At 36.9% G+C, this 60,948-nt stretch overlaps 5 protein-coding genes and 1 pseudogene across 5 annotated transcripts; 3 read left to right on the forward strand and 3 right to left on the reverse strand.

Moving 5' to 3' along the window:
• LOC116143349 overlaps positions 1-4,206 on the forward strand; it is a 17,185-nt pseudogene extending 12,979 nt beyond the window's left edge.
• A 20,550-nt stretch (positions 4,207-24,756) lies between these two features.
• On the forward strand, positions 24,757-29,848 carry LOC116143562 (alpha-dioxygenase 1-like). The gene is given in 9 exon segments (XM_031429019.1): positions 24,757-24,870; positions 24,975-25,235; positions 25,394-25,550; positions 27,963-28,327; positions 28,407-28,552; positions 28,628-28,858; positions 28,935-29,137; positions 29,221-29,464; positions 29,539-29,848. Coding segments are annotated over 9 exon segments (1,941 nt in total). The 5' UTR covers positions 24,757-24,762; the 3' UTR covers positions 29,765-29,848.
• Positions 29,849-30,742: 894 nt separating this feature from the next.
• Positions 30,743-31,612, forward strand: LOC116143285. The gene has a single exon (XM_031428750.1). The coding sequence runs from the start codon at positions 30,892-30,894 to the stop codon at positions 31,441-31,443; it is 552 nt and encodes a 183-aa protein (XP_031284610.1). The 5' UTR covers positions 30,743-30,891; the 3' UTR covers positions 31,444-31,612.
• A 1,660-nt stretch (positions 31,613-33,272) lies between these two features.
• On the reverse strand, positions 33,273-34,764 carry LOC116143359 (protein ALTERED XYLOGLUCAN 4-like). Its single transcript, XM_031428809.1, has 3 exons — positions 34,573-34,764; positions 34,173-34,505; positions 33,273-34,099 (listed from the first exon to the last, which is right to left on the reverse strand). The coding sequence occupies exons 1-3, from the start codon at positions 34,762-34,764 to the stop codon at positions 33,326-33,328; spliced, it is 1,299 nt and encodes a 432-aa protein (XP_031284669.1). The 3' UTR covers positions 33,273-33,325.
• Positions 34,765-36,019: 1,255 nt separating this feature from the next.
• On the reverse strand, positions 36,020-38,523 carry LOC116143277 (protein ALTERED XYLOGLUCAN 4-like). Its single transcript, XM_031428740.1, has 3 exons — positions 38,278-38,523; positions 37,884-38,170; positions 36,020-36,802 (listed from the first exon to the last, which is right to left on the reverse strand). Exons 1-3 carry the CDS (start codon positions 38,489-38,491, stop codon positions 36,020-36,022), a joined length of 1,284 nt encoding a protein of 427 aa, XP_031284600.1. The 5' UTR covers positions 38,492-38,523.
• Positions 38,524-58,537: 20,014 nt separating this feature from the next.
• Positions 58,538-59,500, reverse strand: LOC116143371. The gene is made up of 2 exons (XM_031428818.1): positions 59,144-59,500; positions 58,538-58,876 (listed from the first exon to the last, which is right to left on the reverse strand). The coding sequence occupies exons 1-2, from the start codon at positions 59,498-59,500 to the stop codon at positions 58,538-58,540; spliced, it is 696 nt and encodes a 231-aa protein (XP_031284678.1).
• Between the last annotated feature and the right edge of the window lie 1,448 nt (positions 59,501-60,948).

A 60,948-nucleotide genomic window follows, 5' to 3' on the forward strand; every position in this document is an offset into this window, starting at 1 on the left:
ATCAAGAATCCTCAAAAGCAAGTTATTGCTCATTTTCGTAACTAAATATCACAAAATACCGAGAGAGACTACAAGGAAAAATATAAGTTTTATTAGTGTCTTGTAAATTCAAACCCTTTAATGCTAATCTTATTACCTCCCACTATTTTATTCAAATCCCATACCTCCCTAAATGATGATTTGGAAATTTTGTTGGAATAAATTTCTAGTGGGGAATCAAATTCTTATTAAATTTAATTAAACCTCACATAATAGAAATTTTGGTCCAATTAAATTTAACAAGTAGGAAACTATTTCCTTTTATATCACTATATAAGGTATGATTCAATCCTTGCCTCTGGTTTTGGATACCTCACATAATAGAAATCTTAGTACCCTAGACTAGTTAAATCCATGCTATTATGCTTTCTTAAAATAGAATTCCCATTATACCCTCACATAATAGAAATCTTGGGTATTATGAAAATTTCTATCCAAGAACTATGACAATTAATTCAATGCCATAAAATTAGCATCCCTCACATAATAGAAATCTTGGGATCTCTAATTTTATGCCAAATAATTAATTGGCCCATAATTGAAGGCTTGGATCTAATATTGTTTGTTAGGGAGATTATTAAGTTTAACCTTTTATAAAAAAAATGTTTTACATTTATCACATACATTAATTCAAATGCATCCATATAAATATAAAACATGGTGGGATGATCATGGGGTTTTGGAAAATACATCCTAATTAGGTAAACTATTCACCTAATTCTATTACTCCTTGCGGATCTTCATCCGGTGATTGATTGGATCTCCATCCTCCGTCTGGTCGTACGATTACATAAACCAATTTAAGACACGCAGGCTTGGATAACAAACTAATAATAAAATTAATTATTATTACAAGCTATTGAAAGAATATTACATTGCCAAATATCAAATATTTTTGGGAAAAATAAATATACATCCATGATCATCCCCTAATTAATATTCATCCATCACATTAATAAATATTAATTCAATCAAGGGCATATAAATAAATATTTATGCAAGTTGCAATATTTATAAATAAAGGACTTCATGTAATAAATACATAAAAACATGTCATGATTGAACAAATGGTCATGCATAATTTGACTACCCTTAAACTTATAATATCATTATATTATCCATCACATGAATATATATATATATATCCTAATTATTTCAATCAGTAAATGTATAAAATATACCATGATTAAACCAAAGGTACATGCATAATTTCATCACCATAATATTTATAAAAAATATTATATTACCCATCATATTAAAAAATCTCTCACATCACATTCAATCACATAAAATTAAAAAATGCAAATCTATGCATCATGCACCGGTTTTTACTCAAAGATGAATCAACCAACTTGCATTCACAATACAATCTAAGTCATATGAATTTATAGACTATTGTATCACATATAAAACTTTCAAATATGCATTTAAAATATATTATTCATTTGAATCAGTTTTGACCGAATTCATCCCTTCTCAAAATCATCAAATTTGCATCAAATATGCTTATATTACACATGCATGTATCATATGAATGAGACATATTCATATTTAACAAAAATGTATCAAGATGCAATAAATCAAACATGCATGTTACATATGACTTCAAGAACAAGAAATTTTCTATTCTAAATATCAAAATTTCATAGAAGCATGGTAATAAGCATGAATATCACATATCCATCGTCATTTGTATTCAAAATACACAATAACTTCAACATGCATCTAAAGTAAAAACATATTCATGTCCAAACCAAGCCATTTTTCACCAAAAATGCTACATGCATGCATGAATTTAAACATGCTCTGATACCATTGTTGGGATTCATGCATTTTGGACATGGAAATGGAGAGAAAATGATGATCAAGATGATGGACATAAGGTAGAAAACAAACCATTGTAACATTAACATATTAATGTAAGAAAATTACAAACTCCTTTTGCTATTAAAAGCTTGATGTTGAAACTTGGAGTCTAGATTCATCAAAAAGAGAATGAAGAAACTCAAAATGAAGTCCACCCAAGCCAAAGATGAGAGAGCCGAAAGAGTGAGAGAGAAAGTGAGAGAGAAAGTGAGAGATTGCTTTTTGTTTTCAATTGATTCAATTGAATTAAAATGGTATAAAACTTAATTTATATACCATGGGCACAAAATATGATTTTAAATTGTTTTGGGAAGGCCTCAAACAATTTAAAATTAACTTGAGAATAAACATTTATGTTAAGTCATTGGTTTTATGGTTAATTTATAATTAGACCAAATTTTAATTCCATTAAATATTCTAACCCTTTAGAATAAAACCAATGCACTTTTGCCCTCATCATTGAATCCAATTCAATAATAATATTTAATAAATCCTTATTACCCTTGGTTAGTGCTAGCTATCCATGGATAATCATTTCTTATCAATACGTTAATTCGGATGCAACCGTTTACGTCCGAACATCATTAATCTGATTAATGATATGTATTACTCTCTCTCCTTGAGCTTGGTTTTATGTGTGACCATTTTGGTTCATTGTGATCTAGCCGTGGACCCAATATCTGATTTTGATATGTTTCGTTATAATTCTTTATAATCGAAACTTCCACTGATTATGGTAGACGTCTAGCAATGTTTCATAACCCCTAAACCAAAATAAAGTGTAAACTCCAATGAACCTATTCTGATCGTACGTATAGTCAAATCCCTCCGTTATCTAATCCCGATTAAGAATGGTTCATGGTATGTCAAAACATTTAACTTAATCTTTAATCAAATTGTTAATTGATACAATGGAACTCGTCAACATGAAACTACTTTTCATCTAATATTCATTATACTCTGGCTAGAGATTTTCCTTTTCCAATGTTTATTGAAATTCATCTGGGAACTCGAGATTGGACTATTTTGAGTTAACGGATCCCATCTTGACCATCACTTGTCCTCGCACATGAATAACATATGACCAAACCGGCTTATTACACAAAACATGACTAGTCTCGTGCTTGTACACCATATGAACCATATGCATCCTATGTTGAATACAACCGTGATGCTTCAGGTCTAAGGATCAGTGGTACACTAGCACGATCCTACGTGCATCATTGACCATATCCATGTGATTCATCATAATCGGTCGTATTCGATAAACAATTCACTAACTGTTTATCCATGCTGATGCCTTAGTGACGTACCTCTTATAATCACCCACACTAATATCATCACATGATATTCAATGGAGACATTCAGCATGCCTACTATGCAATGTTATTGCCCAATTAACATTGCTTGTGTAGGGATTTCTTTGATGATATGATCTTCTGAAGATCTGTGTCATCCGGACATTTCACATGCAATATTAAATATAATATAATGTAAATAAAGCAGAAAATCAACATGTGAAATAAGAACACTTTCTTCTATTCATAATACATTTACAAGATGTAATGTCCTAACACCGACAACACGATTGATTCTTAAGGCATATGCTAACATCTTCATCATCTATCGAGTTTTACTTTTATATTTGAATTATTTCGGAAAAAGTTTTAACATTACTTCCTCTTATTCTTGGAAATTGCAGATATTTGCAATGTCTGTGTTCGATATGCTTAAAGCTTTTCTAGTGAAGAAGTTGCATTTCACACCTTCCTTCTTTCTTCGCCTTGTTACCCGAAGTACATATGTTGGTAAGTACATGGCCAACTATTCTTTTTTCTCTCCAGGGAATACAAACTAATAAAGTAATTCCTTTAAATCTTTGTTAATTCAGCATTTACAATGGCAGTGGGTATATGTGTTCCTTTCTTTGGTTACTTGCTTGGATTTTTTGAGGGCTTGCTTTCGCCCCAATAATATATTTTGTAAGCATTGTCTTAGACATTTCCAAACTACAAAAGCTTGTAAATTTTTATACTATTAATTAAAATTTTGTTATGCTTTTATGCTCTCAGCTCCCCTGTGTGATGTAGCTTGCCATCCACAAACCAAAGAGATTTAGCTTATCTTGGATAATAAATATGCATATATATACATTGTCTTTCAGAGTTGCATATTTCTGGGTATTCTGTGATGATTCTAGCACCCATTGGTGGGCTAAGATCGATAATCGTTTCTGCCAAAAATTATGATTTTTTTTCTCATAAATTGCTTGGTGAGACACAAAAAATGAAGCTGCTATGAGTGAATGAAGATTATGATGATGATGATAAGATAAGGTTGTTCTATCACCCATTGGTGGGCTAAGATCAATAATCGTTTCTACCAAAAATTAGGAATTTTTCTCATAAATTGCTTGGTGAGAGAAAAATGAAGCTGCTATTAGTGGATGACGAATATGATGATGATGATGATAAGATGAGGATTTTGTTGGCTTGAGGCACATCTAAGCAGTAGTTTGTGTAATTTGGTTGTACATAAGAGTGCTCATGTCAATGTGCATGTGTCGACACCTTGCTTAGTTATATGTAATAATATTAAGCTGTCATTCAGCATTTCAAACCCTCATTTCATCACCTTGTACTCTTATTTATCTATATTAGACATTATTAATATCAACAATAGTTTTCTGTTCCATCTCTACTCCTAATATATTTGAGAAAAATAACATATTGACTTGCTTTAATTTTTATTTTGTCAATAATATTATTGAATCGATAAACAGCGAAATATGTAACAAAGACTTTTTCCTATTTAATGGGAAATATGGAACAAACAGTGAGGCTTATGCATTGTTGTTAGCCATTTGCTAGTTAAACCCACAATTTAAGCACTTTCTGACTGGTTGAACAAACAAACACACTGAAAAGTCATACTATAATATGGATCAAAATTATCAAATAGCTCTCCAATTCATATGTGAAAGGTTGACATGAGAAATACATGATAAATTCAACAACTCCTGAAATTGGATAATGAAATGGCAATGCCAATAAAACATGCCCTAAAACCTTTAGGCTCGAATTACCCTGCCCAAGGAAGAGGTAGTCTGCTATCCAGCTCTGCAGTCATTGAGCAAACATCCGAGCAACTTTAGAATTTGCAGGCGAATTGAGATTGGGATCACAGAGCAATGACTGCAATAAGAAATAGACAGACAACTGCCAAGGTCGCAATCACATGCTGTAGCTTTGTGCCCACAAGGAGAACAAGTTGCACACATGCATACCAAATCAGAATAACAAACCATGAGCGATCATACATGATAAATTCAATAACTCCTGAATTGGATACTACATGGCATGCCATACCTCCATCAAACAACATACTACACGACCTACTAGAGTTCAACCAAGGACTGCAGCAATTAAAGTTTAGAATCTGCAACTTTGGACACAAAACTATGCACAACACTTTACAAACAACACAGAAGATAGCCTGCACAGACTACATATCCAATCCGATAAACTCAGCATAACCCATCTGCTTGAAAATGTATAAAATGCAATCAACAGGCTGCTACCCCGACGACACCTTTTCTTGCTCACCACACATTCCCAGAACCTAAAAGAATTGCAGCATATACATTTTCTTCCTTAATTGAATATCTTCACCATGGGCACACCCTCCCATAAACACATAAACTGGAGTCATTTGAATTCAGGAACTGCATAAAATGTTGCAGTCACGCTACTACTCCTTACGAACCACTTCCCACAGGGTACTATTTCTACACTTTTGCTAAATCTGCATAGCCAGCAGACAATGACCCTGTACTACCTTCTGCACAGGTAGCATAATTGCACCACCCAAAAATAAACAGAACCAAGCATAAACCTGTAGCTGCACCTCCAATTCTCACACACAAAAGCTTCCAACAAAGATGAATAAAGATAACTCAACTTGGACAGTCAGGCCTAAAGGTTATCCCCATTTTCAGGACAAAGGAGCAGGTCAAACATGTGAGTAATTTCTTTAATATACTACTTCAAATCTACATCAAAGGTTTGTTCACGCAAGTTTAAGGAGAGCTACCTGATTTTTTTTTTTTGAAGTCAAATATCAGTTAAAGAAGAAACATATTCAGGCCATACATATATTTCATCATTATTATATTAAGTATTTCGACATTATAAAACTAACCCAGAATCTCAACTTGTGTTATATATCTTTTCTTATAATCAAAGATTGACAAATGCAACGCTCAGAGTAACCACACACAAATTAATCAATTACTCAAATAGTCTGCAACAATCAAACAAATAAAGTAAAACTTCCATTATAAGTTTAGCATCTTTGAAAAAAAAAACATATAAGCTAATCCCAGTGGTCTATTTTATATATTCAAAATAAGAGAGTAACAGAGGACTTACAAAGATGAAATAATTTTGGTTCCACCATGCTATCAGAATCTCTTTTCTGGGTTTAAACCAAATTCAGAGAAACAACAATGAATGGAATGCAATCATAAAAAAAGATTATCAAAAGGTTTATTAATGGAAAGAATGAGAAAGAGGCTGAAAGTGGAAAGTGTGGAACGCGGACTTTTGTTTGAATATGATGAAAATCCTAGCAATACTCATTTAAAATGATTAAAGAACTGGTGATATTAACTAGCGGTTGATCGGTATTCAAAATTTTGAAATTTTGAATAAACCAGCTTAACAGACATAAGTTATGATTCTCTTATAAGAAGCAATTCCATATTCCTAATTTCTATTACATTTGAAAATTGATCCTTAAATTACCTGTGCGTTTATGGCAAACATTTGATGTTTGAAAATTCAAAGTTGGTATCTTTACTCATATACAGAAACAATGTTGAACTTCATCATCTGAGACAACTTCATCAGCGAAGATGATGCATCGCCTTCAGTATAGGTTCTCTGTTCTTCAATTTTGCGCGAACACACAAAAAATGAGAGAGGATTTTTTTTTTCTTCAACACAAAATTGGGCACTGAGTGATGGTGGGAGACGATAGCCGGTGGTGGTAATGGTATTTTCTTATTGGAGGCGGTGGAGGGTTTGCGCTTGGAACTTTTCTTAGTGGGAATTACAGGCTGATTTGGGAATTGATTAGTGGGAATTATTGTTCTTTTAAATTTATTTAAATTATACTCCGTCCATTTCCAAATAAATTAGGCTTTAGCTAATTGCACACTTTTTTATGCACTGATTTTTTTAATGTAAACAAAAAGAGAGAGGAGGCGTGGGCATACAAAAAAGTGGAGAGAGAATATTGAGGCAGACACACGGAACAGAGAAAGGGAGAGAAGAGATGTGGGCCATCGCAAAAATGGGAGAATAGAGATATCAGACAACAGAGACAAGACAAGCGACACTTATTTAGAAAAAAATTATACCTTCGAAACGACACTTAAAAAAAAAAAAAAAAAGAGAATATATATTTTTTATTTTTGGGAGAATAGATTTAAGGGAAGGGGGGATTTTGAATAAATTTTTTTTTTTTTTTTAGATTTTTGGAACTGGTTGACGTGTCAATTAACTGATGGCATATGAGATGACATTTGCCATGTCAATTAGTATAGGAGATTAGTATGGGAGATTAGTAAGGCTAGCATTACTCATAAAAGACTATATGCACGCAAACTAACCAAAGGGATTGATCGAGGTGTACGCAAGCTATCTGAACATCCTATTTACAAAAAATAAAAAATAAACTACAGTTAGGTTATCAAATAGCAATAAAAAAAAAAAAAAAATTCTGTAAATCACATATAATGTTTAATATAATTTTTTTCACAACAAATAATAAGTAATATTAATCAAAGATAAAACATTGCTTTACTATTATGTTGCCATTAGAATCAAAATCCATTTTGACGTAATCTTTCTCTTTAACCCCTCCACTTAATATCTCTTCCACGAATGTGTCTTCCACTAGCCTCCTAATTACCCTCTGCAATAGCCTTGCTCCATAGGCAGATGCAAAAATCTACCGTTACGGAAAAAGGGACTGATCCCGTAAGGTTGAGGCCACTAGCGATCTGCTGTACCTACACACATAAGAAAATAAGTGTGAAGCAGACAGAAAACACCGAGGTGGTGTTTGCCATAGGCACTCCGACGCTCAAGTCAGCAAGGCTGAGTGAGGCTAGTTTAGTGAGGGTTAGAGAGAGGAAAGGTTATCGAAAGTCTAGTTAGGGACTGTGACTACGGCTGTAATGCAAAGTTCTCAATTAGGAACTCCAAGGTCTGAAGGTGTAATGTCTTTGTCCTTTGTGAGAAGGCTGGCCTCTGTTTAAATAGTAACTGTATGGTCTTCGAATCTGGATGAGACTGGGAGTCCTTGTAGCAGTGGTCCTCCTAAAGGGTAGAGCCTTTGGCTCCCTTATCTCAGTAAGAAAAGGAGTTTGAGCGTGCCTAGGATATAGACCTTGGAGGAATTGGGATAGTAATTGACTTCTTTAGTAGAGTTCAAGTAGTACTATAGTTCGTAGGCGACTGTGGGCTCCGAGTTGATCGTAAGCCCAAAGGGTGTTCCAAGATCAGGAGGCCTAGGTCCAGATGGTGAGGAACAGGGAAGGCATACCGAATGAGCCTCATCTATAGAACTTTGATTTGGGCCCCATCAGAATTGGATCTGAGCTTTCATCTTTGTTGGAGGTATCTCCATCTTTGGGCCTATTTGGGCCGAGGACAATTTTTGCCCCTAACAGTTTGCCCCCCACTCTCTGAGTTAAGGAATGCTTAGCTTAGAGAGTAGGCATTGCTTAGAGATGTATGTGGTCATCCTTCGTGGTCGACCGGTTGAACATATAAATGTGTCTTTATTGTTAGTGAGACCTTCGGTGCACCAGACTGGGCAGATGGAGGTGAAACATGGTCATGAGCGCACTCGGTGCCCTTGACCGAGTGGGAATGTGAAGTCGGCCCACGAAGCTGTCGTCAGTCGGTGCATGTAGCTGAATGAATGGGTGTATGAGTGAGCTATCTCGTGAAGACGTCTTCGCTCGGCGTGTCAGACTGAGTGGTGGGTAAGCGAGCTATCTTATGAAGGTGACTCGCTCGGCGTGTCAAACCGAGTGGTGGGTGAGCGAGCTATCTTATGAAGGTACCTCGCTCGACTTGTCAGACCAAGTGGTGGGTGAGCGAGCTATCTCTTGAAGTTATATTCGCTCGGTGTGTCGGACCGAGTGGTAGATGAGCGAGCTAACTCATGAAGGTGTTTTCACTTAGTGCTTTCAACCGAGCGAATTGCATTAGGCCTAACTTGGTTATGGCACCTCGGGCAGATTGGTCGAATCCGAGCGAAAGGATGTATGGGTGCTTATTTTCCAATCGCGATCGGCTCATCCGTCCGTGATGACTGAGTAGCTTGGTACTTTTCATCTCTGTCGATGCTAGTCTCGAGGCTAAAAGTAGGGTTAATAGTTCCAGTTTGGTCGCCCGGTTGGGGGAGACTTCCTGAATGGGTGAAGTATCAAAATGCGTTGGCTTTGCCGCGATAACTGGTATGCTTAAACATGCCAGCTCGGTCGGGTAGGCCGTGCGATTCAGCATGGTACTTGCACGGGATCGCGATTTCCTAGCGTGCACGGATTAATTCCACGTGTGTGGTGGATATTCTTCCTTTGTTTGGGCGGGAATTTGAAAAGGCGATTCGCCAAGGGCAAAGCATGTCTTGCCACATGGACCGTTGATGTGATGGTTGTTAAATGCAGTGTTTGAACATTTTTGGGTGCGATTCATCTTTCCAAAGCAGAAAACTGGAGAGTTCTTCTTCTTTTGCAAGGGAGTATTTTTGTAGGGGAATATTCTCGCGACTTTGGGATTTTTCCGGCATCTTTTCATGGTAATCACTTCTTTTGGGTTCTCGTTTTCTGATTTATTACCTTTGGTTTGTTTCTAGGGTAGTCTTGTGTTGTTTTTAAGGTGATTTCGGGTATGTAGAGGAGGAAATCTGAAGAGAAGTTTTTCGGGTTTTTCTCGTTTGCGAAGAAACTGGTTTTGTGTTTGCATTTGGGTAAGCTATTGTAAGGATTTGAAAAAATTTGCGGAGAAGGTTCGAATTTTAGGTTGAACAGAGAAGGTAAACGATTTTTGTCGATGACCGAGGATTCTGGGTTTACGGTGGCTTTTCTAAGTTTTTTCTGGGTTTTTTGAAGACGGGGTCAATTTATATTGTTTCCTGTTCGGCTCGTCTCAGTCTGCTTGATCGAGTCGAGTGTGGCGTTTAGTGGTAGCGTGTCGAATGCTCCAAATTAATAACCTTACTAACCTAACTACTAAATTGCATATAGGGTGAGCAAGGGTCGATCCCACAGGGAATGATTCGATTAAATCCTATATTCTAACCAATAACCACAACGAAAACAACAGAAAAATAAAATAAAATAAAATCCTAAACAGTAAACATGACAACAATATAATGAAAGGGGTTGTAGACAATGCAATCTAAAGTGAAACGAATAAATCTCCAATGGTAAAAAATATCATATTAAAAACAACCAGTTCTCGGTTCAAGATCCACCTAAACATGCATTGGACATGAACTAACCGTAACATTATTCTATCTCGTTATTATGGAATTATTGACCCTAGGAAACAACAAGCTCTGTTACCCAAATTTTCCCTTAATTTTCACTACTGAAATAAGCTCTTCAATTAGATCCTAACCATTGAACAACCTAGAATAAGCTATCTAAGTTTAATTCAATGGTAGCCTTAAGAATTAGGAAAATAGATCAATCCAAGCAACAATCACGTAAGATCATATTATTTATCTTAGGTTATGTTATTCAAGGTGATAGATTGAGAACTTGTCTGTAATCATCTATCATCATGTGTTACTCATTGAATAGAAAGAGGACAATTACGTATCACAATTCCTAATTCTAACATATAAAATTTCGATTAAACAATTTAACAGGCCATTACTAAATCACCCAAACAAAAATCATAAACAATTAAAACAGAATAACATAAACAATTCCAATAAGAACGAGATTAAGAACAATGTTACTGAAGTTAAGTTACACCAATGACATGAATTCAGACTTCAAAATCCCCTTGAACTGAAGAAGAAAGATCAGCCCCACATATTGACATAGAAAGTAAAAAACTAAAAAAAAAAAACATCCACTACCGTTCTCCCCTCCTCCGTTTAACCTAACAACTCATAAATAAATAACGTGTTTTTCCTCAATTCTGCCCCAGGAAAAATGGAAATTACTTTCCTAGACATTTCCTAAACGATAGACTTCCAAAACTGTCAATTCCTTATCAGATATGGAAAACATAATTCACAATCCTGCTTGCACCAGGATTCTCACAATGTAAAAGAACTTTCCTGGGCTTGGTCACTTCATAAAAGTTGTAGTCCTGGATGTGTAGATGAATTTGGGCTTTTGAGTCACCTACTTTCGATATCTGAAGCTCCAGTTAGGCCCATTCGAAGACTCAATACTCAGCCAGGAAATCCTTCCGCGAATAGGATTTCAGGTCCGGTTTTGTAACAACTAATGAGGGCCCAAACGAACTCAGATTCTCGTCCATAATACCTTCCTGGAAGGCTTGATTCGTCTACTTTACTTTTTCTGAAGAACATTTTTGCAATCAAGAAATCTGACTCTATGAAAAACCTGAAAAACGCAGCACTGGTCAGAATAACAAAAAATCTAGAATTTCCTAATCTTTTCTCAATTATTTCATAAAGTCTATCCAAATATGCCAAACTTATAAAATAAACTCTAATCAATTCAACTAGGCATAAAACATAACAAAAAACATAATATGGAAGGAATAAAAAAATATATAAAGTACACTCTTATCATTTAGCTAGGATTTTGAAGTTTGCCAATCTTTCTGGGTCGACCGGTCTTTCAGACCGAGTGGTTGGTGGTTTTCATCCGGGTCGAGTCAAAGGTCGAATAGGAGTTAGGAGAGTTTGGTGGTTGATCAGTCGGTCGGTGGCTTGGGGCGAGTGGGGCATTGAAACAGGGTTAGAGTTTTAGAGATAGTAGGTTCTGAATTGGGGGAGATCTGTCACTTGGGGTGAGTGAGTAGACTGTTCAATGTTTGGGTTAGGATCTAGCTGTTCGAGTAGGACCGAGGCAGAAGTCGGGGATGAGTACAAGAATGCCCCGACCATGGTGATAATGCTCGAAGGTGTGGGCATTCCGGTTGGTATACCGATCGGGGTAAATGTGGTTGCCCCTGGACCGAGTAGCGCTACCGCGAGTGATGATGAGTCGAATAGGCAGGAGCGGAGTAGGGGGAAGACTCCGATAGAGTTAGTGATTCTAGGAGTTCACCTTCCACCAGTAATGGTCTTGAGGACGTACCGAGTCAGCCCAGCAGTGGGATCTTAAGCCAGGATTACCCGCCCTTACTAAAGGATAATGATGTGTGGTGGATCCGGACGATGTATCACATTCTGGATTCAATCAAGATCAAAGTGTCGCTGTCGTACGGTAGGGTCGACTGGGAAGCGAAGGGCTGGGTGAGCGCCTACGAGAAATGGTTCCATGATGGGTTGAGGCTTCCCATCCCCCACCTCGTATGGGAGGTCCTGAATCATTTCATGATCGCTCCGTCCCAACTTATACCGAATGGATGGAGGTTACTGATGGCTCTGGAGGACCTTTGTGTGCGGCATCAAGTGATGTTTGGGCTGCACGAGTTGTTGTATTTGTATTTCCTAAAGGAGAATGACAAGGACAAAGGTCGATACCTGATGAACCTCAGGCACGACCGGGCTCACCTCGTGACCGACCTCTGGTCGAGTGACAAGAATTGGAAGGATCGGTATTTTTTTGTGAGGGGTGATGCAGTCTTCGGGGAGAAAGGCCAGGGCGAGATTCCGTGCACTTGGCGAGCTACTGGTGCGAAACTTTGTCTTTACCTTGGATTTTGATTAGTTAAATCTTATTGTGTTTCTTCTTTGTAGAGCTTGAATTCAACCGAGTTGGGCAGAGTGGGGACGGCTTGGACGTGCAGACCTAGAAGGTTTTAGCCATTCCAAAAATGCATACAGATTGACGGGTGGTGTTGGAGGCAGCTAACCTCAGGACGAGTCATCTCTGGCCCGGAGTAGGAGCGATCCAGCAAGGTATCCACTTCCCTTCGCTGAAGCAAACTTGGAGTATGCTGTTAACTCGCTACTACAATCATACCTTGTCTGGTAAGTCGAGGCTGAACCCACTAACTGTTGGAGAGTTTGTGATTGTAGAAAAGCTAATGAAGAAGCTAACTGTCCCAAGTGCGAGCAAGTCTATTGCGAGGCATCACGAGAAACAGAAAAGTGACTCCTCTGCCAGAGAGGAGAGCAAAGCATAGTAGAAGATATGGTGGCGACTCCACCAAGTTGTCAGCCTGCGGCCGGAGCTAGGTCATCCAAGATCGTAGTCTTGGATGAGGAGACTGAGATGATCACCTTTAGCATCCCGACTTCTACATCGACCTACTCAGACGTGGCTTCCATGAACCAGTTGGTCGACTCATTTCTGTTCTCAGCGGACAAGACTTGTTTGAAGCAGATGGGTGTAGTCGCGGCCGCTGACTCGGGGGTTTCCCGTGCTTTCTAGGTATGAGTTGGAGTTTTTCTTTATTGTGTTTATTGTGGTCGTATACTAATCAAGTTGTTTTGTTATGCAGGCATTCACCAGCAGCCTGCACCTGAGGAAATCCATCATGTCGCAAGAGAAGAGGATACATGATGTATCAAAATCCAATGCCAATATGTGACAGAGAGAAGCAGCAGCTCAGAAAGCGAAGCGAGAGAGTCAACAACATCTGAGGGAGGCCGAGAATGAGTTGGAGCGACTGAGGGGAGAGCTGGCCGAGAAGAATGTAGAGGTCGAGTCTTTGAGGGAGCAGTGCTTGAGCATTGCTGATGACGCCATCATTAGGGCTAGGGGAGAGCTCATGCTTAAGTACAAGGCCGAGAACACCTCCCATTGGAACCTGGATGAGGACATCCAGCTTCTACAAAAGATGGAGGAGGAAGAGGCTACTGCTCGCGTGGAAGAGCGGGTTGATGACCAGCTTTTCGACCTAGCTAGCCAGCTGGGGTAATCGATCACAGAGGAGGTAGGCAGCCATACTGTGGGGACGAGCGCTAGGGTCGATGAACAGGTAACCAAGTCAGAAATGGGTGAGACGACTCGCACTGATGATGTGAGCCATGATGCCACTTAGGTTTATTGTTACTCATGTATTTTTAGGGCCTGCGTTGCCCTTCCCTAGCGTGTGTGCCTTACTTTTGTACTTGGTACTTAGCCGCTTGAGGCTTTTTTTATATTGTACTTGTGATTCTGTTTTGCTGCTTTCCTTGTAGATGAATGAGTTGATTGCTTGTTTGTTTGTAGATGTACTAGGGGTTGAACCGACTGCTTTTTTATATTGTACTTATGATTCTGTTTTGCTGCTTTCTTTGTGGATGAATGAGTTAGTTGCTTGTTTGTTTGTAGATGCACCAGGGGTTAAACCGACTACTTGTGCTCCCCATCGGATTTTGACAAGGCCAAGTGGCTGAGTCATGTGGACTGTCTAGTGGGTTGGGTCGATCACTCGTTGGTTGGAAGTACGAGTCTTCTGTTTGGTTTGGGTTGATCGAAGATGTAAATCTATAAATCGGTTTAGGCCGATCGAAAGTGTGAATCGACAAATTGGTCTGAGCTGATCGAAGGCGTAAATTTATGAATCGGTCTAGGCCGACCGAAGGTGTAAACTTATGAATCCGTCTGAGCCGATCAAATACGTATACTTATGAATCGGTCTGGGCCGATCGAAGGTGTAAACTTATGAACCATTCTGGGCCGATCGAAGGTGTAAACTTATGAATCGGTCTGAGCCGATCAAAGGCATAAACTTATGAATTGGTCTGGGCCGATCGAAGGTGTAAACTTATGAATCGGTTTGAGCCGATCGAAGGTGTAAACTTATGAATCGGTCTGAGCCGATCGAAGGTGTAAACTTATGAACCGGTTTGAGCCGATCGAAGGCGTAAACTTATGAATCGGTCTGGGCCGATCGAAGGTGTAAACTTATGAATCGGTCTGAGCCGATCAAAGGCATAAACTTATGAATTGGTCTGGGCCGATCGAAGGTGTAAATAGTTCTATTACTGAATAATATTTTATTGTACTCAGGCCATAAGGCCGACTGACGGTGAAGGAGGTGGATAGGCCCACTCATCCTTTTAAAAACAGAAAACAGAAAACAGAAAACAGAAAACAGAAATGTCGATGGAGTTAAACTAAAAGTAGTAACGTTTGAGGTGGACTGCATTCCAACTGTTGATGATGTCTTTGCCTTTGGGGGTTTGGAGTCGGTAGGCGCCCTTCCCTACTTCCTTGGTGATCTTGTAGGGACCCTCCTAGGTGGCGCCGAGCTTGCCAGAGTTGATCTCCCTAGTGTTTTGAAAGACCTTGCGAAAGACCCAATCGCCTGTTTTGAAAGATCTGATTCGAACATTGCGGTCATAGTGTCAGGTGGCCTGCTGTTGATAGACTGTGGTCTGCGTTGCAGATGTTCACCTGCTTACGTAGTTCGTCAACGGAGTTCGTGGCCTATTGTCTCATTGACTATCATGTCGATATACAGGAGCAAGAAGGAGTCTTTAGGGCATGCTTTGTTTAAATCCGTGAAGTCTATGCAGATCCTCTACTTTCCGTTCTTCTTCTTCATGACCACCACGTTTGCCAACCAGTCGGGATAGTGAACTTCTCTGATCAGGCTATTATTCAGTAATTTGTCAACCTCCTCATTGACGATCTGGTTGCATTCTGATGCGAATTTCCTACGCCTCTACTTCATTGGGCGGTGATCCGGATCTACTTTAAGGTGGCAGACGATTGCCTCTAAGTTGACTCCTATCATATCTGCGTGGGACCAGGTGAAGCAGTCCTAATTTTGTTTGAGGAATTCTACAAGTCTCTCTCTTATTTCTGGCCCGAGGCGTGAGCCTATCTAGGTCTTTCTTTCGGGGTCATCCAAGTGTATCTACACTTCATCCAACTTTTCCATAAATGGTTGATATGGCTTGGTTGGAGGAGTTGGGTGACACTGTAGTTGCTATGAAGCACGGTCTTTGTTTTTGAAGGCGTTTTTGTAGCAATCCTTGGAAGCCTTAGGATCGCCCTTGATCTCTCTTACTCCCCATCTCGTTGGAAACCTTATGGTTTAGTGGAAGGTAGATGGAACAGCTCGCATATTGTGGATCCAAGGTCGACCCAAGTTGACGTTGTAAGGTGAAGGACAATCGAGCACTAGAAAGATGGTTTGCTTGTTGACTCCGCTGGTGTAGATAGGTAGAGCGATTTCTCGTATGGTGTACTTCTGCTCAGAACTGAAACCTACCAGTATGGTTAGTCGTCTGCTGAAATTTGTTTCATCTAGTCTCATGGCCTTCACTGCTTCAAAGAAGAGGATGTTTACCAAGGATCTCCCGTCTATGAATACTCTCTTGACCAGGATGTTTGCGATCTGGAGGGAGATGACTAGAGCTTCGTGATAAGGGGCAGCTAATATGACTGGCTCATCATCTTCGAACTAGATTGCCTAGTTGGTGTGCAATTGGGAGGGCGGATGGATGGATTGGATTTCAAGGTGATGGTTGGCTCGGGCATAACGCTTGGCCGAGGAGTAGCTTACCCTACATATCTCTGACCCACCAAAGATAAAGCAGCAGAAACCCTTTGGTGTAGGTTCTTACGGGGGGGAAGATGCTTCCTTTGAGCTTTTCTGGCTGATTGTATTCTTCCCTTTATCTGTCAACAGATCTCGGAGATGTCCCCTCTTCAGTAGTGCAACAACTTCCAACCGTAGGGCGATGCAGTCCGCGGTGTTATGACCATGGTCGTCGTGAAATTCTCACCACTTGGTCGTGTCCCTCCTTGCTTTGGGATTAAGCTTGTTCGGCTACTTAACGATAGGTCACATTCCTTTCATGATTGCCACGACCTGGGCTGGTTTGACATTGAGGTTGTACTCTGAAACATTGTATTGGCTCGACCCGGATGGTCTGTTGTCGGTTCTAATTTGCGGGTGGTCATATGGTCTTTTAACCTTGTTTAAATTGCATCGAGGGGGTTGGTAACGGGGCTCAATCGATCTGGACTCTGACTTTCTATCTTTTCACCTTTGGTGACGGTCGTCGTATTTGGCATGCCTCATCCGGTTCATTTCATCTTCCTCCAACCTTATTTGAATTACAGCTCTGGCTAAGGCGTCTTCTATCGTGGTGTAGCTGAGCTTCGTCAGGTCTTTGCATAGTTCTCCATTCGGGAGGAGACCCTTTTTGAAGGCGTCTACTGCCGTCTCTAGGTTACAAGAGGGGATGGAGATTTTTTCTTTGTTGAACGTGTTAGGATTCATGCATTTTGGACATGGAAATGGAGAGAAAATGATGATCATGACGATGGACATAAGGTAGAAAACAAACTATTATAACATTAACATATTAATGTAAGAAAATGATAGAAAATTACCAACTCCTTTTGCTATTAAAAGCTTGATGTTGAAACTTGGAGTCTAGATTCTTCAAAAGAGAATGAAGAAACCCAAATGAAGTCCACCCAAGCCAAAGATGAGAGAGCCCAGAGAGTGAGAGAGAAAGTGAGAGATTGCTTTTTGTTTCAATTGATTCAATTGAATTAAAATGGTATAAAACTTAATTTATATACCATGGGCACAAAGTGTAATTTTAAATTGTTTTGGGAAGGCCTCAAATAATTTAACCAAACAATTTAAAATAAACTTGAGAATAAACATTTATGTCAAGTCCTTGGTTTTATGGGTAATTCATAATTAGACCAAATTTTAATTCCATTAAATATTTTAACCTTTTAGAATAAAACCAATGCACTTTTGCCCCCATCATTGAATCCAATTCAATAATAATATTTAATAAATCCTTATTACCCTTGGTTAGTGCTAGCTATCCATGGATAATCATTTCTCACCAATACATTAATTCGGATGCAACCGTTTACATCCGAACATCATTAATCTGAATATCTGATTAATGATATGTATTACTCTCTCTCCTTGAGCTTGGTTTTACGTGTGACCATTTTGGTTCCCTGTGATCTAGCCGTGGGCCCAATATCTGATTTTAATATGTTTTGTTATAATTCTTTATAATCGAAACTCCCACTGATTATGGTAGACGTCTAGCAATGTTCCATAACCCCTAAACCACAATGAAGTTTAAACTCCAGTGAACCTATTCTGATCATACGTACCGTGTAGTCAAATCCCTCAGTTATCTAATCCCGATTAATAATGGTTCATGGTATGTCAAAACATTTAACTTAATCTTTAATCGAATTGTCAATCGATGCAATAGAACTCGTCAACATGAAACTACTTTTCATTTGACATTCATTATACTTTGGCCAGAGATTTCCCTTTTCCAATGTTTATTGACATTCGTCTGGGAACTCGAGATTGGACTATTTTGAGTTAACGGATCCCATCTTGACCATCATTTGTCCTCTTACATGAATAACATATGACCAAACTTGCTTATTACACAAGACATGACTAGTCTCATGCTTATACACCATATGAACCATATGCATCCTATGTTGAATCCAACCATGATGTCTTAGGTCTAAGGATCAGTGGTATACTAGCACGATCCTACAATACATCATTGACCATATCTATGTGGTTCATCGTTATCGGTCGTATTCGATAAACAGTTCACTAACCGTTTATCCATGCTAATGTCTTAGTGACATACCTCTTATAATCACCCACACTAATACCATCACATGATATTCAATGGAGACATTCAGCATGCCTACTATGCAATGTTATTGCCTAATTAACATTACTTGTGTAGGGAATTCTTTGATGATTTGATCTTCTGAAGATTCGTGTCATCTGGACATTTCACATGCAATATTAAATATAATATAATATAAATGAAGCAGAAAATCAACTGAAATAAGAACACTTTCTTTTATTCATAATACATTTACAAGATATAATGTTCTGAAACCGACAACACGATTGGTTCCTAGGGCATACACTAACAGAACCTGCTGACGTATTCTCTCAACGGCTCCCCCCTTTTCTGATAGACTTTATACAGATCGGTCGATAGTTTCTCGAGTTTCTTGCTGCTAGCGAATTGTTCAACGAAGGTGTCGGTGAGCTGGGCAAATGAGTTGATTGAACAGTTTGGGAGGTTAGTGTACCACTGAAGAGCTTGGCCGGAGAGGCTTGAACCGAAGCTTTTACACATGCAAGCTTCCCTCAATGTTCGGGGTATCGATACCGCAAACATCCCCTACTTGTAGGAGGCTATATGGTCATCTGAGTCGGTTGTGCTATCGTAGGGCTTCATGCTGGGGATGGTGAACTTGTGTGGTATCTCGGCTAGTGCAATTGCATCTACGAATAGTGAATCAGCATAATAGTGGGTTGGCTCTTTTTTGTTAGGATTGGCATTCCAGCTATGCGTCTCATCATTGCCTCTATGTCGACCAGTCTCTTGGCTAATATCTGCTCCATGGGAGATGAAGATACCACTAGGTCCTGGTTAACTTGGTTAGCCACTTGATTCTCACCTGGTGCATTTTGGTGGGTCAATCCGCGTGGTGTAGCCTAACGGATCACTCCGTTGTGCGCCGCTTGGTAGCTTTGATCCCCATTCAGTCTCTCTGATTGGGTGACTCCCCTTGTGACCGATCGGGTGTTTTGCCTCACATGGATTGTAAGGAGGGTTATTTGGGATTCGCTCGGCCCGTTGGGATAAATGGACTCAAGTGGGATGGTTTGAAGGAGTGGGGGGCCGCTAGACCTGCGAGGATGAGCTGAGCCAGGTGGAGTTTGGATAGGGATGAGTGACTGAGGTGAGATAGGACGATGAGGATGGATGGTTCTTATTGTAGTGGGCTTTCTGTCACTTGGACGCCTTGATCTCGCGCTTGAAGCAGATCGACAGAGTGTGGTTCTATCGGCAGCCCCCGTTCACTATTAGTCAAGGCTAAATCGTCAACTAATGATGAACATAGTTGGCGCAACCTTGTATCCAAGATCCTGGGTCTGTGTTCTGGAGTTTGGAGAGGCTGCATAGATGGACCTGAGGCGCGAAACCGATTAGGTTGTACCTGACAAGGTAGAAGCTCAAGTTCATAAAATTGACTTACCTTCTCTTTTAAGGATTGGTTCTCGGCCTTGATGGAGGCGTTTTCAGTCCGGATGGCGGTGTTCTCAGCTTCCAGTGCGGCCACCTTGTCTGAGTGTTGTTGCATAAGGGCGGTTGGAGCCTCCAATTCGACCTCGAGGCCAGGATTAGTTTTATCAGAATTGTCAGCCATAGAGAGTTTCTTTACGTAGTAGGGTTTGTGAGATGAATGATTTCTAGAGGCCCCACGGTGGGCGCCAAACTGTAGATGCAAAAATCTACCGTTACGGAAAGAGGGATTGATCCCGTGAGGTTGAGGCCACTAGCGATCTGCTACACCTGTACACATAAGAAAACAAGTGTGAAGCAGATGGAAAACACTAGGGTGGTGTTTGCCTTAGGCACTCCGACGCTCAAATCAGCAAGGCTGAGTGAGGCTAGTTTAGTGAGGGTTAGGGAGAGGAAAGATTACCGGAAGTCTAGTCGGGGACTGTGACTACGGCTGTAATGCAAAGTTCTCAAGTGAGAACTCTAGGGTCTGAAGGTGTAATGTATGTGTCCTTTGTGAGAGGGCTGGCCTCTATTTAAATAGTAACTGTATGGTATTCGAATCCGAACGGGACTGGGAGTCCTTGTAGCGGTGGTCCTCTTAAAGGGTAGAGTCTATGGCTCCCTTATCTCAGTAAGAAAAGGAGTTCGAGCGTGCCTAGGATACAGACCTTGGAGGAATTGGGATAGTAATTGACTTCCTTAGTAGAGTTCAAGTAATACTGTAGTTCGTAGGCGACCGTGGGCTCCGAGTTGATCGTAAGCCTAGAGGGTGTTCCAAGATCAGGAGGCCTAGGTCCAGATGGTGAGGAACAAGGAAGGCATACCAAATGAGCCTCATCTACAGAACTTTGATTTGGGCCCCATTGGAATTGAGCCTGAGCTTTCATCTTTGTTAGAGGTATCTCCGTTTTTAGGCCTATTTGGGCCGAGGACAATTTTTGACCCTAACAATTCCCCAGTCTCACCAATTCTTCCTTGAATTTTTCTGTCACTTCAAGATTTATTTTGATTGATTTTGCCCTTTGATAAACTCCTTTCAGCATTATATCAACAATTGATTTTAGCTCACAGCAAGTCAATTGCCTAAAAACAATCAGTTCATCATACCTATTCAACAACTCAGGCTTGAAATTCTTTTTCAACTCTCCTTGAACTTTCATCTTCACCTCATCATACCCCAAATGGCTTCCCTCAGCAATTATATCAGCACCAACATTTGAAGTCATTATTATGAAAGTTCTATTGAAGTTCACAGTCTTCCCTTTGCTATCCGTTAAACGACCATCATCCAGAACCTGAAGCATAATATTCAACACATCACGATCAGCCTTCTCCGCCTCATCAAAGAGAACCACACTGTGAGGCTGCTTCCGTACAGCTTCAGTCAGTTGACCACCGTCTTGACAGCCATAGTAACCGGAGGCGACCCAAGAAACTTTGAAATAGTATGTTTCTCCATATATTCACTCATGTCTATCCTGATTAGGGATTTTTTCTGACCCAAAATATTCAGTTGCTAAAGCGTGCGCAAGCTTAGTTTTTCCCACGCCTGTAGAACCCGCAAATAGAAAGCTTGCTAAAGGGCGGCTCAGGTCTCTAATTCCCATTTTAGCTCTACGCGCAGCGCGGCTGACGGCCTCAACAGCTTCTGGCTGCCCAATTATACGCCTCTCCAGAGCCTTTTCCATTTGCAAAAGTCGCTGGGATTCTTCAACCAAAAGTTTCTCCATGTTAATTCCGAATAAAGATTTGTGGTGGGTGAATTTGGCCTTATTTACGGTAGTTACGTTGTTTTCGATTGATCTAATCCACAATACATACTAAATAAAGATCTTTTTTCAATTGATTATGGAACTGAATTAAATTAGTACACCAATATTTTGCCATTTGAATCAACATTTGTTGTCACTAAATCTCCCTGTTTAACGCTTCCATTCAGTATCCTCTCTACCAAATTGTCCTCCAGGAGCCTCCCAATAGCCCTTCTCAAAGGCCTCGCTCCATAGCTGGGAAGATCTAACAACGGATAAGGAAAAAATTCAAGTGCTCCATGAAGTTTATGGTGACGATGTTGAAGAGCTTGATCTGCTAGTTGGTCTCATGGCTGAGAAAAGGATCAATGGTTTCAGCATTAGTGAGACTGCTTTTGTAATTTTCCTTCTGATGGCTTCCAGGTAAATGAAACAAAAACTAAATCTCCTTCTGTAATATGAATTATTCCTTGCGAGATTAAATTTGGAACGTATGATTTGACAAAAACCGTGAAATTTCTAGAAAGAATTTAGTGTTTGTGTATTTCTTTACTTGATTGAATGAATTACAAGTCGACACTGCACTCTTTTATACAAACAGTACATTTACAGTTGAGAGTGAGTGAAGAGAGTAAGTGGAGAGTGACGAAGTTGTATTGTTTACAAGAAGATGTGAAACGACACCGTTTCCTATAAATTACAAACTAGTCCTTAAGTTTTACAGATTTGACACTTGAGTACTTCAACTTTGCAAAACCAGCACTGGACAACAATCTGGTGTTACTGGAGATTTACGAGTAATATTTTACGTACAAACTTTTGGTATAAACTCTTGTATACAAACTACCGTATTTTTAGTATGATTAGATGACTTTAAATTAAAGATAAATAATATAAATTGAATATATTACATATCAAACATGGCAGAGCCACATTTAGGCCTATGGTGGCCATGGCCACCCCTCGCCCCAGAAAATTTTTAAGTTTCATATAAAATAATAAAATATCATCTTACTCCCTATAAATTTAGTTTTTCATTTTTGGCCACCCCAATTTTTTGATGTAATCTCTGTATGTTTAACTGCCTAATTTCTTTATGGCCGTGTCAATCATTAAATATTAATTCCAGGCCCCCAAGAAAAAACTTTATGGCTACACCCTTGCAAATATGCAGGATTGTCATATCAGTTTATAGGTTATAGTTTATATCAATAATTTGTATGTATAGCATTATTCTTAATTAATATATGATGGCCACCTAAAAAATACGGTAATTGAAGTATTTCATCCTACTTTGTAGGACATTGAAGTGAATCCGAAAGCAATTTATAGGAGATTGAATTCACTTATATTGCATTAATAATTTTAATAGGTAAGAAGAATTCGACGCATTTGGTGTAATATTATATGCTCAATCTCATTGCATCTAAATGAGCCATTAATTAATCACTTGAAATTAATGGTACCATACATAGACTTCCTCATGGATGGGTACCATTTTTCCAACTAAATTGAACCTCTCAACCATGTACAATCATGCAAGTGGACTGTATAATAAAGAAGGTTCACCTTCTTACATTAATTTCCAGAATTAATTAGCCACCTTTTTCCATTTTAGCTCTTAATGTAATCATAATGTCATTGTTTCAATACTCAATAGTCAATAGTATTTAATTGTCATTTGTTTCAATACGCTAGAACTTGTAATTGGAAACTCTATAATAGACTAATAGTCTTTCATTTTCCCAACAACCAAACTCATAAACTTCTCGTGCTTGGTTAATTGCAGTGATAAATTGATAATTCAGTGTGTGGCCATTAGCATCTCCACCAACATCTTTAATTTAATTTACTTGGAAAAATCATTCAAATGCATTTTCCTCATAGAAAATTAAACAACAATTATATCATTTAAAGTCATTGTTCCTCCAAAATCAACGTTTTATAGTTACTCCCTCTGTTTTTTTTTTTTTTTTAAATCGTTTTAAGGGTGTACACGACTTTTAATAAAAAAAAATTTTTCTCTCTACCACCTAACTTTTTCCTCTGATTTTGCAGGTGAGAAAAGATTTTGCAGGTGGGAAAAACTTTTTAGCTGCACACATTAAATTATTTAAATAATTTACATTTGTTTTATTCTGCTCGTCTTCGTCTCTTTCCTTTTACTCTGTTCCATTTCTTTTATTTTGTCGTCCCTCACTCATTTTCATTTCTTTTATTCTGTCGTCCCTCACTCATTTCCATTTCTTTTATTCTGTCGTCCCTCACTCATTTCCATTTCTGTTCCATTTCCATCTCTTTGATTCTGTTCGGTCAGTCATCATAGCCGAACAATGTAATAGTAGAGGTGTGCTGCCGAACAATGTAATAGTAGAGGTGTGCTTGGGGAAATTGATTTAAATATTCTTCCAACATTAGAAGCTACGAATGAAGTTAATGACATAACCGAGAAAGTTAATACACATGTGAGTCGAAAAAACCTTACAAATGAACAAAGGCAAGCAATTTTTGACGAAAAGTGGAGAAGGGAGACAGACAAGACAAGCAACGACATTTAATTTGAAAAAAAACTACACCCTTAAAACGACTTTAAGAAGAAAAAAAAAACAGAGGGAATAATATATATGTACTTCCTCCTATGTAAATAAAAAAATAAAAGAAAAAAGAAAAATCTACGAGTTAAGGACCACTCCAATGGGGTGGATTTCGTTTTGTCTAAGTTATTTATGCAAAATATAATCTAAATTATAAAAACAGTATAACATTAATTCGTAGACCGTTAATCGGCCTCAACAATTTGAATAATATCCTCTTACATTAGCCTATATATATGAAAGCAAGAAGCTGATCTTTTAATAAGCATCAAAATAACTTTACGGTGTCTCAAGTAATGGAATTCATCAAGGCTCTCTTCAGCACAGCACTGCATCATTTCATCCACAGAGACTTCCATGAGATCGTTGCCCGGATGACTCTCATTGATAAATTTCTCTTCCTGGTAAGGCGTTAGCTGTAACTCCAGTCTGATATTTCACATTAAACAAGCTTTAACTTTTTCTGTCAGTTTTCTTAACTGTTATTAAATTTTTGTTCAATATGCAGTTTGTACACTCCATTGATAAGTTGGGGATATGGCCGCATTTACCAGTGTTTTTAGGTCTATTTTATCTGGGAACACGGCGACATCTTCACCAGGAGTACAACTTATTTAATGTTGGTAGAACTCCGGTTGGCGTTCGGTTTAATCCTGCTGATTTTCCTTACAGAACTGCAGATGGAAAATATAATGATCCCTTCAATGAAGCTAGCGAAGCTACTTTTTTCGGCAGGAATATTCTCCCTGTTGATCAAGAAAACAAGATGGCAACAAAGTGATCTAAAAACTACTTGAACAAAAAATTATAAAATTAAAACCCATGGCAATTGCTAAAGATCGATGAAATTAGTTCCATTTTTAAAACTAATAATATTTAATCTCTATTAATAAATTTTAACTTCAGTTTTGTGATGATATTGTTTAGTTACTGAAACCAGATCCGATGGTGGTAGCTACAAAACTTTTAGTACGAAGAAGTTTTGTAGACACTGGAAAGCAATTTAACATGATAGCAGCCTCTTGGTTTCAGTTTATGATACATGACTGGGTTGACCACTTGGAGGCCACCAATCAGGTAAATAGTATTTAATTTCACGGTAATTTTAATTTTTAATTTTTGTAGCTTACATAAGAGACAGAAGGTAAATAGTACTTAATTTGCTAATTCATCATCAAATATCTTATGATTGAATGTTTGTTGCCTGAATAAATAAAACTGAGTTAATAAGAATTAGGTGGGAGGCGATGGCAAAGCCGCAGAGGCAGAGACAAAAGGTGGAGGCGACGTTTAGGGAATATGAAAAGTTGAAGTTAAGTTAGAATTCTTGAAAACACTGAATGGAATTGTTTAATTCTTTTTGACACATGTCTATTTATTATTAGTTTGTGGTACCAACTCACTGTTCTGAAAACCGGACCGGACCGACTAGTCCAACTAGTGACCGACGTCCTCTCCGGTCCAGTTTTACCCTGAAACTAGTAACAGCAATCAAACCGAATTGACTCATGGTTGAATGGTCGGAACAATGGTGAATTGCGGTCTAACCGCAAGTCAATCTAGGCTGATTTTGGCACCGTCTGACCTCCCTGACACCACAATAAGAGTCAACGACATCTCCACGACAAAACCCTGCCATTTTCAGTTACCGCCAACCTGCCATTCGCCGCTCGTCGTCCACCTCTTGTTCGTGAGACCTACGACCTGCCTCCTTGATTTCGACAAATTATGGCACCATTTGACCTCCCTAACACCACCATATGAGTCGTCAACATCCCTACATTAAAAGCCTCATCATCCCAAACTCCAGTTGGCCACCAATCATCGTCGCCATCACCAGTCTCTTCACTCGACTGCCTAGATCATATGGGTGCTTTTCTAGATTTCAAACTTGCAGGGATGCATGAAAATTTTGTAGGGACGTTTTTGCTGGATTTCAAACTTGTAGGGACTCATAGTAATTGTGTAGGAGTGTGTTTGCTGGATTTTAAATTTGTTGGAATTGCCTATGTCACCGGTCCGATTGAATCGGTCAACCTAAAAACCAGGCCCTTAACCGGGTTAAGGCCTAGTCCATTTACAGAACATCACTTGGTACCACTAGGATAGTGCAAATTTCCTCGTAGCATAAACTTTGCTTTGCATTAGTTAATGGTACATACGAGTATTCAATGCATATCTATTACACTAATTAATACAAAGTAAAGGGTGTAAGCTTACTTTTCATATTCTGTAATATTTTAATAAATGATTTAAGATTTAAAAAATAATAAAAGAATTTTATTCTTGTGAATTTTTTTCAATATTCTAAGTTTTTAATTAAATTTTAATTTCTTTTCAATATTTTTTCAGTAATGGATAGAAATTGAAGTTGAAGGCACTATTCTAATACTTGGCCCGGCCCGGCCGGTTTAACTAGGACCTGGGGCCTTCTCGGGGTTGGATTACTGCTTTCCACTGTTTCAAAATCCCTAACCTAACTACCAGCCACTTTTCGACGCAACCTACCCTCTCCCACTCACCCTCCACCCTCACTTGACCGCCACCCACCCCGTGGTGTCAATAACGGCCAGAATCTAGGTGGGAAACTCAACCTAATCGCGATGGTATACGCGAGTCACGGCCAACGAACGCAGGGCTACCAAGTGTTGGGATTAGAGAGGTTTTGTAGAATAGAGGCCGATGGTTCAAGTGGTGGTGTCGAATTGAATTTTGGATGCCAAAATTAGACGAAATTTGATTGGAAAAATCAACTCAATTTTGGCGGTATACGCGAGTCACAGCCAGAGAACAGAGGACTACCTAGTATCGGGATTAAAGGGGTTTTGTAGAGTGGAGGTCAGTGGTTTAGGTGGTGGTGTCGGATTGAATTTTGGCCGTCGGAATCAGTCGAAATTTGACCTAGAAAAGCGAAACCCTAACTGTGCGATTAGATCATAGGGGTGTGTTTACTGGATTTTAAACCTGTATGGACTAATGTTATTTGTCAGGGGTGTGTTTGCTAGATTTTAAACTTTCTAAATCACCAGTGAGACCGACAGTTTAACCAGTCAACACGGGACTCGACTCCTTGGCCGAGTGACATCCCAAAGTTGGGTTTCAGAATATCGGTTGAAGGTAAAAGGAGTGAGTTTTTAAATAAATCATTCAATTTAAAAAAAAAAAAATTGAGAGAAAAAAAAAAAGATATTAATCAATACAATACAATACAATACAATACAATACAATGATATCTTTTTATTAGAAAAAAGGGTAACACCAGGAATACTGGGAGGTGTTCAGCCTTAATTGCTGAAGCCTGGGCAATTTTGTAGGGGTTGGAATTAGCTTGGAAACTGGGCTTCAGAAGGATTGAGCTTGAATGTGACTCCTTAACTCTGGTTAATTCTTTCATTCCATGAATCGCAAGACCCGTTGGAGAATCAGGTTATAAAATGCATTGAAAGATGGTTGCATGAAGATTGGGAGATACACATCCATCATGTGTACCGCGAAGGCAATAGATGTGCTAATTTTTTAGCTAACCTCAGTTTCAGTTTTTATCCTAAACTTTAAGTCCTCAAGTATGCTACTTTTGGTATTGATAGACTCCTTAGGAATGATGCTTCAGGGATGTTTTCATCNACCCAGCATCAACATCCATGAAGGTATGGAAGTGCTTTATATGGAAGCACCGCCGAGATCTTGCAGAAAGTGAGGACATTTAAAGACGGGAAGCTTAAAATATCAAAAGATGGCCTGCTCCTTCATGACGAAAATGGAAATGCTTTGACAGGAGATGCTCGTAATTCTTGGGCAGGTGTCTCAACATTACAGGCCCTTTTCGTTCAAGAACACAATGCAGTTTGTGACGCCCTCAAGGTATTAAAATTTTTTAGATGACTTTAACTACTTTAATTAATTAAATAATATTTTTCATCCTTAATTTTTTATGCTTCAGAAAGAATATCAGGATTTGGGGGACGAAGAACTATATCGTCACGCAAGGCTAGTGACTTCAGCTGTGATTGCAAAGATTCATACCATTGATTGGACGGTCGAGCTCCTCAAAACTGCTACTCTACTTGCAGGGATGCGTGCCAACTGGTAAATTTTTTCAAACAAAAATTAACCTCTTAAAATTAATCATAAATATTAAATATATTTTTCTATGTATTTCAGGTATGGATTGTTAGGTAAGAAATTCAAGGACACATTTGGGCATGTTGGAGGAGGAGTCCTATTAAGTGGTTTGGTTGGTTTAAAGAAGCCAGAAAATCATGGCGTCCCATATTCTTTAACGGAGGAGTTCGTCGGCGTTTATCGGATGCACTCACTGATGCCCGATCACCTTCATCTCAGAGATATCACAGCTGCACCAGGACCCAACAAGTCTCCACCTTTGACCCAAAAGTATGGCCTTCCCCTCTTGTTTTTTTAGTCCTGAATTATTTTCTGCTAATTTATTCCATTGCTCGTTTGTCCAAAGGGTGCCAATGCAAAGTTTAATCGGGCACAACGGAGAAAATTCGTTGTCAGAAATTGGATTTGAAAGGCAAATGGTTTCAATGGGTCACCAAGCTTGCGGTGCCTTACAGCTTTGGAACTATCCTGTATGGATGAGGGACCTTGTAGCACAAAATGTGGATGGCACAGATAGGCCAAATCATGTGGACATGCCAGCTCTGGAAGGTATGTAACTTTATTAATTATCAGCTGATGATGATAGTTTTAATTTTGGTTGCATCTTATCATCAATATGGTTGATGATGCAGTTTATAGAGACAGGGAGAGAAAAATTGCACGTTATAATCAGTTCCGCAGGGCGCTACTTCTGATTCCTATATCTAAATGGGAAGATCTAACAGATGATAAAGAAGCGATTAAAGTGCTCAAAGAAGTTTATGGTGATGCTGTTGAACAGCTTGATCTTCTAGTCGGACTCATGGCAGAGAAAAAGATCAAGGGTTTCGCTATTAGTGAAACAGCTTTTATAATTTTCCTGGTGATGGCAACCAGGTAAAACCAAAGATAGATTCTATATTTGCATAATTGTTCTTATGAGAGATTATTTTAAAATGTCATGCATACAGGAGACTTGAAGCTGACAGGTTTTTTACAAGCAATTTCAATGAGGAGACATACACAAAGAAAGGATTCCACTGGGTGAATACTACAGAGAGCCTTAAAGATGTATTAGACCGCCATTACCCGAAAATGACAGAGAAATGGATGAACTCAACGAGTGCATTTTCTGTTTGGGACTCACCTCCAAATGCCCGTAACCCCATCCCTCTCTACCTTCGAGTTCCAATGTGAAACTCTAGCATCTCACGTGCGTAATACGTACTAAATAAATTTATTGGGCCAATGGGCCCAAGTGAACTTACGACATGACTCTTCCAATACTGAGTTATAATGCAGCAGTGGGCTCCGAGTCCGACCCAATAATGCCATATATAATATTTCAATTACGTAGTAATTAGTTAATATGTAATTTTAGTATATGAAATCAAAATAGTATTAAATTGTAACAAAAATATTGACTCATTAACTCTATTAAATTTACAGTACTACAATATGATCTTGCTAAAGTTGTGCACTAATGGGCAATGGCAATGTATTTCAGTGGGAACAAATTCAAGCCTATTGAGAACTGAAAATTTTAGTTTCTATTTTTTTTTTTAAATAACTTTTTATTGTTTATAATTCTATATTACTGGCATTTCTTTTTCCTTTTAAAAAAATATTAACCAGAAAAGTATTTGTTTTTCTAGTAAATTTAAAGTACCAATAGACTAAATAAGTTGAATCCTAATTCGCAACAAACAACTCTCAATAAATTTTCTAGAAGTAACTAAAGACTTAATTACTTAAAGAAACAATTTAGTAATTTCCAAAATTAGCTCTAACCAAAAATCATCTTATCTTAATTATCATAATATATGGATCGTTATGTGATTCAATTTATATAATAATAATAATAATAATAATAATATAGGCTTAACCTTACCAAAAATCCAACTAAAATATAGTTATTAAAAATAAAAAAATTAATAGCTGGCTCTCATCTCTCTCCCCACGGTAATTGCCGAACAAAAACTCTCCCCTTTGTGACCCCCTACTCAAAACCACTTTTGGATATTTTCCTCTTTATTCTCTCCGTCTCTTTGTTGATTACAACTATAAACCTCTCACCCTTTCACATGCTCTTCCTTCTTTTCCTCTAATCTTACCTCTCCTTGTCTCTTTCACTTCCACTTATTACATTTCTTCTTCTCCTCCTTTCTTTCTTTTTTTTTTTTCTTTAATTTTCTTTTTTGTACGCTCAGATCTCAATTTTAGCATCTGGGTTCTCTTCCTTGTCCCCAAATTCTTGTGGGTATCTTCAATTCATTTCAAGAGTTCTGGTTCTTTGCTAATCGGGTATTCCAGATCTTATCCCAATGTCACAAGGTTATGCGATTGAGCTTTATTTCGATCCCGCTTTGGAAAACCAAGTGTTGAAAGCATGGAACGTGTTGGCTCGCCGCCAAATCAGTACCCAACTCATTGAAATCGAGTCACGTCCGCATATAACTCTGTTTTCCAGCCCCGGTGTAGAGCCCACAAGACTTGAATCCATTATAAAGAGCTTTGCATCAAAGCAAGAACCTTTGCTTTTGTCTCTATCAACAATTGGGAGTTTTTGCAATGACAACAATGTCTTGTTTCTTGCACCAACGCCTTCAGTTTCGCTACTTCAGTTTCAGTCTCAGTTATGTGAAGCAATCAAGAAAGAAGGGATTGATTTAGGAGACGAGTATCGTGCTGAGAATTGGATTCCTTATTGTTCTGTTGCTCAAGAAGTTCCAAAGACGAGAATGGCGGAGGCCTTTTGTGTTTTGAGAGAGTTGAAGTTGCCTGTTTCTGGATATGCAATGGATATTGGGTTGGTGGAGTATTCCCCTGTTCGTGAATTGTTCTCTTTCGGACTTGGTAACACTGTAGAAGCATAACTTGTTCTTTTAATTGGGCTTATAGAATATGTTGAATTTGATGTTTCTAGTTTTATAAGTTGATGTACTTCATCTTTGGTTTTAGTTTATATGAATGATGGAAACTAGAGCCATAGTAGGAGAGTTTCATTTTATGTTTTCTAAAAGTGGTAGCAAATTGACTTTTTTATCTTTTGTTGTGTTTAAGATGTATTTTCTTATTTTGGTTATGTTGAGAATATGTTTAGAAATCATACCATGACGTTCTTATTTCATTCAATTTTTTGTGGGCTGGTTATTTTAATGTCACTCTGGGATGGACTTGTATGTTCAGTGAACAACGTATATGTTCTTATTTGGATGATGGGTTTTGTAGAGCATGATGCCAACTTTTCGATTACAATTAAATTTTCATTTGTTTATATAGAGTATGCATTTGCAATTAATTCATTTTCAATGGAAATAAAGGCTATGGGTTTGCTATGTGTATTAATCAATCATAGAAGTGTCTTAATCTACTTTGCATGAAATTCATGCTTGGTAATGCGAATCTAAATTCTTACAAAAATCTTAAATACGGCATCCTGCGAAAATGAGAATATGAGTCTTGTGTCATCCTGAGAGAAGGATAATTTGAGTCTTGTCTGACAATCATTAATGAAAAGAAGATATTATGTTCATTTGTTTTCTATATGTGTGAGTAAAGGTTTGTGTTTCTTGGTTTGTGAACATTTCATGTAAGAATTGCCAGAGGGTTCCTAATTGCATGTAAGAATTGCCAGAGGGTTCCTAATTGCCTTGACAACCTTTAATATGGCTTCATTAATGAATAAAAGTTGGGTTGAAATTGAAGTCTAGAATTGGTAGCCTTGCAGGGAACATATCTTTTATTGTTATCTTACTAGCGGATACTGTTCAAATCATTATTAAAATATTTAGGAGCGTTTCCTTCTATGCTCAGATCATTTAATTGCTCTTTGCACTGCTTACACATTTGTGCTGCTCTAGAATCATCAGTTTATACTTGTACTGTAGCTTGAGGGTTATCTGTACTCATCTTAAGTTTAGTCTAGTAACAGAATTTCAAATACGCTTCCCTTTGGAAATGAGAGCATAAAGCGGCAAGCTCAATTGATGATCTTCATTGCGTAGTCCTGTACATTGTTGGCATTGCTTGTCATTGTTTGTCTTGAGTATGTTATTTTTCTAATACAAACGATTTTGCCTGTTATAATGTTTATCCACAAGCCTTGATAACTTGTATTTTACCTAGCTGTTGCCTACATTGTTAATTTGCATCCAGGCATGGGCCTGGTATTGCGGCAATATTAGCTATTAGATTAGAGTTACATTCCTGTAGAGAAAAATTGTTGGCTTTATCCAGAGTGAAGGTCTTTATGCTGCTGCGCTTTGTTTTTTGGTTGTCTGTACTTTTGTTTGTTTCTCACGCAGCACATTGTCATCCCCATGAAGAAAAATTAGGAAACATTAACCAGAATGAACTTCTTCCAGCTGCTGCTTGTTCTTACTTTATCTTATTTTCTTTTTTATTATTAATTTTCTGCTGGGTAGTTGTTGCCAGTATGTTAAAAGATATAAATCATATCAATTATCATAACAAGGTGGATGACCCTTCATCTTAAGTTTGCTCAGACGATGTTATGAAGTTAAATTGCATTCATTTGTTGAAAATATATTGATGCTCCTTTTCTCTTTGCGATAGATTAATTAGATGATTGATCTCAAATTGAATATGCAAAAGAATCCTCATTTACTGATGTTCATAGATCTACTAGTTTTCTTCATCTTTCAGGTGGGCAATAAAAAATCTATTATCTACATGGAAAACTGACGGACACTGTATAAATATGTAGTATACAGTATTTTCTAGTTAGCTGGCTCCTTAAGAAGAAATTAACCCCGTTTCTTTTTCTAGAATTGCCATCAAAAATTCATTCCAGACTTCGATTGGACCTGGTAAGCACCAATGTACGCAGTCATTGTAACCCTTCATCCATTTATTTCCCCAGAATTCTTCTGGATGCCCATCAGGTCTCATCAGCGTTGCTTTAGTGACATCCATAATCACAAAGCTCTTCCCTTTCTTGTCTCCCTCCGTTCTTGCTCTTTCAGTTTCTTCTACCTGAATTTTTCTCAGTTCCCATCCTTCACCTCCCAAATCAATCTCTTTTTCACCTATGGGACTTGTCCTGTTGCAGCTTCCTCCAGTGTTCCAGCTTCCATTCTCAAAATGAGATGGTGAAAATGTCCTTACAACTGTCACTATGCCTCGACACCTGCTGCAGTCATTGACGTATTTAAATGCTGCTCGAAAGGTCATCTGGATCGCTCCGATGACGCCAACATTGGTTATACTTGAGTTATAGCAATATACACATCCTACTATGTTTGGTCCTTCATACAAGTAAATAGGCCTGAAGAACCAATGCTCAACTGCGATAATTGCATAGTCAATTGTAGGGAGGTTTGTTGTCCAACTTTCATCAATCTTGTCAAGATGCAAATTGTAATACTCACTTGAACCATTGATCACTTTACGGTCTCCAACAACTAGGAATCTAGACCAGAGGGTCATGAGAGTGAAGTCATGTCCACGAAAGTTCCATATCCGGAGCCTGTCTTCAGGATCCTTATAAATATCTTTCGGAACTTCCTCCTGCAAAAGTCATATTGTCAGAATCATAGGACTGTCCAAGACAAATGGTGCCTCAAACATTGTTGGCACTGACCTGAGCCAACAGACAGAGAAGTGATTCCAATTGGTTCCTGGCAACAGAGTCACCAATGAATGCCATTTTGTTTCCACGAACCATATCCAAGAAAACCTTGGCATCAAACCTTGGAAGATCACAATCGTCAGGTTTCCATCTCCATTTTAGAAAATCATCGTCCTTCCTCCCTTGCATGAAACAATTGTTCGATTCCGGAATTGTTAGACAGCTTGAATCTGTATAGCGTGACCCTTTATCGTCTGGTACCCAATGACCCTTAAACAAGTCACAATTCGCAATCCCATAATCTGAAAAACGAAAGCATTCATTACCATTGTCATTAAGTCTAATCTTAATCTTAAACAGGACAAAAGAAGAAATGGGCTATCTTGAAATACGAAACTTGGTGTCCTACAACGGGTGCATACATTTGCTGAAACCCACATCTGGTCAAAGGATTCAAGGGGTACGGGAAATAGAGGAAGAAGCTGAGAATGATGGTTGCAACTAGTGAACACAAGAACAAAGGAACCAGTTTCCCAATGCTGACACATCTCTCCTTTCTGGTATATTGACCATGTTTTTCTTGGAATAGAGAATAAAACTTCATTTTCCAAGCAAAAGTAGAAAATGGGAAATTGTTTCCTTTGAAAAGTAAAACAATAATGAGGTTTAATCTCTAGAGAATGTATAATTTCTTCCATTAGAAGATAGTCAGGCACATTATGCCGGTTGTTTTTTTATTATCTCAGAAGTAAAAAGGAAAAAAAAGGTCACTATCATTTGTGTGAGGCAATTAATGGCTACCGTGTGATTTGCATTCATGCAATTCAGAAAATGCACGAGATTCTGTGGAGGAATTTACTTACCCTGATTAATCGGCGGGATAGAATTTAAAAATTACAAAAACATCCTCTAAGTTTGTTAATTTATTAAACACCCCTGTCATAAAAAAAAATTAAAAATTATAAAAACACCCCCACTTACCCATTAAATACCGGCAGCTAGCCACCACCACCGGAGGGTGGTTGGAGTCGTTGTATTGGTGCACGACCTGCTGGATATGGCCGACAGTACGCCAAGATGGCCATTGACGGCCAGATCTGGTCGCGTTTGGTCGTCAACGACGACCATATCATGGTCGTCGTTGACGACTAGCTATGGCCAAAGATCTGGCTGTCAACGACCAGATCCTTGGTCGTAGATCTGACATTTTTCGACTAGATCCACGATAGATCTGGTCGAAAAAGGCTATATCGGTGTACTACCGGCCAGATCCAGTCGGTAGTGTTCCATTATATTAGATTCCAACAGTTTTCTGTCAGTGGTGGTCGGAATCTAGCAAATGTGGGCGGTGGAGGTGTTTTTGTTCATTTCTAAACTTTTTTTTAGAGGTATTTAATTAAATTAACAAACTTAGAGGATTTAAAAATAATTGAATAAAATATAATAGTATTTTTAAAATAGGAAACAAATGTGTATTTTGAAAATAACATAAATAGGATAGGGGAAAATATTGAAACAAACGACCCGACGTAGGGAAATATTCACTTTTTATATGGCTTGTAGATCTTCAACTTCAACTGTTACACAGACCAGGACAAACAAGTCTACGGCCATGGACTTTCAAAACAGTAAATAATGTAATGGAAGTTTTTACACTATATTTGGTCAATAAAAAAATCTAGCTTAATATAATCTCAACATTTTCACCATGGATTCATGGATAATAATTCTGCTATGCAAAAATAATTTATTATGAAGCGGTATATGTCCTATATAAGAATATTTTCTCTGGACAAAAGAATGGTATATGATATATATGCCTACAGAAAATTTGAGATATATTATATACTAGCTTGCCTCTAAGATAAAAAATTTAAGCCAACCTCCTTTGCAAGAATCGCCATTAAGAAATCACTCCATACATCAATTGGACCCGGCAAGCACCAATGAACACAGTCATTATAACCCTTCATCCATTTGTTTCCCCAGAATGCTCCAGGATGCCCATCAGGTCTCATAAGCATAGCCCTTGTCACATCCAAAATCTCAAACTTTTTGCCATGTTTTTTACCTTCTTTTCTAGCTCTTTCAATTTCTTCAACCTGAATGTTTCTTAATTTCCATTCATTAGCTTCGGATTCGATATCTCTTTCGTCATAGGGGCTTGTCCTGTTGCAGTTTCCTCCAGTGTTCCAAGTTCCATTCTCAAAATGGGAAGGCGAAAATGTCCTCAGCAATGTAACTAACTTCCTGCTGCATCTCTCGCAGTTGTTGATGTATTTGAATGTAGCTTTGAAGGCCATTCCGAGGGCGTCCACAACATCATATTTGGTTACATTTGGTTCGCTGCAATATACGCATCCGATTACATTGGCGGCTTCGTGCAAGTAAATTGGCCGAAAGAACCAGTGAGCTGTTGATATGATAGCGTAGTCTAAAATGGGGAGCTCTCTGGTCCATTTCTCTTCAACATTGTCAAGGTGCAAATCAAACACGCCGGAAGATGAGCCATTTACAATTCTCTCTTTGCCAACTACCAGAAATATTGACCACACCATTTTCAGAGTGAAGTCATGCTCAGGAAAATACCATATCCGATTCCTGTCTTCAGAATCTTTGTAAGCATCAATTGGAGTTTCCTCCTGCAATAGTTGTCAAGAAATTAAAACCAAGTTCATGTGCTTCTTTTGAAATTTTTTAACAATTTTTGACATTAGAAAAAACACTTAAGAATATTCTAACTTGGACCCAATTTAGTTTGACGACCTTATTTGTTCAAATATTTCGATCATTACTGCATTCATTCAAATATTCAATGGTTACAGCTAGCCAAAGGCCATTTTCTCGCTAGCTAGTGGATTATTGTCAACTTTGATCATGATACTCGGATTTTACATGAACATATAATTTTATTTAATGGATTTTCTGCTTAATTAGTCCAATCGAGTTGGGTAGGACACATTTGACTTTGGCTTTTGATTTTTGGTTGCTTTAATTGATCTAATTAGTATAATGATAATGTAGTTTCAAACGTTTATTTATTTTTCAAGTATTATTGTTGAATTATAATGGTGATGTGTAACCACACTTGCTTTTTTTTTTTTTTTAAAAATTTTGGTTTTGAGCTGACACTATGATTGCCACCACAGAGTTTAGAGAAAACAAGAGACTCGATTAAATCTAAAATATTTAGAATTTTGGACACAAATAAATCATCTAAACATTAACATAAAAGCTAAATTTGAAAAAGAAAAAATTGCTCTCATATACAATTACTGAGAGCTAATCTGTCACTAACTCGATCAATCCAAAGAAAATATAATCAAAATCTAATTGGGTAGTTGATTATGCACAATTACACGACAATTACGCTCAACTAATAAACAGAATATATCTATATTCCAAATTAAAAGAGATATTGAATTTATTACTATTCTAAAATAGGGAAATTCCCATAATATATCCCAACTATAATGCGTTTAGATCTTTCCCAATATTAGCTTGATTCTATTCACTGCACCATTAATTAATAATTTCCCATGAAAACAACTATATTCCCTATATTTCTCTTAAAAAAAAAAAAAAAAATACAATTCTCTAAAAGCTTATATATTCCGTATCGATCAAATCAATTTGTATGTATTAATTTACGTATTTTCATAAGTTTTGATATGAAATAATTAAACAAAAAAGAAAATGAAAGCTAAAGTTTTATGGACTGACCTGTGACAAGAGACAGAGAAGGGACTCCATATGGTTCCTGGCAACTGAGTCACCAATGAATGCAAGTTTTTTCCCTCGAAGAATTCCAAGAAATATCTTGGCATTAAACTTTGGAAGATCACACTTCTCAGGTTTCCATCTCCAATTCAGAAAATCTCTGTCTCTCCTTCCATGCCTGAAACAGTTCTTCGATATCGGAATCGTTGCACAGGTTGAATTTGTGTACTGTGGCCCTCCTTCAAGCTCCGGAACCCATCGGCCTTTGAACAAGTCACACTTGTCTTCCTCTACAAAACCAAACAAATAAAAGAAACAAAAACACATATGATGCCAGGCTTCATACACAACCAACCCCAGAAGGAAAAAGAAAAAGAGTTGAGTTTAAAGTAACCACTTTGTGATTTGATGAAGCGCAGGCTTTGATCAGGGTCTTGTTTGTGCAATATCTTTAAAGGGTTTGGAGAGTTGAGGAGGAAGAAGCTGAAAATGGTAGTTAAAGCGAGAGAAGAAAACAGGAAAGGAGCTAGTCTTCCTTTGCTGATGCATCGTTCGTTTTTGCTGTAGTGATGGAGTTTATCTTGTTGGTAAAGAGAAGAAGAAGACTTCATTTTTCATCAATTCACACAGAAAAAAATACAAAGACAAAAAAGGTTCATGAATCTTCAAAATTTAAATAACAATCAAGGATATGACTAGTTAAGCTAAATATAGCATAAAGGTTGAAAGGGAAAAAAAAAAAAAAAAATCTTCGGTTAAACTGTTATATCACGACAGTTACAAACTTACAAATTAATTTAATATAAGGTTTTTATCTCTCTTTTATTGCATAAAGTCATCAATATAGGAATAATTGAAAAAATCAGTTTTACCGAAATTTTAATTGGTTATATTATTTATGGTGCATATGTCTTGTGAAAGGACGGTGAAGAAAGGACAAAAAAGGTCTTGACCTTTTGTGAGGCAATGCTGGCCGTCTGATTTAGACACTTGGCAGATAGTGATACGGAGTAACACCATGTGATTGATGGTGGGACATAAGCATTTAAAACCTGATTTCACGGCGGAAATTTGTGAATGACTCAATGCATGGAAACACGCACTTTTGTAGTTGAGAATTCTACCTCTCACAATCTTCCATCTTTGAAGCCACCAACTATGGCACTATCTACAGTTGATTGGCAAGTCCAGAATGAGTTTTCGGTCAAATATTAATTCCCTCTTTCCTGTGTTAAATGCAAATAGAGATTGGCCCCTGGGGGTTAAGTCTGACCAATGACTTAAACACAGAGAGAGGAGTGGCGGATATCATAGTAGCAGTTAAAACAAAAGAGAAAATTTGAAAGTAGAATTTTGAGGATCGAGAAAGAAGAGTAGTACAAAAAAATAAACCACAACTGTCAAAATTTCAAATCATTGTGACGTTATTGCCGACATTCTTTCATTGTAGCAAAAGTCTGCCTCTGCCCTTTAAAAAAAAGATTTGAAGTATTACGTGTTAAGATTAGTACTTTACTTTTGTGGAAAAACGTGCGGGGATCATCACAACTTTCAATATTCTGATATCTTCGAATAGCTTCCTTCCTTCGTTGATGGACCTGGTTTTTAGGCAGCCAGCAATTTAAGTATATTCTTGAGTGTTATTGTGACATAACAAGTCGGGTGGAATGGTAAAGTCTTTTCTATATGAAAAGATGGCAATTAACTGTATTTCATTTATTGGTATTCTTGATAAGTGTTGTTAATCGGACGTGACAAGTGTCTGCATACTTCAAGAAGACTTTGATCTACTCTGTGTGTTTGGTTACAGAGAAAGTGGACACTTTAGTCAGATTGCGATAAGATTGGTTATAGTTATAGGAAGGATCTTGTCTTGTAGAATAATTTACAAAATAAATAATTTTCTAATTTAATATCAAATTTGGTGATTATGCTGAGTATTCTAAATTCACTCCTTTCTCCTTTGCCCCTTTTAAAGTTGGGAGTGTGACAATGACTTTCTATTTAAATCATGTGACGTTATTATTACTTTGTGTTAAAATAAAGTAGGTGTCAATTTAATGTTCATTTGTTTGAATCTTCCGAATCTTTAGGGAATAAATTATGGTTTTTAAAGTGGGTTTGGAATTGATGGGTCAGGATTTAGAGGATGTTATTTGCCCCCATTATTGACTTAGAGCATCCTTTTTTTAATGTTTATTTTTTAAAATATATTTATTCTTAACTAAGATCTAATTACAATTAATATGGTGTCTCTAAAACCTATATGTAAATCCTAGTTTGAGATCTTTTCTGAAAATGAAATGTTATATATTAGATATAAAAATTTAGAGTAAAAGACTTTTATCCACCCAAAAGATTTGAAAATACAATTTTACTATTCACAACAATTTTTCGTTAGTAAATTTAATTGTAAGGAGGGTAGGATAGTAAAAAGTTTGTTAAAAGGAAGGCTAGAATAATCGATTAATATTTTGCATTAAAAAAATCAAAATTTTTAAATTCAAGTATAAGTAATTGTAGGGTTGAATGGTTGCCACGTGTTTTTTTCTCTCATTCCCTTCTCTTTTTTTCCTTTTTTTTTTTCCTTTCATCCTCTTCCTTTTTTTCCTTAATTTTTTCTTTCTCCTCTCTTCACTACGCTTCCCACTACCTCCCCTTCGCTGCTCTGCCCAGCTCCAATTTCCTCGCTCCACTTCCCCACTACCTTCCCTCCCCGCATCCCCCGCATAGCAGCACCAACCCACCCACTTCACTTCTCACCGTCACAGCACACCCCTCACTTGCTCTTCAAAACCCACNCAAAAGTCTGCCTCTGCCCTTTAAAAAAAAGATTTGAAGTATTACGTGTTAAGATTAGTACTTTACTTTTGTGGAAAAACGTGCGGGGATCATCACAACTTTCAATATTCTGATATCTTCGAATAGCTTCCTTCCTTCGTTGATGGACCTGGTTTTTAGGCAGCCAGCAATTTAAGTATATTCTTGAGTGTTATTGTGACATAACAAGTCGGGTGGAATGGTAAAGTCTTTTCTATATGAAAAGATGGCAATTAACTGCATTTCATTTATTGGTATTCTTGATAAGTGTTGTTAATCGGACGTGACAAGTGTCTGGATACTTCAAGAAGACTTTGATCTACTCTGTGTGTTTGGTTACAGAGAAAGTGGACACTTTAGTCAGATTGCGATAAGATTGGTTATAGTTATAGGAAGGATCTTGTCTTGTAGAATAATTTACAAAATAAATAATTTTCTAATTTAATATCAAATTTGGTGATTATGCTTAGTATTCTAAATTCACTCCTTTCTCCTTTGCCCCTTTTAAAGTTGGGAGTGTGACAATGACTTTCTATTTAAATCATGTGACGTTATTATTACTTTGTGTTAAAATAAAGTAGGTGTCAATTTAATGTTCATTTGTTTGAATCTTCCGAATCTTTAGGGAATAAATTATGGTTTTTAAAGTGGGTTTGGAATTGATGGGTCAGGATTTAGAGGATGTTATTTGCCCCCATTATTGACTTAGAGCATCCTTTTTTTAATGTTTATTTTTTAAAATATATTTATTCTTAACTAAGATCTAATTACAATTAATATGGTGTCTCTAAAACCTATATGTAAATCCTAGTTTGAGATCTTTTCTGAAAATGAAATGTTATATATTAGATATAAAAATTTAGAGTAAAAGACTTTTATCCACCCAAAAGATTTGAAAATACAATTTTACTATTCACAACAATTTTTCGTTAGTAAATTTAATTGTAAGGAGGGTAGGATAGTAAAAAGTTTGTTAAAAGGAAGGCTAGAATAATCGATTAATATTTTGCATTAAAAAAATCAAAATTTTTAAATTCAAGTATAAGTAATTGTAGGGTTGAATGGTTGCCACGTGTTTTTTTCTCTCATTCCCTTCTCTTTTTTTCCTTTTTTTTTTTCCTTTCATCCTCTTCCTTTTTTTCCTTAATTTTTTCTTTCTCCTCTCTTCACTACGCTTCCCACTACCTCCCCTTCGCTGCTCTGCCCAGCTCCAATTTCCTCGCTCCACTTCCCCACTACCTTCCCTCCCCGCATCCCCCGCATAGCAGCACCAACCCACCCACTTCACTTCTCACCGTCACAGCACACCCCTCACTTGCTCTTCAAAACCCACCCACACACTGTCCACCCCTGCTCGCCGATTACCACCTGCAGCGTTGTGATTGTTGTTCTGTATTTTTGGGTGATTGTTCTGTATTTTCGGATTTTCTTGTTGTGGCTTGTTTTTTGATGTTGATTGAGTAGTCTGGAGTTTGTATTGAAGTTTGGGTGTTGTTTGGTTGTTTATTTGGAGTGTTCTTCTGTTTGTTCTGGTCGGATTAACCCTACCAGTCACCGTCGTTCACTCTCCAACGCGACCTGCACAGCACCTATTCGTTAAAAATCCCCACCCAGCTAACTTTCCCCTGCCGATTTAGTTGGATGGTGAGAAAATTGAAGACTTTTGTTTTAGAAGGGAATTTTGATGAGAAATTTTTTAGGGAGGCTTTCTTTGGTGACAAAAAAAATGTTACTAGAAATGTTATTCTTGACTAAATAAACTGAGAAGAAAATGATTAATAAAATTAAAAAAAAAAAAAAAATGAGAAGAACTGATATAAGAAAAAGTGAAGAAAATGTAAATGAAAGGAGAAGAAAGTAAGAAGAAAGAGAAGAGGAGAGGAGAAGAGAAGAGATGGAAGAAAACGAAAAAGAAAAACTAAGGGTTTTTTTTTTTTAACAAAAGAAGGGTAGAATGAATTGGTAATTTATATTATATGAGGTTGCATTAGTAATTTTTTATTTAAAGAGTGGGTATATTAATAATTGAAAATGACTTAATAAAATGAAAAAATTTAAATTAAATAATAAAAGGTATTTTTGTCTTCATAATAAATTTATTGTAGTTTATTGAATATAAGTATTGTATTTTAAATTATTTTAAGTATTATTAGACCATTTTGGGTGGAAAAAAAATCGTTTACTCTTAAAAAAAAAAAAAAAAAAATTAAGGATAACTAAAGATGGGGTTTTTCCAAAGATCGGCAATTTCAAGGTAGACTGAATGCCAGGCCCAAATATTGGGCATAAANTTGGATGGTGAGAAAATTGAAGACTTTTGTTTTAGAAGGGAATTTTGATGAGAACTTTTTTAGGGAGGCTTTTTTGGTGACAAAAAAAAAATGTTACTAGAAATGTTATTCTTGACTAAATAAACTGAGAAGAAAATGATTAGTAAAATTTAAAAAAAAAAAAAAATGAGAAGAATTGATATAAGAAAAAGTGAAGAAAATGTAAATGAAAGGAGAAGAAAGTAAGAAGAAAGAGGAGGTGAAGAGATGGAAGAAAACGAAAAAGAAAAAATAAGGGTTTTTTTTTAAACAAAAGAAAGGTAGAATAAATTGGTAATTTATATTATATGAGGTTACATTAGTAATTTTATATTTAAAGAGTGGGTATATTAATAATTGAAAATGACTTAATAAAATGAAAAAATTTAAATTAGATAATAAAAGGTATTTTTGTCTTCATAATAAATTCATTGTAGTTTATTGAATATAACTATTGTATTTTAAAATATTTTAAGTATTATTAGACCATTTTGGGTGGAAAAAAATCGTTTACTCTTAAAAAAAAAAATTAAGGATAACTAAAGATGGGGTTTTTCCAAAGATCGGCAATTTCAAGGTAGACTGAATGCCAGGCCCAAATATTGGGCATAAAATCCAATATTATTAATGGGCCCAGAAGGTACTCAATTTGCACCCGAGTTGCCTCGAATAAAATTAGTCTTTATTTGTAGGTACCATTGAAGATGCTTTCACATTATCTCTTGCTTTAATTTACTTTATGAAGGTTTTTCATTTGGTTGAGATTAATTCCATTTTAATATAGGCTTTCTATTACATAGCTTAAAGTAATTTGTAACTAGAACTTTGGTCACTCAACGAACTGCACTTCATGCCTATTTACTCAAAATGACTATTTTCAAATAGACTTGTAGCTATTAAGGTGCTAATATTAATAATGTACCTGAAGGGTGTGTTTGGCTTGGGATAATCCCACTTACTGAGGTAATGTCATCTTATATTATTTGATTATCACGTTTAGTTGTCTAGTAATATAAGATTACAATAATCTTTCAAAACCAATAGTAATTACTGTTAGTAATATATGAGGTAATCTGATTATCTCTATTTTCTTAGGTATTTAAAATTATTTGGTAATCTTAATTTTGTTACAATTTAACCCTTTACTATTAAAATTTTTGGACAATAATGCCCTTATTTTGAAATTAATTTACATGAACTCTACCATTACAATTTTACCCTAAATAATTAAAGTTCTGACAATAATGCCCCTATTTTAAAAACAATTTACAAGCCATCCAAGAGGATTGTTGTAGCTGACCACCATCACCACCACTAGTGGCCACCGTTGCTGAAATAGCACATGACTGGCCAGATCTGGCCGGCTGTGGGTCAATATGACATTTTTCGGCCATATCGATGACCGTAAACGGTCATATGGCCGTGGATCTAGGATTTTTTGGGTTGGGCAGCCGCTGGTATTAAGCCCGATTTGAGCTAATTCTGGTTGGCCCCAACCACCACCATCTTACTCCTCTCGCTTTCCTCTTCAAATCCCACCAAACCCCATCACTGAAGCTACCCCTAATCGCCGACGAAGCCCACTTTTTTTTCTCGATTTCCCTTTTTCTCAGTGCTTTTCCGGTCGCGTTTTCTACCGGAAATCACCCCCACTTGCATCGATTGACTCCCCTTCAAAACCCCTCAAAAACATCTTCGTTGCACTTCTCGATCAATAACTAGCGGTGGTTTAGGCGATCGACAGTGGCTTGGGTGGGTGGGGGTATTTTTGTTAAAAATTAAACTTTTATATGGCTGGGGTGTTTTAGCAAAATCTCAAATGTAGGGGGTTAAAAAAATAATTCAAAAAATAATATTATATTACTATTTTGAAAGGAGGGCAATTTAGTAATATATATAACATACCCACCAACTCATTCCTCTCAACCAAACATATCAATATAATATACTCACCAAATTATTCCAACCAACTAAACATATCAATATAACATACTCACTAATTTATTCCAACCAACCAAACATATTTTCCTAAACATTCCCAATAATCTTTAAGGTAATCTCTTTTTTCATTAATATAACATTCCTAGTAATACAACATTAGTTGAACCAAACGCTCCCTAAGAGTAGAAAAAACTATTTAAGCACAAAGAGTGTTTGTTGAAATGCCGAAGAGAAAAACTGTTAAAGCTCAAAAAGTGTTTGCTGAAATGTTGAAGAGAGGTGTTTCTTGGACTAGGATAATACATATGTATATAGAGATGGAGCAATTAGGAGAAATGTATAGAATCTATAATGAAATTTCTTGAAATATTGTGATTACAAGATGTAAGCGAAGTGAATATCCTGAAAAGGCTTTGAAACTCTTTCGTCAAATTGAATGTATTGCAATAATGCTACGGACACCGATTAATCTCACCAAATTGTTATACCAACTTACGTGGCATCCGAGTCAGGCACGACCACGTTGGACACTATAACACATCTTTTGTGAATGAACGACCGTCCAACAATTATGGACGCTCGTCCATATTTGATGGACGGCCATGCATTATAAATGGACGACCGTCCACCAATCTGGACGAATTGTTGTATGAAAATAACAATGGACTCCCGTCCATATTATATGGACGAGAGTCCATTTCCTATGGACGTCTGTCCATAATTTTTTAAAAGAATGGACGCCCATATTGTATTAGATGGACAATCGTCCATTGAAAAGAAAGGCAAATAAATTTTTTTTTTTTTTTTTTAATTTCAATTCTTAGGGTTTAAAAATTTGCGATCCCAAAAAAAGTTTTAAAAAACAAAACAAGCGATAAATAAATGTACAAAGCCACATCCAACTGCAAGTTCTTCATCGGAAAATAACCACATCTGTCATTCTTCACTTCTTCGTCTTCGTTCCTCATCTGTTGTTCTTACCATAAGTTATTGTGTTTATTTTGTTTCTGTTCATCATGTGAATTTTTGTGATTTTATTGGTTTTGATTGATAATTTTGCTTGATTTAGCTGTAAGGTGGGTAGATGGATTCATGTCAGTTTCAAATGTTAATTTGCATGTTACTTTCAAACACTTGTTTGTGGATTCTCACTAGAATATGAGTAATTAATTTGATCAGCCACAAATTTGGCATATCAAACCACCATCAAAATTAATTTGCTCTTTGTAAACTCACTTATATTTGTCATATGTATTAAATGTCTTAGAGTCTTACAGGTTCTAAATTTCAGCAGCTGTCAATTGAAAGTTAGAGAATTTTTTCAAGGGTTGATTTATATATCTTTATTGTAAGGGCTAATCTCAATTGACATGTGCTAGTATGGATCTATGGATTTAGGGTTGAGTAGTTTTATGAGTGGTGGTGAGGTGAAAGCGAAGAGTGTTCAACACCATTTTGTGAAGCTGCTTCAATTCGTAAGGGGGTAGGGAAAAAGAAGCTGAAACATTACTCTTTGCCCCATCCTAATTTAGCTTGACTAGTTTCTTGTTAGTTTTTTTTTTTTTAATTAATTTTGTGTTTATTATTTTGTTATTCTTTGTGTTTGCAAATTAGATGTTTGATTAATTTCTATGAAAAGAAAAATGAGCAGTTGATTCAAATACATATTTTCAGCCTAGGCTTTTGTATTCAACGGTTTTCTCAGACTCAACTGCCTTGCAAACTTGTTTCCTAGGTTCATTTCAAGATGTTGATGCTAATGAAGTCATAAGCCTTGATAGATTATTGTGTTTTAACTCACAAAGCTTGATGGTTTCTAGAAAGAAAATGTTGCCAAGCAGAATGAACATGTAGTTCTTCTTCTTTTGAATAAGCAATCACGACTTAGTATTCCTAAATAAATTGAACCAGTATGTTATATCTATCTTGTTAGGAATTTGCTTTATTGTTGACTTGTGTTGGGATGCTATACTTTATGCTCCCCAACGTGAATTTGCTTTATGTGTTGGGATCTATTTTCTTTTAATTTTTTGTTCTCCATTTTCTGATTCTAGCTTTTGTTACTGAGAATTTATTTTTAAAACACTTATACAATTACATGATTTCAAATTTGGCCTCATTAGAATTTTGCTGCCTTTCAAGGTTTTTTTTTTTTTTTTTGTCATTCATTGCCTTGTGCAAAGGCATCATCCTGCTATTAACAATTCTAGGAGTTCATAATTGGTTGTTATTCGATACGCAAGTATTTCTGGATATTTAATCTGGTTCTTGCTTTCATACTATTGTTGTCATCACATGATATATGTTCAAATCTTAATGAAACTCTTGTTTTTTGAAGCCATTAATTTTTGAAAATTTCGCTTAAATGAATAGGAATTGAATTTGATACTATTTTCATATATTGACAGTATTGGATTTCAAACACTCATATTTATAGTCACTGATTTGTGTTGTATGCACTAATTTGTTTTCAATGTGTTGTATGCATTGATTATAATGATGAATTATATATACATATATAGGTTTTAGAAGAAAGCAAAAAATGGTAAGAGCAAAAAATACAACTATTCTTCATGGAGGAACATCGACATCTGGAGTCCAATTTAGAGACTTGCAACATAAAAAGCAATAGGAGATGGCAAAAAGAGATATTTGCCTTAGAAGAAGTTTGGATTTAGGATTTGTGACAAGTTTGTGTTTATTTGATGAAACTAATGGTTGGATCTATAATTTGAAATGGGAACAGTTGGTGAATATTAGATATGATGGATATAAGCATTTGATCTATGAGTTTTTTAGTAGTTTGGAAGTTGTGGAAATAGATACTAATGATTTTCTGGCCTATAAAATGTTTTATAGATTAAAGAATCAGAATTGTGTAGTGAGACCGCAAGAGTTAGCAACCTGGATAGGATTTGATTTTCAAGGTTTGGATAACGTATCCAGAACGCGGGATTCCAAAAGCTTGGACGGATGTTTCTAGAATAGGGATTTATCATCCACATAGGTGTAAATCTACAAAGTTAAAGAATCCTACGACGAGAGTATTTCATAGATTTCTGACTTTCATATTTAATGGTAGGAAAGAGACAAATGAAAATGTGACGATTAAGGATTTATTGTTCATGGAAGTAGCAATAGTAGGGAGGCAAGTAAATTCAACAAAGTTATTGATTAAGAAGTTGGGAGAGATTCAAGCAGAAAAAGGAGAAATAAATTGGGGGATGCTTGTTATGTTAATATGTGAGAAATTGAGTTTTCAGATCACCCTTAATGATGAAGCAAATAAGATTAAGTTTTCTGCAAATAATTTGTTGGGGGATGTCACATTGTGTAAAATGGGTTTGATTAGAAAGAATATGGTAGGAGAATGGTTTGTGATTAGGGATGAAATGAAGAAAGATGCAACTGTTCAGGAAGGTGTCCTTATTCCAAAAGGGGTAAATCAAGGACAAGCCTATGTGCACAAAAGAAGAAGAACGAGTACTGAACCTAGATCTTCTCAGAATGTACAAGAAATGTCTTTTAATACTTTAGACGAAATAGTAAGCAAGTTTAAGTAGATCAAAAGGTTTCAAGAGGAGAGTTTTTCACGTACTGAGAGGAAAATACAGGAACAACAAGATCAGTTGTAAAGTGATTTCAACTCGTTCACATCAAGAATAGAAGAAACAGTTGACATCCTTGGGAAACGCATGATAGAAATTTTCACCATGATGAAGAACTTCTCAATAGCCTTCTCCTTCTTAACATCCTTGGGGAACGTACTATGAATGTTAATTATCATTATGTGTGGTTTGTAATGACTTCTTTCTACTAATATGCTCATAAAATATACTTAATAAAAATACATGTATAATTAATAGAAAATAGTTGAGCCCAAATTTTTCTTTACTTAATATATACATTCTTTACATAGTACAAAATAACATGTACAAAAACTATCAAAATGGTGGACAGTGTAGCTATTTCTCTCTGCTTGCCGACGTCCATCTGACCGCATCCTCACCTATTTCCTGCAAAAACATAGAAAACAACGGGGTGAGCACAAAAATGCTCAGTAAGTAAATCCTCTACACCGCTATCCCCGTGTACCACTCTTTAATTCTTTCCTTACTCTACCCTTTTTCTTCTTTTTCTTTCTTTCTTGTTCTTTCTATTTTATTCTTTATTTCTATTCTTTCTTTCTTTCTGCTTCTCTCTTTCTTTCTGTTTCTTTGACAAAACATGATAGAAACCATGATAACAATGCATGAATGAAATGTACATGCAGTGATGCATAGGAATGCATTCTCTTTCTTCTCTTCTATTTTTCTTATTCTGTTTTCTATTTTTATGCATTTCTCTTCTTTCTATTCTTTTCTTTCTTTTCTTTCTCGTGTTTTCTCATTCTTTCTCTTTCTTATTCTATGCCAATCGTCGAACTCGGTTGATGCATGGATTCGAAACCCTTGGCCATGTGAGTGTATTCTCTTTCTCAGGTATAGCCCTCATCCGCATGCACTCTTACGGGCTATACCAATTCTTTTTCTCATTCTCAGGCCGCTCACTAAAGGCGTGTACATGCGGGAATATTCTGCTCATCACTCACGGGTTCCCCATCGCACAACCTATTCTTTTCTCTTCTCTTTTTTTAGCACTTTTCTTTCTTTTATTCTCTAGTGCTTATTCTTTCTTTCTCTTGTGCTTATTCTTAGAGTGCCTTCTTCTTAGAATTCTTTAATCTTTCTTAAGTATTCCACATATATAACTATATGCATATGGATGGCTCATGCTTGAATTCTTTCTTAAATGTACTCATGAAATGCAAATATGCAATGTTGCATAAATTAAGGTTCTCTACTCATACTCATGCTTCTCTTAGGCATTTCATCAAACAACTAATGTACATACATAAACTCTACTTTAACTATAATTCTACTTGTCTCTTAACCATCCAAAATGGGAGTAAAACTCCCTTGTATCATCACAATCCCTGTCAAGGAAAAACACTCCCAAAAGTTTCCTCGAACTCTTTCAATTTCCACCAAACTTCAATCCATCATCATACAATCAAAACACTTCTCATAACCCAAAGATATTCAACAACAAGCATAAATAAACACCAATCTCATCTCAATTTCTCAACAATCATAGCATATACATACATAAAGAAATCTCTACTCAATTGATTTCTTAAACCTTAAATTGGGTTGGATTTACTTACCTTATACTTGAGTAATCTTCACTAAGGCTCTCTGCTCTTGTTGGACTCAAACTTTCTCTTATTTCCTAAGCATAAACTTAATAAGAATTCAACTCTTGCACAAATAAAACTCATAACTAGAGCTAGGATTCTTACCTATTGTTGCTTAGGATCAATTCCTTGTCAAAAACCACTCAAAAGCCCTAAAAAATCCTTGGAAAATTGAGTGAAGGATTGAGAGAAAATGAAGGATAGCAATGGCGGTGGAATAAGAGAAATGAGGAGGTTTATAAGACTAAACCCTTAATATCTCATATTATCAAGCATCCTTTCCCATTTTGCCCTTACACTTTCTTGGAAATTCCATCTTTGCCCTTTAATTCTTTGCAATCACAACCCCAACTCTAATGTATTCTCCATGAAATTTTCTTACATTTCACTCCACACTTTTCCTGCTAATTAGGTGTAGAATAGTCACTTTGCCCCTAAGGAAAAATTCTCTAGAAACTTCATCAAGAAGTTCATGGCGAAAAATTACAGAACCTCGTCGCCGTGGCGAAGATTCTTCTTCGCCCCAATGAAGTCTGTAACTCCAAAATTTCGCCTAGTCTTCACCAAATTCAGGGCAACCACTTAACCAAAACAGCAAATCAATTTAATTAGGAGCCAACCAAGCAATATCAACAACATACAAGTTTAACTAAGGGCAAAATGAACATAAATTGGCTACGTACCTCAAGTGGGCGTTACATGGTTCCACTACTAAACTTTATGTATGAAGATTATATTTGTCTTTTGTTTATAAATATGTTAATTCATAAAGATTGATTTCACAAGATGTTCTCAATTATCTGAACTTCTCCAACTGATTTTTTGTTATGAAAAGTTTTCATAGGCTGCCAACAATTCCATAATGAAAGAGTTGCTTCATTAATTATTGTTCTTTATATATCTCAACTACTCTTCTAAATGCATATGCATATGTGATACTAGACATACCAAAAGACATATCAAAATTCAAATCTCAAATGAAATGAATATCCAAATTTCGTTATACAACTGGTTAACAAACAGTCCTCAATGTGACGATAATATATACTGAAAACATTCGGAATAAGTTACATTAACGTTATAATTATGAATTCACAACCCTATAGCAAACAACCTACTCATATCCAACCAACGACCAAAATAATAAAAACAAAACAACTGAATTAGCATACAGCTCAACTGCATTCGTTAGAAATTAACCAAAGCGCAAATAATTTCTACCAAATACAATTATATATGCTTCAACCTGTCAACAACATCAAATCTCTCCCAATGAAACATGTTCATCATTTACAGACTCTTACCCAGTACATAAATTACTTTTTCCTGCGAGATTGTGAAACGGACCATTGGACAATTGTCAATTTTTAACAACCACAACTTAGCACACGTTATAGACAACTTAAGCTAGTTACATTATACAACATACATAACACATACCTAGATATCAACAACATCATTTGAAAACACTTGAGTTTTTGGTATACTTTCAACAATGTTGACGTAATCATATGTTAGGGCATCGGCCACGGAAGTAGATGAAAGAAATTGTTCATTTTCTCGGTCTACTGATGATTATTTCCCTAAAAAGTAGCATAACACATTAATAATCAAGTCGATATTATTATAAACTTCAAATAAGTAAATAATGTTTCAAAAATAAATATCATGTAAAAATATGTGTATAAGTCATACTAATTCTTTGTTTTCGTAGTTTTTTATTTTTACCCGTACATACAATTTCTTCAACCTTCGATTGCTTTCTTTTGCATGAAGGACGACCTTTGTTGTAAACTGCCTGTGGACTAATAATTAGACTATTCCCTTCTTTGGGATGACTATTCCCATCTTTACTACTTAGACCGGTTGTGGAAAAGATGTTTACTTTTCTACCAAAGCCACCCTCACTTTCCTTCTACTCCAACTTTTTTCTCATTTCAATCATAAATTCTATCAACATATTTCAGTCTTCCTCATTGTTTGATGCCATATCAGCTACTATCAGCATTACAACTTATCAAAACGTTGTCCTTCAATATTGGTGCTCCACCTATTATAACTTACCTTAATTTTCGTATGGCATATGTTTATATTTTTCCTCCAACGTCGTAAAATATACTTATATGGGATGTGTGAAACCCTTTTATGAATCAACACAATAATGACATGTCTGCATAAAATCTCTTTGATCTCAAACAAATGACAATTACAATGAATATCACATGAACTTTCTTCAAAGTATACCACAAAGGGAACACACTGATTACTATCTCCAAACCAAACATTTTCTAAAACTTAATACTCCTCATACGAATCACACTTTTTCATAAAAGACAATTCACAATAAATATTCCCCGCAATCTCATCTTGAAACTCTTTAAATTTTATAGTTGTGTATGCATTTTGAAATTGTTTCTCAATAGAGTAATTAGTTATGCATGGTATCCAAGATTTGAAAGATCTGAAATCAGCCTCCCTTTCTTTTTCCGCTTTATCTTGCAATGCATTATCATATTATTCCACAAATTGTTTCAACATTGTTTTGGAATTTACATATCCATAAAAAATGCATGCATACTTTCACTACGTTAGATAGTAGACATAACTACCCAGAAAGTATCTTTAACAAATGCAGGCACCCAATGTACTCTTTCTTTGTATAATCCATATAACCATTCATTCTCATGAAGGTTGTGCACATCACTAAATTTGTTCCACCGTTTTTCGAACTCTTCACATGTAAAGGAATCATACATAATATTTTGTAACTTAAACTTTATAATTTCATATTCCTTATACCCTCTTAACTTTTTAGGTAGTTTCTTCATTATATGCCACAAACACCACCTATATCTTGTATCGGGGAAAACAATCTCAATTGCATTTTGTATGACCTTATCTTGATCAATGATAATTTCACTAGGAGCAAAATCCATGCATTCAAGCCAAGAACGAAATAGCCACACAAATGTCTTAGTGTCCTCATGGGAAATTAACCCACAACCTAACAATGTCGAATGTCCATGATGATCAACCCCCACAAAAGCAACAAATGACATATCATACTTGTTCGTTAGATATGTTGTGTAGAAGGTCACAACGTCACCAAATTCTTTATATGCGACCCTACATCTAGCATCAACTCATACCACATTTTGTAATCGACTCTCTTCATTTACATCAATCATGTACCTAAAATTCCAATTCTCTTTTTGCATTTTCATAAAATACCTGAGTACTGCCGAAGCATCTCCAACTCCAAGTCTTAGCCTTCTAACTTTTTCCAATGTAGTTCCTACAATCTTTTTGTAGAAACGTCAAATCCTCTACACCTCCTACCTCAACTAAACATGACTGAAAATTTTTATACGGTCTAATCCTAGCCAGATCATTAACTTCAAGCCTCCTTTTCACATAATGTTGTATCGTTTGGTTTACCTTGAAATATCTTCTTTTCGTCAGACTTGTAAGATCATGGTTATGTTCAACCACAGCTGATTTAATTTCCCATTTGCATTCACCATTCAAAGCTGCAGTAATCCAACTCTTACAATCTGTTTTAGCAACAAGTTGCTTTTTCAAGGTATTTCTAAATTTAAATCTCTCCTTCCCAAAACAAGAACATGCCACTGTCACGTATCTCATCTCCCTATCATCTCCTTTCTTTGACGTACGTATCATTGCTTTAAAACCCATTTTATTATCATACCTTTTGTAATACTTCACCAAACTATCAATTGAATCAAACACCATTCCAATATGAGGCTCCACTTCTTCCTTCTCACATCCCATATCTTCTAATTCATCACATTCATTTTCCTGATTTAATGGTTTTATAATAGACAAAATTAGAATGTATTAATACAACAAATCATAAGAAACAATACAATACAACAAATTTAAATTCATGTTAACGAGAAAGTTAAAGTTTTGAACACAATTTACCTCAACATCATTGAAATGATGCAAACTGGACTCTTCCATATTTCGTAATTTCATGCAAAACTAATACCAGTTTTCACATTCACGAATCTGGTTCACAACAATCGCCAACAAATATTGTCTATCAGTTATTTCGTATTATAACATATATTCAATCCAAAATAGAATACGAAACTAAATAAATGCATAAATTAAGTCAAAAATTCTTAAGTACCTCAACAAATATTTCTAACCTCAAAAAAGTTTGATCTCCTTTTCCACTGTAAATGATTCTCTCTGTAAAAAATTGGTGGCTTTCCTGTGAAAATATTAGTGACTTTCTTGTCACGATAGTTGGTTGTTATGGCTGTTGAGGAAGAAACTGGCAATACCGCGTAGAAGACTAACAAGTTCTAGTAAGAACACGTAGAAGAAAAGATGAGACGATGAAGCTGAAAGGTATTAGCTTTAACAATGAAGCTACAAACAAAGTCTTATTTTTTTTATTTCATCTAAAAATTTTGGCGCTTATTTGCAGAAGTGTATTAGACAAGCTATATCTTTTTTATTTATGATTGAAATTTTTTTGTAAATTTCTTTTTAAAAAAAAATTATTTGCCTCGCTTTTCAATGGATGGTCGTCCATCTGATACAAATGGGCGTCTATTCTTATTCTTTTAGAAAATTATGGATGAGCATCCATTCGAGGTGGACGCCCATCCATAAGAACTGGACTCCCATCCATATAATATGGAAGGAAATCCATTGTTATTTTCGTACAACAATTCATCTAAATTGGTGGACACCTGTCTGTTTGTGATGCGCGACCGTCCATCAAATATAGACGAGCATCCATAATTGTTGAATAGTTGTTCATTCACAGAAGACGTGTTATAGTGTCCAACGTGGCTGTGTCTGACTAAGATGCCACATAAGTCGGTGCAATAATTCAGTGAGATTAATCGTTATCCATAGCATTATTGAATGTATTGTTACGATAAAATACAAATTGCTAGTTTTTTTGCTTGTTGGTTGACCAAATGTTTTTATACAATTGATGTAACAAACAGTTTACTTCTTTTCTTGTTTCTTAGCTAGTTGACCAAATGTATAAATAAAAAGATGGAGCAATTAGGAGAAACGCATAGAATCCATAATGAGATTCCATAAGTTATGGGGTGTTATTTTAAACTCATGGGGTGTCTTTATAAAAAAATGCAAACCTTGGGGGAGGTAAGGGATAATAAGCCTTTCCACAAAATATTTCAATGTAAGTTGCAAGCATTGACCTCTAGATAACTCGATGAGTGAAACTCCCATAATTTTATAATCAAAATTGAAACTGGTGACCTGGTCTTTCTAGAATTTATTCAAACAACAAAATCGCGAGTTAATATTTGTCTTCTGGAAACGTTGGAAAGAAAGCAAAAATCCTCTAAAGAAATAGGTTTTCAGAATTTACTTGTCTCTTGAATTGGCCTTTTACAAACTTATATATAGCAAATTAATCGAAGAAGCTCAAAGAATCCAGATGATTGGTCAACAGCCAAACATCCAATACAAAAGATGGCATATGTTACAAGGATAATCGGCATTACATAATTGTTTGAAGGTAAAACGTAAACCAGCATTGTGGTTGCACATAATATAAGCTGCTAAACTGATGAGAACCTGACCTGCAATTTACTCAATACACCAACAATCTATCCACAGTTCACAATCAAACCCACAATCAAAACAGAATTAAATCTCTATATTAATATCAGTAGAACAGTACATCCAGAATAATACATCCAGACCATGTTCAATCAACAATTCAACAAACAAGAGTCACAACAATTATAACTAAGTACAGACAAAGAAACATATTGATAAGACTGAACTTCGAGGGTCAGTCACCTCCCTTCCCAAATCCTTAATCAACTTTTCTGAATATCCTCTCCTTCGTTCCTACCCTTTTTATTCCCTCCTGACACCTTTTTATTTCTAACAGAATTTCTCTTCTCTCAAATCCTATCAAGCCACATGTCCCCTCATAACAAATTCTAGCAAATATTTCCCTGCTTCTTACCCCTGTGCTTCCTACGGTAGACCATTCCCCTTAGTTGCTCATCATTACCCTCCCTAAGAAGAGCCACCTTGTCCTCAAGACGGAACGAAGGAAACTGACAGTGGATAGTTTCAAAGTCTTCCCAAGTGTTTTCAAATGGGGGTAGGCCTTTCCATTGAATGAGTACCTCCCACTATCCATTGATGAGTTTCCTTTTCTTGAGTACTGCTTGTAATAGCTGCTTTCTACTCAAATACTCATAAAACATGTACATAATAAAATACATATAAAGTAGTATAAAAGGTTGGGCCCAAATTTTTCTTTTATTAAATATATACATTCTTTATACAAAAAGTTGTATCATGTAGAAAACATCAAAACAAGGTGGACAGTGTAGCCATATCTCTTTGCTTGCCGACGCCCTTCAAACTGTATCCTCACCTAGGTCCTGCAAAACATAGAAAATAGCGGGGTGAGCACAACTAATGCTCAGTAAGTAAATCCTCTACTCATCTATCCCCGTAACTCTCTCTCTCTAATTCTTTCCTTACAATTCTCATTTACTCTCTATTTATACTTCCCTCTCTACTTTCTCTTTCTCATAACTCTTTTCTACTAACTCTCTTTAGTAGTCACAGCCTCATCTTACCGGAGGCACGGCTGGGACTTGCTCCCACTCTGCGTGACTTCTACTCATACTAGCCGATCGGACTCGGTTATGCATGGATTCGGAACCCTTGGCCATGTGAGTGTATGATCTCTCTCTCTCGGGTACGCTCGAGTATAGCCCTCATCCGCATGCACTCTCACGGGCTACACCACTTTTCTCTCTCTCATACTCATGCCGCTCTCTCAATGCGGCGTACATGCGGGAAACTCTACCCATTACTCACGGGTTCCCCATCGCATAACCTACTCTATTCTCTTTTCTCTTCGTTCTCTAGTGCTCATTCTCTCTTTCTCTTTACTCTTAAGGTAGCTTATACTCAAATTCTCTACTATTTCTCAAGCTACTACTTAAGTGCATAAATAATGCGTATGAACGGCTCATGCTCACTAATGCACTTATGCAAAGCACAAATGCAATGGTACATCAAAGACAGTCATTCTGCGTAGGTCACCCTAAAAAGGCCATAACTTGCGTTATACACATCGGATTGCAACGGTTTTGGTCTCGTTTTAAAGCTTAAAAACAGGGCTACAACTTTGATTTTTTGGTCTTAGCTCAGTTTAATCCGTAATATGCCCAAAATTTTCTTATAAAGTCATTGCTGTGACAGGGCAGATTTCACTTAGGCATTTCCTCAAACAACTCATGTGCATACCAAAGCTCTACTTATCTATAACTCTACTCTTCTCTTTAATCCTCCAAAATGGGAGAAAAACTCCCTCATACAATCATAATTCCTGCCAAAGAAAACACTCCCAAAAATATTCATACACAACTCGTCCAACTTCAACTCAATTTCACTCTCTCATCACACATTAATAACATTTCTCATAATTTAATCATACTCAACAACTAGGACTAAGCACACATCTCATCTCAATTTTTCAGCAGGTATAACATATACATACATAATTAAAATAAATCTCTACTCAAAAGCTTATTCAAAACTCAACTTGGTTGGATTTACTTACCTTTAATGAAGAGATCTCACTAATACTTTTCCTTTTCCTTAGTACCTTGTCCCTTCTCTACAACTTTAAACCATAAAACCATAAGACTTCAAGATACAAATATAAGCAAAACTATATCTAAAGCAAGAATCCTTACTTTAGGATGCTTTAGATGAAATCTTTACTAAAAAATTACCCAAAAGCTCCTTAGAAATCTTGGAAGATTGGATGGAGAATTGAGAGAAGTTAGAGAATGGATATGGCGGTGGAAATGGGTGAAATGAAGGTTTTCTCTACACTTAATCCTTTTAGCTCATATTATAACCATCATTTCCCATTTTGCCCTTGCTCTTCCTTGGAAATTCCATCCATATCCTTTGATTCTTTGCAAATACACCCTTATTGCCAACACATTCTCTACTTAATTTCCTTACATTTTACTCCCCACTATTCCTACTAATTAGGGGTAGAATGGTCATTATGCCCCAAAGGAAGAATTCTCTAGAAAACTCAAGAAACTTTTTGTTAAGCTCTTCGTCGCAACGAAGAACATTCCGTCGCCCCGGCGAAACACGGCAGAGCCTACCCGTGGGTGCAGCACCTCATCGCCGCGGCGAAGATTGGATTTCCAAAATTCACCAAATCTCCACCAAAACCAAGGCAAACACTTAACCAATACAACATACAAACTCAATTGAAACTGAATCAATGAACTTTTAAGTAATATAGCAAATCTTAAGTACGTACCTCAAGCGGGGCGTTACACTGCTTCAGGTTCAAGTTGTAAAATGAGATCTTCATTGAGAGCTGCTGGTAGAGGTTGACTATTGGGAATTGGAAAAGTTGCCCTTTTCAATTGCGAAACATGAAAAACATCATGAATACGAGCTAAGGGTGGTAGTGCCAACTGGTATGCAACTGCCCCAATTCTGTCTGTGATGACAAATGGACCATAAAACCGCGGGCTAAGTTTCTCATTAAGTCGACGAGCAAGAGATCTCAATCTGTATGGCTGCAACTTCAAATAAACAGAGTCCCCAACCTCAAACGTAACTTCTCGGCGATGGTGATCAGCATAAGTCTTCATGTGGTGTTGAACCTTGAAGAGATGCTCTTTTAACTCATCCAAAACACAGTTGCGTTACTGAAGTTGCTGGTCCACGTCTTCGACTGAAGAGGTGTGGTCCAAATAGCACAAAACTGTTGGGGGATCATGACCATAGAGGGCCTTAAAGGGGCACATTCTTGTGGAACGGTTATAAGTAGTGTTGAACCAAAACTCCGCCCATGGAACCCATTTTGGCCATAACTATGGTTGCCCACTGACAAAGCACCTGAGGTAGGTCTCTAAGCAACGATTTACTACCTCTGTTTGACCATCTGTCTGCGGATGGTATGCGAAACTCATGTGTAATTGGGTACCCGATTGTTTAAACAATTCGCTCCAAAAGTTGCTCATGAAAACCCTATCTTGATCGGAAACAATGGTACGGGGAAACCCATGCAATCGAACCACTTCTTTGATAAACAGATCCGCTACCACTTTGGCTGTGTACGGATGCTTGAGAGGTAAAAAATGGCTATACTTAGTCAGACGATCCACTACCACCGAAATTGTATCAACCCCTTTCGCTTTCGGAAGCCCCATGATGAAATCCATAGAAATATCTTCCCACACTTGGTTAGGGATGGGCAACGGCTGAAGCAAACCTACAGTGCTCATGGCGTCATATTTATTTTGTTGGCAAACAGGGCAAGCGACTACAAACTCTTTGATGTCGTGTTTCATTCCCTCCCAAAACACCACATTTGTGAGACGCTTATATGTCCGAAAGAATCTGAAATCGCCCCTGATGGGCAATGCATGAAATTCCTGTAAAATTTTCTAGGTGTGAGGCCCAGATTTAGGTAGCACCAATCTGTTATGGTACAGTAGATGGCGGCCCACCAATCTGAAAGGATAATGACTGTTGGGGTCGATGAGGAGTTGTTGCATGATCCCACGTAACCTGTCATCACTCTGAATAACATCTTCCAAACTGTCCAGTCCCAAAAAACAGCCCACTAAGATAGCCTGAAGGTCTACCACGTCTGGCATCCTAGAAAAAGCATCTACTGCCTTATTCTGTGGTCCCGGTTTATACTGAATCATGAAGTCTAATCCCAGCAATTTGATAACCCATTTTTGCTGATTCTCACTCAATAATTTCTTATTAGTTAGAAAGTGAAGACTGCACTGATCCGTTCGAATAACAAAGCGTTTGCCCAACAAGTAATGCCGCCACTTTTGCACAGCCAGAACTACAACCATTAATTCCCTTTCATAGACTAACTTCAGCTTTGAATTTAGAGACAAACATTTGCTGAGAAAAGCAATCGATCATCCCTCTTGCATCAGCACCGCTCCCAATCCACTTCCGGAAGCATTGGTTTCTATGACAAACTCTTGAGTGAAGTTAGGCATCCGGAGAACTGGAACACTGGTCATGAGCCGTTTTAGTTCGTCAAAAGCCTCTTGAGCTGCTGTATTCCACAGAAACGAGTCTTTCTTTAACAGGGCAGTGAGTGGAAGGGCGATTTTTCCATAATCGCGAACAAATCAGCGATAGTGTCCTGTCAGCCCAAGAAAACCTCTTAGTGCCTTGATGTCTCTCGATTCTAGCCATTTGATAAGGCTCTCAATCTTTGAAGGGTCAACGAACACCTCTTTAGCTGAAACCACATGCCCCAAATATTCCAACTGTGATTGCCCAAAATTACACTTTTTTTTATTGACCACCAGCTGATTGTCTAAGAGCACCTGTAAGGTAATGCGTAGATGCTTTGCGTGTTCGCCCATCTCCTTACTATATATCAGTACATCGTCAAAGAAAACCAACAAAAATTTTCTTAGATAAGGTCTGAAAACGTCATTCATAACTGCTTGAAAGGTAGCCGGTGCATTGGTGAGGCCGAAGGGCATTACCATAAACTCATAGTGCCCTTCGTGCGTCCGGAAGGTTGTTTTAAGTGTGTCCTATAGTTTCACTCGGATTTGGTGATAGCCTGATTTCAAATCAAGTTTAGAAAACACTGTCGCGCCGTCTAACTCATCAAATAATTTGTCGATGGCTGGAATCAAAAATTTATCCGGAACTGTCACTTTGTTAACTGCCCTATAATCAACACAAA

The sequence above is a fragment of the Pistacia vera genome, unplaced genomic scaffold (genome assembly GCF_008641045.1).
Source record: "Pistacia vera cultivar Batoury unplaced genomic scaffold, PisVer_v2 Contig1132, whole genome shotgun sequence".
In the NCBI taxonomy this organism is placed as follows: domain Eukaryota; kingdom Viridiplantae; phylum Streptophyta; class Magnoliopsida; order Sapindales; family Anacardiaceae; genus Pistacia; species Pistacia vera.

Excerpts from the sequence above, each read along its gene's own strand:
- LOC116143371 (XM_031428818.1), bottom strand. The coding sequence starts at position 59,500 with ATGAGCACTGTAGGTTTGCTTCAGCCGTTGCCCATCCCTAACCAAGTG. Across the intron at positions 58,877-59,143 it reads AGACAGATGGTCAAACAGAG|GTTCAACACCACATGAAGAC; the intron begins GTAGTAAATCGT and ends CATCTCTTCAAG.
- LOC116143359 (XM_031428809.1), bottom strand. The coding sequence starts at position 34,764 with ATGAAGTTTTATTCTCTATTCCAAGAAAAACATGGTCAATATACCAGA. Across the intron at positions 34,506-34,572 it reads TTCAGCAAATGTATGCACCC|ATTAGACTTAATGACAATGG; the intron begins GTTGTAGGACAC and ends TTTAAGATTAAG. Across the intron at positions 34,100-34,172 it reads TTCTCTGTCTGTTGGCTCAG|GAGGAAGTTCCGAAAGATAT; the intron begins GTCAGTGCCAAC and ends TGACTTTTGCAG.
- LOC116143277 (XM_031428740.1), bottom strand. The coding sequence starts at position 38,491 with ATGAAGTCTTCTTCTTCTCTTTACCAACAAGATAAACTCCATCACTAC. Across the intron at positions 38,171-38,277 it reads GCGCTTCATCAAATCACAAA|AGGAAGACAAGTGTGACTTG; the intron begins GTGGTTACTTTA and ends TTGGTTTTGTAG. Across the intron at positions 36,803-37,883 it reads TTCTCTGTCTCTTGTCACAG|GAGGAAACTCCAATTGATGC; the intron begins GTCAGTCCATAA and ends CAACTATTGCAG.
- LOC116143285 (XM_031428750.1), top strand. The coding sequence starts at position 30,892 with ATGTCACAAGGTTATGCGATTGAGCTTTATTTCGATCCCGCTTTGGAA.